The sequence below is a fragment of the Elaeis guineensis genome, chromosome 8, assembly GCF_000442705.2.
Source record: "Elaeis guineensis isolate ETL-2024a chromosome 8, EG11, whole genome shotgun sequence".
NCBI classification, from domain to species: Eukaryota; Viridiplantae; Streptophyta; class Magnoliopsida; order Arecales; family Arecaceae; genus Elaeis; species Elaeis guineensis.
In genome coordinates, this window is record NC_026000.2 from 115,525,708 (window position 1) to 115,597,796 (window position 72,089).

Here is a 72,089-nt window from a genome sequence, read left to right on the forward strand (position 1 = left end):
TTTTGAAGAACTATGTACGTAAATGAAATGCTTTATTATATAATCATTAAAATCAAAATTACTAGTAATACATCTGGAGGTTTTCACATCTAAGTGCAGGGAATTTGAGAACCATCATGATTTTCGAGCTGGTAAGCTCCCGATCTTAGCATTTCCTTGACCCTATTAAGGCCTTCCTAGTTTAGAGATAATTTCTCTTATTTTGTTAGTTTGGAGACTTCAACTCATTTTAGGATGAGATCTTCTTGTCAAAAAGCCTTAAGCTTGACTCGAACATTGTAATAATGAGCCACTTACTGCTGATATGCCACCATTTTAAGTCGAGGTCAATGCATCGCCGATTTGAGTTGCTTGGTTCATTGTAGTGCTCCACTCTTGTAGATGGAAGGCCGATCTCAACAGGGATCATTATTTTGGCTCCAAATGCTAAGTTGAAGGGGTCTCCCCAGTCAGGATCTAGGGTGTAGTCTGATAGGCCCACATCACACTATATAATTTCTCCATCCAGAGTCCTTTGGCCTGATTCAATCTCACCTTTAGACCTTAGAGGATGGTTCTATTCGTTACCTCAGCTTCTCCATGTAACTATGGATGTCCCACCGAAGTAAGCTTGTGCACAATGTGGAGCTCCTCACAAAATTTTCTAAATTTAGGGTTGTTAAATTATCGCCCGTTATCCATGATAATTGCTCATGGCAATCCAAATCGGCAAATTGCTAACTTTCATAGGAAGTTTCTAACCTTCTTCTCATTGATCTGAGCCAGCAGCTTTACCTCAATTCCATTTGGTAATGCAGTCGATTCCCATGATGAGGAACTTTCACTGTCCGATTGCTAGTGGGAATGGACTGAGGATATCAACTCCCCATTGGGCGAAGGTGATGGAGCCATGATCAGAGTCAACTGGCTCATATGTTGTCTTTAGATGTTGGCATACTTTTGATATTGATCACACTTCCGAACTAGGTCCATTGTATCCTGCTACATCATAGGTCAATAGTATCCTTATCATAGAATTTTACAGGCCAGTGATCTATCTCCCACGTGATTTTCCCAAATGCCCTTATGCACCTCTCGAAGGACATAGTCGGCTTTAAAGGGATGAAGGCATTTGAGTAGAGGTAAAAAAAATGATTTTGTGCATCATTTTTCCTTCAAGGGCACTTATTGAGATGCTATTCATCTCAACCACCGTACCTTCGAGAGATTATTAGGAAGGACTCCATCTATCAGATAACCAGTAATGGGGTCTATCCAGCTTGGCTCCTACTCCAATGATAGAATGTCCTCCACATTATTGATGCTCGATTTCTCAAGGTGTTCTATGCACACCTTCTCAACTCCATATCCCGAGAAGGCAAGATGAGAAAGGGTGTCTAATTGGGCATTCTTCGATCATGGAATATAAGCAATTTCAAAGTAGTCAAAGGATGATTTCTAAACTTGTGGCTTTTGGAGACACCTTGATATGGTAGGATCTTGAGCTACATATTAGCCTCGGACTTGTCTAGTCACTAGTTGCAAGTCGATGAAGGATTTTAGCCTCTTTATCCTGAGTTCTTTGGCTATTCTCAGACCGGCTAGTATGGCTTCATACTTGGCTTGATTATTGGAAGCATCGAAGGTGAACCAGAGGGCGAACTTAGCCACAACTCCTTCTGAATTGGTCAGGAAAAGCTCAAGTCCACTTTTTTGGGAGCTTGAGGCACCATCAATATGTAGCATCCAGGTAGGCTTGGGGATTTGCCTGTCAATTTCATCCACAGTCGCTTTATCCTTAAGAATGATGCATTTAATGATGAAGTCGACCAAGATCTGAGCTTTCACTAACCATCAAGGATGGTAAAAATGTTGAACTCACTGAGTTTAATCACCCATTTTACCATCCATCCCAAGATATCTAGTCACTATAACAAAGCTCTCAGTGGTTGGTCAGTCAAGACCACAATCGAGTGTGCTTGAAATTAGGGCTTTAGTTGTTGTACCGACATGACGAGTGTGTAGACCACCTTTTCTATCCGAGAGTCATCTTGGTGTCATTTAGAACTCGGCTCACATAGTAGATCGACTTTTGTACCTCCTTTTCATCCTCTCAGACTAAGATCGAGCTAATGACATATGTTGAAACTGTGAGATACATGCACAGAATCTCTCCCTCATGAGGCTTTGTCAGTGGCAAAGGTGTACGTAGGTACTTTCTTAGTTCTTCAAAGGCTTCTTGGCATTCATCCAACTAGATAAAATCTTTCATATGTCGAAGGATTTTGAAGAAAAGGAGGCATCTTTCTATTGATTTTGAAATAAATCAGCTAAGAGCCATGATGCACCAGGTCAAATGCTGAACTTCTTTCCTTGAAGTCGAGTGTTTTATCTCAAGCATAGTTTGTATCTTTTTCGAATTGGCCTCAATTCCTCATCTCAAGATCATAAAATTGAGAAACTTTTTCAAAGTGATGCCAAAGGTATACTTGCTTAGATTCAGCCTTATTTGATGTTGCCTCAATGTGACGAATGCCTATTCCAAGTCACATCCATAGGCCTTCTCCTTCTCCTCCTCCACCAGCTTCCTCCTCTTCCTCATCCGGCCGCTACTCTCTCTCACTGTCTCTCCTTCCCCTCTCCCTCCCGGCTTATTTTTGTCCAAATCATGAGTACCCTCACCCCTGGCAATGATGTGGCCCTGAAATCATGGATTTCATGAAGTAGGTATCTCTCTCTTCTTTCATTATACTCTGTCCTTTTCCTAGCTAGGGTTTGATCTCTGATTCATGAAAAATTAACTTCAATGATGGCACCACTCTTAGCTGTAGAATAAGATTATTTTTTTTTTCTCTTTCATTTTTAGCATCAATTATTGGCTAAGATCCCAAGTCAGATTGGTTCTTGAGGACTCGCGTGGTCTCAATCTGTTGCATTTTGGGCATTTTAGGTGGGTTTTTGGTCACTCTCTGATTGCAGTGACATAATTTTGTTCTGAGACTTTGTCGAGGTATCATATTTTTCTTGTGCTTTTTTCTTTAATTCTTAATTCAGTGTTCTTAATAGATATTGTGGTTGTGATAGGTCTTTTACAGTATAGAATAACGTAAATTTGAGTAATACCTCTGCAGCATTTTGGTTTTTCATGTATCTTAAAGTTGACACTTCTAAGGATCCCTATGTGTTTAGCAACTTACAGCATCAAAAAGGAGAAATTTCAGCATCCTTCTGCTTAATGTTTTGCTTGATCTTTGTCTGGAGTTTAGAATTAGACATTATGTTGATTTTTTTATTTTTTATTTTTTCAATTTAAAGTGTACAATTGGCTTTAGCAATGGTTGCATTAATTTTGGTTTATTTCCATCATGATCTGAAGCTTATAACCTTCATTGTTCTTGGTCCACTATTTTTACCGCCACCTAAAATGTAAATCTCTGTTAACTATTCCCATTCATTAAACAAAGTGAAATCCAGCTTGAGCAATTGACGAACGGTCAGCTTATTGCTTTGCAGTGTAAAGTTTGTTAAAGAGGTCTACAATTGTATCGCATTTCGATGTTTACCCTTCCAGAATTCCATCATTGAAGTGTTTATCGAACCACTAATATTTTGTGCATTAGTGAACCTATGCTTGAGAGACCGGTCCCAACATCAGTCTTCCATGAAAAAGTACTTTCCTGATGCTGTCTACCCGCTTTTCTTGCTTTGCTTCTCCAAGCTTTTTCATTTCCTACATATTCCCTAACTTATATGAGTCTATGGCAAAGGGTTATCTTTTGAGAAATTAGAAATTACAAATTATAACTGTTCGCATTCAGTTTCTTTCAGTTTTAAGTTTCTATCTTGTGTACAAATTACAGACTACGGAGAATCTGTCACCCCTTCCACTTGCAATGAGTGGAAGATGCATGATTGCTGGATCACCTTTTGAAGTGTGGGGACTCCAGAATGATAATCCTTCGCCACATAGGAGTCCTCTATGTGTGAGTCAGGCATGATGGATTTACTGGCTACAGAATTCCATCTTCTTGTGCAAGTCTGCATCAGAGTCCTCTAAGGCTATAAAGAGTTGTTTTATGTCCTTCTATTTACTAATTTTAGTCACAACTTTCTACACTTTGTATTTTTGGAAGTTAGGCATGTGTATAAAAGAAGAAAGAGTAAAAGTAGAATTTCTTCGCTTTGTTAAGAATAAGAAGAATGGTTGCAGGTCATTAGATTAAAATGGCAATATCTTGTTCTTTCTTATAATTTGAAGCAAATGCAATGAGTGAAGGATATGGCTTAGAATGATTAGGTGCACAACGTGAAGTGATTATATTAAGCTCTTTTTGCAGGAGTTTATTTTTGAGATTGATTTTCTGTAAATTATGAGTTGCGACTGAAACTTGCTAGAAAGAAATGCTAAAATGTTTGAGCAATGTTTTCAATTCTTTTCCCCTCAAAGTCGTGCCATCGTTTGCCAACTTGCTTATTTGGTTTATATGGCTGGAAGAGTTTGGAGGTTTGATTGCTTTCATGTAGTTTCTTATCATATTGATCCGCATATTGTGTTTATAGGTATCCTTTCTAGTCTGGTTCTGGTTGTGATTTTCAAACTTCTTTTTTGGTCCATGTGGTCTCATTTGCTTCCTTTTGTTTATTACATTCATTAGTTGCTTATAGATATTGACTTCAACATTGTTTGATTTTTGTTTGTTTTTACCCACAGTAGTGTAGGTAAGAGAAAGGTACAAGAACCTAAATGGTAGGAAGAGAGGTTCCATTAACCACACCTGGAGCCACACATGATACTTCAAGGTCAATAGCATAAAATGTGGAGGTGATAGGTTAGATGACAATTAATAAGCATGATCACTACAAATATGGTGACAATAAGAACTTGCATAGAGAGCAAAAGGATCATACATGATGGTTTTTTTTTTTTCCTTTTTTCTTTTTGGAAATGGATCATTAGATGCCGGTTCTCAACAACAAAAATTAGCAAAGAACCACATTAATCATAGAGAAAAATCCTTCTCTCCATGTTGTAGCTGAAGGAGAGGGGATTTTGTTTGAAGCCTCAACGATTACATCTTCCTCTTGCAAATTACTCCAAAGTTCCACTATGATACATGGGGCGATTGGATGTCTGAACCATAGATCTTTTAACTTGATATTAATGGAAACATCATGAGCGCTAATGAGTGAAATAGGCAAATCCATAGGTCCTACATAGTATACTTTCAAGATCTTTACCATATAGGAAGATGCAATATATGATGGTGGGGACGTATATTTAAGAACTAAAGAAGATCAATATCAATTACATATTTCTAATGGCCTGCGAGTGACTAGGTCTTTAGTTATGGGTAATCAGCATTACATGCAACAAGTTTTCATTCTAGGCCAACTCATATATAGCTTGACCTACACATAAGCAACCAATAATTCCAATTGTGTGTATGATATAGGAATTGTCACACCAATTAGACTAGTTCATTTTTCTTCATGGGTCAACTAATATTTCGCTTCTTTCACTTTTTAGGTAAGTTGTGATTCACTTATTATTCTCACAAAGTGGACAAAGCTAGATAAATAAGCTAAGATCTAGCAAAAATTATTTGGATGGTATTCAAAATTTCATTAAATTTGCTGTTCAAAAAGTATGAATAAATGGGAAGATTCTATATCCATATCAAAAATGAATAAATTGTTCTTCACTTACTCCAGAAACTATTGAAACATATTTGATGTGGAGTGGTTTTGTAAAAGATTATATTGAATGAGTATTCATGGAGAGTCCATGTTGCCATCTCCGTATGATCAGTCCTTCTAAATACATTTGATTTTGGATTCAATGGCCCACAAAGAAATCCTATAGGAGAAGATGATATGAGAGGTCTACTCAGAGATGCTCTTGGGCTTGATGTTAAAATTTAAGAGATTCTAGTCGAGAATAAGAAATAGTTGGGATAATTGATTGATCTATGCTTATTGATCATGTGCATGTTGAGGAGCCTATGTATTTATTTAATGATGTGATAGCTTGATATCGCAATTTGTTGAAATATTATGATCAAGAACTATATCTAGATTGTAAGAATTTTTTTAATTTTTTTCTTATATATTGATTTCATTTGAAATATTTGAATGGATGGTCTCACAAGAGTTTTACGATGCTGCTCCAATTATTAAAGAATGCATTTTGGAAGGTGCTACTTTGCCATCATCTTCTTATGAAGCCAAGAAATTAGTAATAAAATTGGATCTTAGATGTGAAAAAAGATTAACAGTTGTTCGAATGACTATATATTATATTAAGATGAAAATTATAATCATCAATCATGCAATATTTGTGGATCTTTACAATGAATACCGCATAAAGAAGATGAGGATGATTTACTGAATGAAATGGATACTAGATGGAGTATGAAAAAATTGGCCAAAACTTTGCATTACTTTCCTCTAATATCTAGATTGAAAAAGATTAATGTATCATTGAAGATAACTTTATTGATAAGATAGTATGATAAAGATCATACAAAAGATGGAATATTAAGACATCCAACAGATAGTTTAGCATTGAAAGTATTTGATGATGGACATCCTAAGTTTTTCTCTAATGTTCCTAGTGTTAAGTTGGTTTTAAGCAGTGATGACTTCAATATATTTCAGACTTCAAGTTCTACTTACAATATTTGGCTGATCATTTTAATTCTTTATAATTTGCCATCATGGATATGTATGAAATAATCTTCACTTATTTTGTCAATGATTATTCGAGATGATAAAGGTCCATGCAATGATATTGATATCCTTTTATAACTTTTAATAGATAAATTGAAATAGTTATGTGAGGATATCAATGCATTTGATGCTTTCATCAGTCAAACATTCAAATTGCAGTCAACTCTTATCTAGATTATCAATATTTTTTTGCATATGTCAATTTATCTGGTTGGAACACTAAGAGACATATTGTATGCCCCTCTTGGAGGATTCAACCCATTCACCTTGATTAAAACATGGAAAAAAATTCTGTTATATGTGTTATCATCAATATTTGAAAGCAAACAGTTTGTTTCAATTTTAGAAAGATCTATTTGATGGTACTATAGTATTGTGATTTACCTCTAGTCTGCCATCTAATACTAAAGTGTTGAAACAAATGCGTGGCATCAATTATGGAACTGGTAGTGTTTCTAAGTGTTCTAAGAAAAGAGGAAGGGAAGATGTTAGAAGCTCAATGAATGAAGGATTAATAGAGGATGGCATTACTTACAATTTTGATGCAGGGATGTTTGAGGATGTTGACAATTTCTTTGAGGATGATGATCATATGGATGGGCATGGAAATAGTGATGACATAATCGTAGCATCAAGACATAGAGTTCTTAAGTAATTATGATAAAAAAAGAGTATTTTTTTGATTTATCTTATTGGGAGTATAGATACTTTGATATAATTTTGATATTATGTATATAGAGAAAAATATTTATAATAATTTGATTGGAACATTATTAAATCTTGATGAAAAATCTAAAGATGATTTAGATACATATCTTATTTTAAAGATATAAGCATAAAACAGAAACTTCATCCTAAAGAGCTTGGTAATGGTGAAGTTTATATACCTTCTATATGGTATGCAATGTTGATTCGAGAGAAAAATCTTTTCCTGATAAAAGATATCAAGATTATTGATGGGTATGCATCGAATATTTTAATATGTGTAAATCTCAAAGAATGGAGACATTCAAAGCTTAAAAGTCATGATGGTTATATTTTGATGCAAAATATTTTTTTATAGGCTTAAAGATTGTCAATGCCAAAACTAGTTGTTGCCATTGTTGCTTAATTGTCATCATTTTTAAGGTACTATGTTCTAAAGTCTTTGATCTACAAGAGCTTTATCAATTGGAGTCTTGTGTTGCACTTATAGTTTACCATATGGAAAAAACTTTTCTCTTAGATTTTTCACTATGATGGTTCATTTACTCATTCACTTAATTTTGGAAGCTAAGCTTGGTGGATCAGTAAACTATAAATAGATGCATCCTATTGAGAAGTGATGTTGTTAAACTCTATAATTGTAATTTAGAAATCTTTAGTAGAAGCAATATCATACTCATATTAATGTTTCCATAAACTTTTAATTTTTGAAGCTATCTTGTATATTTAAAAATAAAAATTTTAAATTTCTATTTTGATTTTTATTTATGCATGCTAGGTGACGTCATGTCTCTAGGGAAATTATTCAGGGGTGTGGAGTTTCAGCTTTTTCAAGCTGAATCATCTTTTGATTAGTGCTAGCAACTCCTACTACCCCACCAGCCCTTATAGCCCAGCAGTCCATGCAGCCTCAACAGCTCGAGGTTGATTCTTCCTTATCTATACAATAGTTGAGGTTAGTCCTTCCTTATCCATGCAGTGGCCCAAGGCTAGTACTTCCTTATCTACACAATAGCGTAACTCCCAGCATGATCCTCCTATTGATTACTTAAGACAGAAGGTTATTATGGATGAGTTACAAATTCAGGATAATTTAATTATAATATTATATTTTTTTGATCATTAATATTTAAATATTCACTTTAATTTAATTTTATTTCATTTCATACACATCAAATAGTTCTGAATATATTTTTTTCTTTTATTTAATTTTTGTAGATGGATGCAAAAGAGTGAGGATGAGATTAGAACCCATATGAGTAAGGAATATGAGGTAGCTTGGTGAGGATGAGAGGATTGTCATCCCCTACAACTAGAAGGGGAACCCATCAAGAGGGCTGAAAATATATTAGCAAGTTTTTAGGATTGATTATATGGGAGGGTCAGCTGTGTCCGCTTAATTATGTAAAGTACAATGATATGCCTCCTACTTATAAGGGAGCTTCTACAACTTGTAGAGATAAAGAAATGAATTTTATATTGTATGTTAATTTGCTAATTTTCACAAGTATCTAATTTGATTTAATATTTGTATTCTTCTAAACATTATTGCAGAGCAAGTTTGTATGTCCTCTAGATAGCCATGATTGGGTGCAAAAGTCTCTCAACCATAAATGGAAAGAATTTAATAGGAAGTTAAAGAGGGAAAGAATTTAATAGGAAGTTAATGAGGGACTATAAGAGGGAGGGTATGATAGAGGAAGAGATTGCTGGTAATTGTCCTCCTAATGTATATTCTCATCAATAGAGGGAGTTTGTTCACTACTGATTTTATAATAAAAGACATGTTGTATATACTCTCTAAATACCTTATATTTTACTCACTACAAATGTAGAGTATACATCTATACAAGACATATCATGTTGTTTACTTTATTTCATAAATATATTTTGATATTGGTAGAGTTGCACAAATAGCTCAATCTATTCCTTATACATCAGGGTCTAAGAGTTATGCAAGGCATAGAGATGAATTCGTACGCTTCTTTCAAACTTTTTGGCATATTGTAAACTCTTTGTTAGACTTATTTTATATTGAAATACTATATGCTTCTTAATTAAACTATATATTATGAATCATGTACCATGTATTATGATACTTATAAGTTTTATTGAAACTCTGAGACTTCTTTACTTAAAATTAAAATTTTAATGTTTATATTAAACAATGTATCATGTCTCATTTTTCACGTATCATATAATATGTATCATAAATATCTTGTATCTTATATCGCATATCATGGACCATATATTTTGTAACATATCCTTTTTTTATTGATGGTAGAGCATAGGAAGGAGCTTGGCGAGGTAGAGTTCTATAGGATAACTCATACCTATCAAAATGATAGCTTCATCCATAAGGAGTTAAAAGATATATTTGTATGTATTGATAATTATTTTGTATAATGATTTGTCGCTTCATTTTTTCAAACATTAAGATATAACCTTTTTTCTTAATTATAGGAGAAGAATACATTCCTTATTGTAGAGTATGTTGATGAGTCCTTAGCATCTATGAAGATTAGTCATATCGAGATCCTAGTGTTCACATAATTGATGGGATCAGAGCATTATGATCAAGTGAGGGGTTATGAGATTAAAGTTATCCCCACTCAATTATCTGAAGTGAGCAGATATATTCAAGATGCTAGAAAGAGTAGTGGCACTACAAATGTTCATAGACTTGAGGCATAGATAGTGGAAATAAGGTAGAGAAATGGAATAGAGATATAGTCCTTGAGGACACAAGTTGAGCAGCTTACATTTTATTGCGAATGTTTGTACCATCTCAGGTAAATAACTATATAACTACATTTATATTTTTGTAGGCTTAATGATTTAAAATATATTGTGATTTCTATATTTTCAAATTCTAAAGTTTCTATATTTTCTTTATAAATTTTTGATGTTAGAACAAAGCTTATAAAAGTCTGGATATAATTTAAAAAATTAACAATTTTATTATTTTCTCTTATTGTAGATAGATGAGTTATAGAAAATCATAAAAATAAATAATAAATAAAATTGAAAATCTAGAAGTGTGCACAACACTATCTTAAAGTGTATTTTCATCTCTTGTGCAAAAAAATTAAGAAAAATCATTTCAAGATATGATCAGAATTCTCTACCTACAAGCATGACCATGAAGGAGATTGATGGGGATCCGTTCGGCATTCAATAGGATAACCAAGAATGGAGAAGAAGACATGGAAATAAAAAATTGGAAAGCAGAGAGAGAACTCTTGGTTTTGTTTTTTCCTTCAACCACCTCAATGTCCTAAGTGGCTTAGGGCAAACCCTTCACATATATATGGCTTTAATGATCCTTTTTTTTCTAATATGAGACTAAAGGATCTCAACATTGGTTGTCAAAAGGAAAGCACTTGGAGAAAACTTTTAGGAAAATTTGAGTTTCCTATTTAGTATTTCCTCCAACATCCGATACTTCTAGCAGTCATAGAGATAATGATGATCATACTCCTATGGACCATTGATAGCCTGATGATTTTCTCTTTTTTCTTTTTTGAGTTTTATATGTATATTTTTTATATTTTTTTTAACTTGTTTGAGTTGTAATGGACACGATTGACAATGTAATTCCCATTTTTATATATGATAAATTGTGTTATTGTGCGACTTTTTGTTAATATGTGTTCGACTTATATTCAGATTTTGTACAAGTTTATGTGTTTAGTTAATTTTATTATAGATTTTTATTAATTGGTTTTCTAATTTTTTCTAAAAAAATTAAATATAGAGGTGCCTTAAAGCACCATTAAAATTTAAATTAACAATGCCAATTAGCATCATTTATTATACAGTACAACACTTCTTTTAAAGTATCATCTGGTTTGTCAATGCCTCACTTGATGATGCTTTCAAAAAGTATTGTCATTTAGCGATGCCTTAAAGTGTCATTAAAATTTAAATTAACGATGCTAATTAGCATTGTTTATTATACATTATAATACTTCTTTAAAGCATCATCTAGTTCACCAACGCCTCACTTGGAGATGCTTTTAAAAAGCATCGTAACTTAGCAATGCTTAAAAGCATCTAAATATTATGACACTAAAAAATAATATTGAAAAACTATTTTGCACTCTTGCGTTGCCGACTCTTTTTCAATACTTTTTAAAGTGTCAAGTTATCCTTCGATGGTATTTAAAAAACCTTTTTACTATAGTGCTGATTCAGATCAGGTTCACAATTTGGCCCGACTTTTGCACACCCCTAATGGTAGGCTATGATAGAAATATTGATGGAGAAGTGCCGATGGCTGCAGGAGATCAAATGATAAAAGTTGGGGTTTCCCCAAGCAAGCCTTAAGAAGGTGTTAAAGAAATATGCAAGTGATGCAGCTGTCTTAATGAATAAGAATCAAAAAAATTATGATGATTAGTTTTAATTATATAGTAAAAAAATGCTTTATCAAGGAATAATGTAGTCAAAAAGAAAAATCTAATATAAGCAAGCTAAATGTGAATTATATTTTTAAACTTCAAATCCAAACAAGCTGAACAACAACCAAGCCTGGTTACTCTCGTGATACATCTCCAACTAAAATGTAAATACAATACATTTTATTTTAATTTTCTGGCCAAATTATGCAAAATAAATAACATTTACAAATGAAAAATCACAAAAAAAGTTGAAATCTGATTTATACTTGACAACATAAATAAGAAGTACGTGGCATTCGATCATAAGATGGCACTACAAAGGCTTTCTCATAAAAGAGAAGGCATCCAAGTGTACAAATGGATGTACAAATAGCTATGGATGAGTGATGCTCTGCTACTTCACCCTCTTCTATGAGAAATTATATTCTGCACCATATGCACTATATCAATGGTGCACCATAGGAACAAACCGAAATGAGGTGCATGGGGCAGCAATTCGAGATAGGCACATAATATATGGAGCCCATAGACATCAAAATGCAGGATTGGAGTGGTGCACCGCCACATGATGGACATGGTGTAGGGTATAATTTCTCATCTTCTACAAGTAATATCATAGCATGTAATAAAATAGGATCCAACTATAAACCACCTCTCCTCCCTTTCCTCCACCACTTTACAGTTATAAATTGCATCAGATTAGCTCATTGTTAGTACAAAACCATTCAGCCAATAAGTTCTATTCTAACAAAAATCTAAACCTAGCTTAGTAAAATGAAACATGTAGTTATCTAATCAATTAAATGATTGGCTCTCTTTTACTCTTATTTAGTTATCTCAAAAGTCTATAGAATAGATTTAGGATAACTCTATAGATATAAGATTAATGTGCAGTATCTAACTAGGTGTTTCCCAGAGAATGTGAAAGGTCTAACTAACAATAACTATTGGATATAAATCAGGTCGAGCGCCTATGATTGGCAAAACTCGACTCATGCCCATTTGAAAATGGATGAGAGAGAGAGAGAGAGAGAGAGAGAGAGAGAGGTTACTAGCAGTTATCAGATGCAAATAACTGCTAGTTATACGTTATACTAGATGAAGTAAATAGGAGTTTTTTTCCTTTCTCTACACCATACTCAACACTCTTCCAACATAACAAGGCACAAATCTCTCTTTCTTTTATCTTTGTAATTTGGTACTTAAATTGTAGTATAAGTGTGTTTTCCACATTGTGATTACACACATGATCCATTGGAAATGTTGGTTTGATTGATCCTTGACTTGTGGACTAACAAAGAACGAGAGATATGCCTATATCCTTATATATATCTATTTACATTGGTATCAGAGCATGTTTAACATTTTCATGGCTCAAGATATGTCAATAAGTGACCATTAAATACGTATTTGCCTCTAGTTTATGCATGTCTAATGAATTTTTGGAGATATGTGCATAATATGGTCCTTCATGATAACTCAATGTAGAGAGATCTATTTCTTGTGAAATTTTAGCATTATGCAGGCTTTCATATGTGCTTGTGATCTGAGAATTTTTGTGTTAATTGGATGCACACATGCTGAGATATAAATGGTCAATTTTTCTATTCATATCATCTTGGCAGCCTCTTTCAAAGCTTATTTATCTCATTACAGAATGAGTTAGTTATAAAATTTTATATGGCTAGAATGGACTCATTACAAGCTTTCTCTGCATATAAAATTCATCAAATTCGGCCTTATGGTGGAGATGTTATGGCCAGTCAAAAATGATGGTTAATTAAGGATTAATTTTTGGTTTTAGGGTTAATTGAAGGTTGCAGATGATACCCAAGAACCAATTCCTTCTCACCGTCAAACCAAGCCTCTAAGGCAGCATAGGGACCTCCTAGGTACCAGTTTCATTCTTTTGAAAAAAATGAAAATGAAGCCCACATGTGCAGGAGGTGATTGTGGCACATGTGGGGCCTTCTAGTGGTTGTTTTTTGACCCATTTTCAGCCCATATACTTAGAATTTAATGTAGAATATTTTTATAATTTTAATTAATTTTTGAAAATATTTTTTTATTTTATTAATTTTTAAGCTTCTGATCAATGAAAATTTTAGAAAAATCATCTTTAAGAGAGATAAAATTTTGAAAAAATTATTTTTATATCAAGTGGGGTCTGATAAAGTGGGATGAGATTTAGAATGTCAAATCGAGCTCCTAGGCACCTAAATTAATTTTTTCATACTAAAGTATAATAAAATTTGATTATAAAATTGATTTTATTTTTGTTGGATTATAATTTTATTTCCAACTAACAATATTCTAGCATATCTTGAGTATTTTTGTTAATGACATAACATGTGTTATTTGTGAATCCATGTTAAGTTGTCTCATTAACATAAAAGTATTCACCTTTTTTTTTTTGTTAAATCATGTCAAGATGGTGATCATAGTTCACGCTAAAAAGTTTTTGTGATTTACTCAACATCTATTGGAGCCCATCAAGAACTATAGGATGGTCCTAATCGGACATGAAGGAACACATTAATATTGTTAATCGAATATTCAAATCATCGAATATTCAAATCAATTGAGGATCATAATTATATCATTGATGAGTGTTGGAAGATATCTTTGCTTAAAAGGATTTTACCTAGATTTTGGACCACAAAACTACAAGAAATAATGATTGAACATCAGGAAAGCCCCATCGTATAGTGACATCACACACTATATGCGAGTATGATGAAGACACTTACTTTGTGAGGAGAGCTGCTAGATGTACTAATGTATTGTCGAGCTCTCAATTCTCCATGGTGCGAGATATATTGTATATGATTGACATGAGGGAGGCCTATGGCTATAGAGGGTTGGGCCCAAAATTGTGAGAAAATTGAACCAAATCATAATTGAGCATTTCGAGTATATTATACAAAATGTATTTCTTGTCTGGTAGAAAATGTTGGCTTATGATGCAGTTTTTATGTTATTAATTTGTTAATTATGACTTATGTGATTATGTATTGTGAACATATTGTGGAGATTAAATGCTAATTAGTGTTCATGATATTGGTATCTATTTTATATTATATGCATCTTTTAAATAATTATTGTGTATTTGGCATGCTTAAATGTCATTATCAAGTGGGAGTTCATTGGTTGGTAGGAATCAGGGATTTCTCACATAAGAAATAAATCTTTTGCAATTAGTGTTAATTAATAATAATTATACATTGGAATGTGGATGATGATTGGGAACTTTGTTAACTTTTGATTCCATATCTAGTGTAGAGTTATTATTGATCAACTTATATTTTGTAACAAGAATGACATGAATATAAACTATGTTTAATGCTAATTAATTAAATATGCATATGTCTCTGTGTAGTTGTTTTACCATGGCAAGTACATCTAAAAGTAGTAAAGCTGAATTGAATAAAGGAGAAAAACTGAATAGTGATAGTTATGATATATGGCACTACAAAGTTCAGTATATTCTCGAGGAATAAGAGATCAAAGAGACCATCTTTCATACCATAGTTTAGCATGAGAGGGGTAACACTGCCTAGCATAGGAGAGATAGTGAGGTATATAAAGAACGAAAAAAGAAGAGCAATGGTGCTCGCATCACATTGCTGAGTATTATGGATAGATCATATATGGCACTACAAAGTTCAGCATATTCTCGAGGAATAAGAGATCAAAGAGACCATCTTTCATATCATAGTTATGATAGTTATGATATATGGCACTATAAAGTTCAGTATATTCTCAAGGAATAAGAGATCAAAGAGATCATCTTTCATACCATAGTTCAGGTAACACTGTCTAGCACAGGAGAGATAGTGAGGCATATAAAGAATGAGAAAAAAAAATAATGGTGCTTGCATCACATTGCTGAGTATTATGAAAATATTATCATGTATGAATATGAGAAATATGAAACAATCGATGAGATGTGACAACTCTCAAGAAAGCCTTTAAAGGTACCTCTGCTTCAAAATTGAGAAAGCTAACTATAAAGTTTGACGGTTATAAAAAACGTCCAAATATTTCAATGAGACAGCATCTATGAGAGATGTCAAATATAATAAGAGAACTTAAGACAACTAGAAATGCCCTCACTAACAAGCAACAAGTATAAGTAGTTATCCATTCCTTACCTAAACTTTGGGAGCACATGACCATCAATATGATACAATGAAAATGTCAAAAGTTTTGAAGAAATTAGGCATTATTTAGATCTAGAAGATGAGCATCAAGAAGTGACAAAATCTTCTGAATAAGTTCATGTGGCTGAGGCTAGTTTAAGTAGGGCTCCCAAAAAGAAGCACAAGAGGGACTGAAAGTCCTACAAGAAAGGTAAAGGGACCCAAAAAGGCTAAGAAATATCAGTACAAGAGAGGCAACTGCGGTGATAAGAAAGATAAGCCTAAGATAACCTATTATGTTTGTGGCAAGCTGGGTCATTTAACTCGTGAATGTCTTGAGTGAAAATAGGTATTATCTGACTCAAAAAAATTATATTATGCTTGTGTTTTGAGCTATGCATTATTTTCTAAATCTCATCTATCATGGACTGTAGACTCAAGGCCCACTGACCATGTAGCTAGAGATCAAGGAGCATTGATGGAGTGCCATCAAATCAATCCAAAAACAAGATGATATATGTTGGGAACAACTCAAGGATGGAGGTCATGGGGTATTGGCACCTATAAGTTGGTCATATATGATGGTGGTACCATATTCCTACATGAGGTGCTAAATGCTCTAGACATTCAATGGAATTTAGCATCTATTGTAGTCCTTCTTAACTTAGATTTTAGTTTGAAATTTTATAGTTCTGACTATCAAAGTTTAAATTGTGCTCCAATTCACTAATGTCACTACAATAGAAAAGAGTATTTGCAATGTTTTCACAAAAAAACACCGTAAATGCTAAATTTCCATTGTAAATATTTATTTATGATAGAAATTTCATCACTAATATTGTATTACTAAAAATATGGTTGCAGATAATATTTTGCAAAGGAAACAAAATTTTTATCGCTAATAATTATTTTTTTGCAATGAACTATTTGCATCACAAAATTTTATTTTATTTTTTAAATTATTTATGATAAAATAAATTTCATTGCAAATAATTTATTTTTCTATCATAAATAAAATTATTTATGATGAAAATTTTTCATCATCAATAATTTAATAAATAAATTTAATATTTTTAAAAAATAGAATATATTATTTTTAAATAAAAAATTTCATCGTAAATAGTTTCATGATCAAAAAAATTATTTACAATGATAATATTCTATCACAATTAATTTATAAAAAAATAAATTTTAAAAAATAAATTATTGATGATGGAATAGTTCCATTGCAAATAATTATATTTCGATGCATATTTTGTTGCAAATAATTCTATTGCTAATTAAAATATAATATTTTTTAAAAATATTTTATAAATATATATTTTTAATTTATATTTTTAATATTTTATCTTTATAATTTATAAAATTAAAATAAAAAATTCACATAATAAACCCATAAATAAATTTGATAATTTTATTATATTAAAATATAACTATAAAAAAATAAATTTAATAATTATAAGAGATCTAAAAAAATAAAAAATATAAAAATAAGTTGCAGACCGTCAAGCATCAGCATCTGGAGAAGGAGAATTGGTAGAGGAGCTCTAATCAGTTTGCTGCTGCCTCATCAGCTCCATCATCTGCTTCAGCTGTGCCATCTACTCCATCATCTGCCTCATCAGTTGTCGATTCTCATCAGTCCACTGTCGATCCTCAGCAGTCTGTCTCTATATCTCCATCAGTCGGGCACCACAGATAGCAGGACATCAGCCCTGGACAAGCATGAGAATAGGGGAGCACTGATCCTATACCCTAGCCCCTAATATAATAGGATCTCATACCAAGCACCCGATCATATATCTCATCATCTGTGGATGTGATCGAATCCTCAGAGATAGACTGGGATCTAATCCCTATCATACGATTCTAAAAATTAAAATTATAGCTATTCTATGTTTGTACTAAAAATCAAAATGCCAATGAAAAAATAGTTAAAAAAACTTACTTAAAGCTCCTGGCTCCCTGCCATCCACTATCCTGACCATCGCTAGTGGGTTCATTAGTAGATCTCGATTCTACCAGAAAGTTCTCACTTTCTACATCTCTCTACAATTTGAGAATAATTAATAAAAAATTTTCAAGTATTAAAGAGTTAAAATATGCTAAATGAAAATTACTTATCATCTGCTCTATATGACGAGCGAATGGCCTCAAAATCCCACAATGCATGACGGTCTATCTTTCCCGATTGGCGGCATTTCGAGCACATCGATCCTATATAATTTACAGTCAAATTAGTAAGTAACTAACTAAATTTAAGAATAAATAATTTAATTATTAAACTTTAAAAAAAAAATTGGATGCTTAACCTGATATGCTAGATCCTCATACTTGCAGTATATGATAGCCCAGTCCTCGAAACTAATGCTGTCATATGGCTACTGTCGTGCTACCTCCACCCTCTGGTCCTACACTATAGCATACCAGTGGTGATGAATACGATGTTGGTAATTCTTGAAACATGAGCATAGATGATCATCCACAGCTCGCCGCATGTAATCATGCTCAAAATTAACAATATCAAATATAGCTTGCTAATAACAAATATTATAAGAATACGATGCTAATTAAATATTTTACTAAATATTATTTTACCTGTAAGTGGCTATAGAAGATCTTCCTCTGAGCTGGTGTAACGTGACGTCAATTAGAGAGCATCACAGGGGCATAGCTGCAGTATATGATGCTCAACTCAGTCCACCATGGCTCACACCATCTCCTAATGGATGTGGTGTAGCCGGACAGAATCTCGATATGGAGATACTGTCCTTTGTGCTTGCATCTTCAATGCTCCAACATGAAGTTCTTCAACGAACCTCACCCTCACCTCACCACTTGTATCAAATGGCCTGAAACAATAATGAATAAATTATTAGTATGATAGCCATTTATAAACTTAACAAATATAATTAAAATAAAATTTTATTATGTAAAAAATATTAAAATATAACTCAGCTCCACCTCTGCAGCATCCTCTGGTGGCTCCGATGGTGTGGTAGTAGAAATGAGGGAAGACTCATCCTCAAGGGGAGGTTGGAAACTCGGACGTGGTCATCTCCTTCCTAGTGCCATATCTGCAATGCTTAAATCATGATATAACTAACTTGACATATAAATGAATTTAATAATAAATAATAATAGTAAAAAATATATAAATGTTAATAAATAGAATTGCATTGCACACCATTATTGCAAGAGAAGATCCAACAAAGAATATAGATCTACTCATCAAGATCCATATCCTCCTCGATTTGTAGGTCCTCCTCTGAATTACAATAATCGACTAATGTTTCGTCTTCTATCTCATCATCATTTATAAACTGATCATCATCCTCTGAATCATCAAGATTAAGTACAAAATCAGCTTCAACTTCGTTGGATGGAAGATCAGTCCTATTCAAAGAAGTTGTCACAAGTTCTTCATTAACAAGGAGCTCGATCAATATTTGTTCTTTCTCTTGAAAAGCTTTCCTCTTTATATAGATCTGAATTTTTGTCCATGTCTAGTCGGGTTGGTATGTCATATACGCCTATAGGTATTATTCTTTGTATGATATTTCAATCACTTCGATACTTTGGATCCTTCAAATATATTATTTATTTTGCTTGAGTTGCTAATATATATGGCTCATTCTAGTACCATGTTCGTATAAAATTTATACTAATAAAGTATGAATCGATATGAATATCAATCTTCTTATTGCTAATATTTTACCATTCATACTGAAATAAGAATACCGAATTATTAGATCCATACTTTAGTTCTATGATATCTATCAATACACTAAGATATTCAATCTCCTCTTCTCCTTCATATCCTAGCGTAGTAATCTCACTATTCTAAATCACTTTTTAATCTCAAGCTCTCTTATATGAAATCTTATTTCTCCAATGGTACAAGATGCATAGTGGTTAACTCTTCGATCGGAGCCACATGCTAAATCGTACAACTTATCGATCTCACCTTTTTCTTTATTGAAATGTTTAGATTTTATCTACAACATAACATAAGAAATTATGTTGGTTCAAATAATTAATTTTATAATTATTGAAATATAATGTAATAGTAGTGGAACTTACATGGTCTCCAAACTATTTTGTAAATTTTCTCTTATATTGATCATTAATATCTGTATTATTCTTCCTGGATAGTATCCTCTTGTACTCACTATTATAAGTCATGATTTTTGCATCGACATGAAAAAATTAGTTAGAACACTAAAAAGTATACTAAGATGGTACTTAATGAAATCTTTAATTTCTTTATAATTATTTAAAACATAGAAGTATATCTTGGATAGCTCATTCATGTCTATAAACTCATATCTCCTTTCCGTCCATAGGTCAAACTGTTTGTTTGAATATGGATAGTGTCGGGTCATCGTCATCCCATTCATGGTCTATATTACGATCTGTATGATTAAATCTTATTTTGATATCATCAAGATACATCGAGCAGAATATGACATACTCCGTAGCTATGTATGCTTCCACTATAGATCCTTCAGGCCGTGCCTTATTATGCACATACTTCTTAGGGTACACAAGAATCTATAAATAAAAATAAATTTAAATTTAACTAATACATTTAGATCTTATAACTGATATGACAAAGAGATTATGATTTTTTATCTTTCAATAGGATACATCCATCGATAATATATCGATTCGGCCAAAAGAGCTTTCTTTAGGAGATAAACAGCCAGGTGCACCATAATATCAAAAAATGATTATGGAATAAAATTTTTTAATTTACAAAGAATGAGTACAATATCCTTCTCAAATTTTTCAAGTAAGTTAATCTTTAATTTTCAGTAATATAGTTCTCGAAAGAACACTCCCAACTCAATCAATGCAGTTTGAACATCACCACTCAGAAAGCCACGTATGACCATAGAAAGCAAGCACTGCATCTCACATGGGAGTCATGACTTTTCATACTAGAGATATTGCCATCGTTGTTGCTAATATATCACGATATATTTGAAGCATAAGTATCAAAAAAATTTATGATTTTAAACTATCCACATAAATTCTTCTTCTCCTCACCAAATAGTGAATAACATACAGGTGGCATAAAAAATTTATCACTTCAGCGAACTAAATGCAACACCGACCAGGTTTTTATTTCTTACAAATCAAGGTGAGCTTTCGAATTATCTTTTATTTTTTTTATGATGTTCAACACTATACCGATGACATTATCATAAATATTCTTTTCAATATGTATTACATTCTGGTTATGATGAAGTAGTAGCTGCTTTCTGTATGTTAGTTTAAAAAATATGCTTCACTTTGTCCAATTTAGCTCAGCTTCAGTATGCTTTTGCTTATAAGTATCCAATATTTTTTCAAATTTTACATGTCCAATGGCTTCAAGTTATTCTAAAACTTTCGCTCCACTTAGCTCCTTAGGTGGCAGACGTCGGTCAGACTTACCATCAAAGTATTGGTTATAACGGATCCTCCAAGAGTGATTAGTAGGTAAAAACTATCAATGACCCATGAAGTAGATTTTTCTTCCATGCTTTAAATATAAGGAGGATGTATCGTTATTGCATATTGGACATGCCAGATATCTTTTGACACACCATCCAGATAAATTTTCATATGCAAAAAAATCATTGATGGTCCATAAAATCAAAGCATGTAACTTATAATTTTTTCGACTGATAGAATTATATGTTTGTACTCTATTTTTTTATAGCTCCTTCAGATCATTGATTAAGGATCATAGATATACATTAATTTTATTACCTGATGCTTTCAGATCCAGAATCAATAGTGATCTAAAAATAAATGATTCTTTTATGCACTTTCAAAGTGACACATTATATGATACTAGTATTACAGGACACATGCTGTAAGAAGTACTCAAATTATCAAAAGGATTAAATCAATCTATCGCTAGACCAAGCCAGATATTATGCGAGTCACTCATAAAGTGCGGATGCTTTGCACCGAAATCTTTTCATACTACAGAGTCGATCAGATGACTAAGTATGTTTTCCTCTAGAACCCACTGCTCATGATGCTATCTCATTTCTTCAACTATTTTTATAGATATATACAACCTTTGAAATCTTAGAATTAATGAAAAATACCTCAAAACCTTATGAAGTATCTTCTTTCCTTTTCTATTATCAGTTTTGTACCTAGCCTCACTGCATTTCGGATATTCATTTGCTTGTTCATTCTCTTTATAAAATAATATACAATTATTTTTGCAAGCATATTTAGGAATATAATCAAGTCTCAATTCTCGCATGTATGTTTTAGCTTCAGAATATGATTTTGGAAGTCTCTCTCCATCGAAAAGAGTTGCTTTAATCAATGCTAAATTTTGATCAAATAACTTCTGACTCCATCGCTTCATGATTTTAAGATGAAGCAATTTGATCAAAAATCCTAACTTGAAGAATTTTACACAATTTGCATAGAATGGCTCTCGTGCATCCCTTACAAGATTTGCAAACTATTCAAAATCTCTTTTACATCATTAATATTATATTCATGATCAGAACTATCTTTAGATGCACTAGTACTCATGGATACATTTGAACGAACACCCTGATGTAAATCATCCAATACTGAACCTATATCATCATGTTCAATAGGTTTAGTAGCATCACTATCATCTTTAATATCATCATCATCATGCACAACTTTATTCAAATCACCTTTTTCATGCCATATCTAGCAAGTATACTTCTTGTTCATACCATAACGTAGCAGATGCTCCTCAACAAGTGATATGTGATGATATACCATATTGATACATCTCTTGCATAGACACTTTATCCTATTGGCACTGTCAGCCTTAGCCATACAAACTCAATAAAATTTCGAACACCCACTCAATATTCAAACAAAAAAATATCCCTAGTGTTCATCGAACTTTTGTCGATATCTATTTGACAATAAAAAAAATTATTAATAATAAAAAAATATCTCAGATATTCATCCAAACTGGATCTTGATTCGGATCCCAAATAGGATCTCGAACCGGATCTCAGATTGGATCCCGACTTGGATCCCAGATCAGATCCTGACCCGAATCCCAATTGGATCCTGAATCGGATCCTGACCCGAATCTCATGCATCCCTTACAAGTTTTAAGATGAATTCTAGCTCCACCAACTCCTTCCTAGTAGGTGTGGCCCTATTCCTTTCAAAAATACATCACTTTTATTGTTGCAATAGCTTTGTTCTTTGTTCCATATCTGAAAAAAATCCAACAGCATCTCTCTATAGTTCTCCAAGTACACAATATAGATAGATCATATTTTAACCACATCTAATTTATACCCAGAGAATAAAGGAGATAACTGTGATGAAATTTTCTATAATAGACTAAAGAATGTTATGACAATAATAAAAAATTGATGTATTTCTGAACTGTCCAAATTAGGGCATTCAAGAGCCATTCACAGAGTCCATTTTGAGAATCCTATGATCGACTCTTGAACGTGTTAGATTTATACCCTAGAAGTCAATTGTTGGCTGACACATTTTATAATTTTAGAACTTAATCTTATACTTGTAATATTTTTATTATCAATAGAGGACTTTTTCATTCCAATCATATTTATGTATCCATGATTTGTTCTAAAAATTAACAAATATAATTTTTATATATTTTTAAAATATTAAGAATTTGAGACATACATTAATTAGTGATTAATTTCTAAATGCTCTCGATCAATGGATCATCATAGAGGATAGCAATCAATCCATTCGAGATCGGTGCATGGTTCACCTCCCTTATGGACAGATAAGTCTCGGATCTGCAGTATAGAGACATTGGAGTGATGGTGCAGGTGGTTGTTAGAGAATAACTTGTACTGAGCGTGATCAATATGAAAAATTACTTGGATATCTAGTCACTCGTCAGTAATTTTTTTGATGCTGCAGTGGTGTGACTAGTCCTTTGACCTGCAGTGTTATCAGCTATTCATAATGAGGCTACTGAGTTTGACTGCATGTTCCTTTGGTTTCTAGCCTTTCGGATCCTTACTGTGTATGTTGGCTATAGTAGATTTAGATTCACTGTTTGGAGTAGGATGTATCAAGATAGAATCTTTCGATCTTAATAGAAAAAGAGAAGTCCTATGCTATTTGTGAAACTGAGTTCAGAAAGTCATTGACCAAAGCAAGAGTGAATACTGAAAAAGAGTTTCCATGAGATTTACAAATGAACTCGAGTTGAGCCAATCTAGCATATGACTGACGATGGAGTCTGACGAGTTCTCCATGACCTCTATCAAATCAAGACTCATAATAGAAGGACTGCATCATACGATAATTACACCTAGGAGTTCATACTTTCATTCTACTAGGTTGCCACTATATATTGCTAGGTATCATTGATGGATTGTAGGACTCATCGGGTATCGTCGTGATAATTAATGATCCTCGAAGGGTAGAGTTGAAATTATTCCAACTCATCGAAAAGAGTTTCGATGATATTATGATGGAGATTACAATATATCTCACTACCAGATAGAATGGAACCTATGGAGTCATACATTAAGGGATTTAATCTTGAATTTACTAATTCGATTTATGAAGTTCTAATTGGATTAAGATTTATTAAAATCCTATTAGGTTTAAGAGAACCATGCTAGCACATGGTTAAACCTAATTCTTCTCAGGACTTCGATTGGATCAAGTCTATTGCATTGAACCTAACCTACATCCATTAAGATTTAGCTGGATGCTTAATTATGAGCCCAAGAGGATTAAATTAAGTCAATGAGTTGGCTAAATTAACTCCTTATTTATTTCCTAATATTGAGTATGGAATTAAGGAAAAGAAGAGCTGGCGCCATGCATCTCTTTTGGGAAGTCCAAGGGGTGCCAACCTTAGATTGGTGTGAGGAAGAGAGAGGGGTCCACCCCCTCTCTTGCATTGGCATGGAAGGAGAGAGAGAGGGGCTACGCCCCCTCTCTTGTGCATGAGAAACCCTAAGGGACACCAGGTGTTGGCACTCCAACTACCTGCCCTCTATTATAAGGGGTGCCCACTCAGTCTACCTTATCTGATTGGGATACCCCATATACTTATCAAAAGAGGTTGAGCTCCAATCAATTAAGTCTGATTTTAAAGAAAAATAATTAGATTAAAAAGGTAAAAATCTTTATGAGATAAGGACTAGCCTTTTTAAGTTAATTGATTCTTGATTTGGATCAAGAAAGGATCTATATAAAGAGACAGTCTCTTAGGGTTTTAGAATATAGAATTTTATGAAATCAAAACTCTCTTCTCTCCTTTCCATGCCACACCCTCTCTCCCTCTTTTCTTTTCTATGCCCAAGGGTTGGGTGTTCATATTCCACACTTCAAAAGTAGAGAAGGGTCTCTTCTACAGCAAAGAACAAGGAAAAGAAGGTTGCAGTTCAAGAGTTGAAGTTGTAGTCAAGATCATTTGCTAATCAAGATTCAAAGTGGCAAAGATCATACTTGAAGAAGAAGGATCTACTATGAGAAGAAGAATCCAAGGTTAATTCTGATGGATACCTGTAGAGGCCGGACACGTGTGCGGCTCAAGAACCTTCGAATCTAAGATCATCGGAAGCGATGAATTTCTATCCATACAAAAGTATTGAGATTTGATCTCATCCTTATTTTAATTTTTAAATTATATGCATGTCTTTATTCCTGGGCTTGGGTAGGATTAGATGAGATCTAATGCATGTGGGGTTAAATAGTTTAACCAAATTTATTTTTCGCTGCTCTTGAAAAGATTTTTAAAATATATGTATGTATCCTATCCGATTTTCTAATAGTAGTCAGAGCCACTGATTTTTAAAGACATATATAATCTGATTTTTATCTTAGATCTGAAAGTTTTGTTGATTTAAAATTGATCTTATGCTGGTATAAGGTTATCCTAGTATAGGGTTTACTCCCTATATTGAAAAGGTCATCCTAACACAAGATTGATTAGTTTTGAGAACTATTTTTAAAATGATTAAATCAATCTTTTAGATCTAAAAATTGATGTATATGATATATTTTATTTTATATTTAGATCTAAAATTAGAATTATTAAATATTCATATCAAACTGGTATAAAGTTGTCCTAGTATAGGATTTATCTCCTATATTGAAAAGATTATCCTAGTTTGATGTGAATCGATTTTTTGAAAAATATTTTTAAAATATTTTAATTATTATTTTATATCTGATTATACATATATTTGATATATATATTTTAAATTTTAGATCTAAAATTTGATGTATATGTGATATATGTTTTAATTTAGATCTGAAACTACATATATGTGATATATGACATTAGGTTTAGATTTGAAACTATTTCAAGATCATAAACCACTAATGCATGCAATGAAATATAATCTAAAAAATTATTTTTAGATTTGAAAATTATATTATTGTATGTGGGTATGGGATGAACAAATTAGATCTAGTGATCAAAGTACAATTAGGGTCAATTGATTAGATCAGGCTAGAACCCTTGTCGATTCTGAGTAGTTGATTGAACCTAATCAATGGTTGATTAGGATTAAGTCAAAGGGGCTCAAAGTCGAGTTTAGTTGTAGTTGATCACATCGATTCATATTTTGATGTGAATTGATGGACTCAAAATTAAATCTGGCTCAGTGGTTCGGATCCGTTTCAATAGGTTAATCTGATCAATTCTAATCGATCAATTTGATGTCTAAGATAAGTATTTAGATGGTGGTTGTTTAATTAATTCTGTTGTCTGACCTATTCAATTTTCATTGGTGTATAAGGAAAGCAATGAGGGGAACCCCACTCATCTTAACTTACCAGGCCATCTTGAGAGATTCAGCTTCATGCTAGATTACTTGTTGACTCGAGTTCATCTATGCCAACTAGGCTAGTTAGACATGTGGATGTGCTGATCTAAATTTGATCAGTTAGATATTATATTTATTGATTTAGAAGAAAACTAAACCTAAATTTCTTCACTAAATATTAAGTCTAGAGGTCTTCCATCATTGTAGAGATATGGGTGCCTTCCTGGCATTGATCATTCTCGACTGATTACAGTGGTTTAGTTATATCAGAAAGGTATAATTACTCTATTGGCATTTGATGTCCTGAGGTAGAGATGGAGTTGAATCCAAAAACTGTTAGATGAGGGTCCCAATGATGGCTTTGCATCCGCTAGTAAATAATGGGTCTGACTTAATTAAGAAATATGTCAATAATTATTAGGTGAGGCCACAAGACTTAGAGACCAAGCCCACTGCAATTTGCTTAGTGAAGTAATGGATAAGGTGTTGTCCACTCATTGGTCTATGCTCACCAATAACTATTAGGTGAGATGTGTATAGATTAATGAGACTATAGTATCCACTTGAAATCGATCGCGTATAGGTTTCCGTTTCTCTATCTGAGGAGTGTGAGAGATTCAAAAAAATAGTGAGAGCTTTTGTTGGTTTTTAAAGTCCTTAGAATAAATATTTTTATAAGTATAAATATCTAACTAGAAACTGTTCTCTCTGTAGATAATCATGTCGAGTTTCAACTCCTTAGTCTGTATCCTTGATACTAATAGATTGACCGGTACAAACTACAAAGACTGGCTCTAAAATTTAAGAATCATTCTTAGTTTCGAGAAACTTATCCATGTCTTTGATCAGGATGCACCTATGTTACCAGTTCGTCCATCCTCTGATCAACGAGCTGTACTTGAGAAGTGGATGGATGAAGATAACAAGGCGAAGTATTATATTTTAGCATCCATATTTAATGATCTTCAGCGACAGCATGAAGACATGAGGATTGCCAAAGAGATGCTGACTCACCTACAAGAGTTATACGATGAGCAAAGTCGCACAGCTCACTTTGAGGTCTCTCAGAGACTATTTAGAGTGAAAATGCATGATGGATAGTCCGTCAATGATCATTGTTTGACAATGATCAAAGACATCGAGGAGCTTCAGAAGTTTAGTATGATCATGGATACAGAATTACAGGTGGATCTGATCTTCTAGTCTCTTCCTAATTCGTATGGGTAGTTCATCATGAACTACCATATGAACAAAATTGATAGCATTTTATCTGAATTATTGAACATGCTAGTAATAGCAGAGGACACCTTGAAGAGTTCAAGGGATATAGTTCTGACTATGGAGCAGACTTCCTCTAAGAGAAAGCCTTCTTTCAAGAACAAGAAGAAGCAAAAGAATGAGGCCAAGCCCAAGAAGTAGGTTTCGAAGAAAGCCGACGATAAGAAAAATATTTCCATTGCAACATCGAAGGCCACTGGAGAAGAAACTGTCCAGCCTATCTAGTGACTGTCAAGAGTAGAAAGAAGGATGGGTCTTTCGAAGGTACATCTGATATGCTCCTTATTGAAACTAATCTAATAGTTTTCTCTTCTTCTAGTTGGATTCTAGATTCTGGTTCAAGTGCTCATTTGTACACTTCTATGTACGATCTTGAAGAAGTGAGAGGGCTGAGGGAAAGTGAGATCACTCTCCAGGTCAGCAATGGAGCAAGGGTTGCTGTTGTAGCTATTGAGACCTACCCTCTATGATTATCGCTAGGAGTTATTTTAATTCTTAAAGACTACTATTATGTACCTGTAGCCAGTAAAAATTTGATTTTCGTATCTATGCTAGCACAGGATAATTATAATTTTTATTTCAATAAAGATGTGTGTTCGATTTATTTTAAAAATAAAGTTATTACATGTGCTTTTTTGATTGATAGTTTTTATCATTTGCATATGGATGCGAGTGTCAATATTAATGAGCAAACTATGAATGCCATAGGGTCTAAGAGATTTAGAGATAGGATTAGCCAAAACTATCTGCGGCACCTTAGGCTAGGCCATATAAGAGAGGACAGACTCAACAAACTAAAAAAAGATGGTCTTCTCGGACCATCGACTTCCAAGTCTTATCTTGTTTGTGAATCATGTCTTCAAGAAAAAATGACTAAGCTGCTTTTTATGAGACAAAGGAAAAGGGCCACTGAGATATTAGCCCTGGTGCACACTAATGTATATGGTCCATTCGATATATAAGTTAGGGATGGCTATGTCTACTTTATAACTTTTGTCGATGATTATTCATGATATAGATTTATGAATTTGATACACCATAAATCTGAAGCTTTTAAAAAGTTCATAGAGTTCAGACATGAAGTAGAAAAATAGACCAAAAAATCCATAAAAGTTCTTCAATCAAATCTAGGAGGGGAATACCTTAGTAAAAAATTTTGAGTCCATTTCAAGGATAATGGCACAGTCTCACAATGGACATCTCAGCTCAATGGAATATCTGAAAAGAAGAATCAGACTTTATTAGATATGGTCCAGTCTATAATGAGCTTCACAGATCTTTCTATTTTTCTCTGGAGACATACATTACTTTTTACGATTCATCTTTTGAATCGGATTCCCTCTAAATCCATTCCTACCACACTATATGAGTTATGTGTTGGAATTTGAGATTTGGTGCATGCATATATATTTTAAAATTTTATTTTTTAAACACTACAGTGGAGAATAAGATTAAAATATTTTTAATCTAAATTATGCATGCATGAAAACATAAAAATATATGGATCTATCTTATATGCTGAAATTCAGATTATGATCAAATCACATATCTATTTCGCAATCTTTTTCTTCGAATCTGGGTCTGAAAGAGAAGAGGTTCTCTCTTAGCCGCATAAGTATCCGACTTCTATGAGTATCCACTCGAGATCAGTCTAGAATAGTCTTCTTTAATCTGAATTTTGGTTCTCTCAAAATTTAACCTACTGAATCTGAACGAAGCCTGGATCGCGATCAATGCTTGATCTTTCTCTTTGATCTTCTTCTTCTCCTCTTCTCTAGAGTTTCTTCTTGCTTTGTGCTTTTACAAAACACCAGCAACCAACAAATTATGGGATGCCCAACACCTTGGGTGTGGAACTCCTTAGGAGTCTCATGGGCATTCTACATGCTCTAGCGATCTTAGGAGAGATCCCTTTAAATAGGCATAATGATTGAATCCTATTCAATCACATAATACAAGTCTTACTTGTATTAGGTTTTCTATTAACTTAAGTTATCCAACTTACTTTAGGAGACCCTTTAGGCACCAACAATTAGGATCCTTGCACCCATAATTAGACACCCCAAAATACATCCAAGAGATGCCCCATAAGAGAACTAAAAGTTCTCTAATCAATGGATACATCCAACTTGATCAAATCAAGGTGGCACCGCAAAAATAACTATCAAGAAAATTAATTTGGAACTTGCACCCTTAATTAATATAATCCATAACTTTAAACACTAAATAATTGGAGTCTCATGAATCTAATTCATATAGGTTATTAGCAGATAATTAAGTTAAAATTATCTTATCAAATAAATAATCTCAATGAAAAGAAGAATTGGGTCCAATCATGTGCTAGCAAGGTTATCATGAACCCAATAGATTTTTCTAAATTCAATTGATACTTCATAAGCTCAATTACTTATTTCAGGCATAATCTCTTGGTTGTGTGATCTCATAGATTTAATTCTATCTGGTAGTGAGATATACAATGATCTCTGTCATTGTATTATTGAAATTCTTTTCAATGGATCAAAATAATTTCACTCTAACTCAGCAAAGATTATCGATCCAGAACGATCCTAGTGAGCTCTCACAATCTATTAGTAACATCTAGCAGTATGTAGTGGCAATCCAGTAGAACTGAAATGAACCTCTAGGTGTAGTTAACGTGTGATTCAGTCCCTCTATCATGAGTCCTGACTAAATGGCAGATCATGGATAAATCGTCAAATCTCAACATTAGTCATATGATAAATTCAATTAGCTCTAGTCTAGTTGACTTTTATAGAAACTCCTTTCCATCATCACACTACTATGGCCATAGATTTTTGGACTTAGTCTTTCAAATTTCATAGGACTACTCTCTATCAAGATCGATAGATCTTGTCTTGATGCACACCCCACTCCTACAGTGGACCAATCGTCACCAACATCCACCACAAAGGTTTATTGAGATCCATGTTTATGTATCAGTCAAACTTTAGTAGCCTCACTGTGAGTAGCAGTACCATCTCAAGATAAAAGATCAATCATACAACTGCAGCATTGAGACAATCACTGACGATTGAATAGAAATCCAAGTAATCTCTCGTATGGTCACGTTCAGTATTAGTTATTTTCTAACAATCATCCACACTTATCGCTCTGTGTCTCTACACAGTAGATCAGAGATTCATCTATCTCAATAGAAGTGATTTATGCACCAGTCTTTCCAGATCTATCACCATTCTCATGATGATCCTATAATTGGAAGCATTTAGAAATTAAATACATATCTTTAATTCTCAACACTTTGAGAATATGTATCGAAACTAATTCCATGAATGATTCAAAGACACATCATGTTTAAATGAAAAAGAAATTACCCTTTTATTGATCATATCAATATATTAAGTACAAAATTATGCCCTAAAGTTATTACAATATGTCAGCCATATTGACTTCTAAGATATACATCTAACAATCTCTCACTTGGACTAAAGCCAATTGGTCACAAATCTAAATCCCATCTTCTTAAGGTAGACTTTTATTTTTTGTTGGCTCAACTGCTTAGTCAGTAGGTCTGCCACGTTGTCTGTGGAGTCTACTCTTCATACCTCAATATGTTTCTTTTCGAAGTAGTCGTGTATGATATGAAAATGCCGCTCAATGTGCTTAGATTTTTTATGAGACTTCAGCTCCTTAACAAGTGCTATGGCTCCATTATTGTTGCAGTACAATGGTATGGTATCTGATGTCATAACCTCAAGTTCCGTCATGAACTTTTTGAACCAGAAGCCTTCCTTTGCAGCATCTGAAGCAACGACATACTTAGCTTCCATGGTCGAATCTGCTATGATGGGTTACTTGAAATTCTTTTGGCTAACTGCATCACCATTGCAAATGAACACATATCCTGATGTAGACTTTCAATCATCAGGATCAGATATGAAGTCTAAGTCAGTATACCCCTCGACTCGTAACTCAGAATCACCTCCAAAGATTAAGAATAAATCTTTAATCCTTCTTAAGTACTTAAGGATGTTCTTCACAACTATCCAGTGCTCCTCATCTGGATTTGACTGATACATGCTCGTGGCGCTCACGATAAGGGCAATATCAGGTCCAGTACATAGCATGACATACATGAGACTCCCTATTGCCAAGGCATGAGGAATCCTACTCATGCACTAAATCTCCTCAGATATGGTCGGACACATCATCTTGGAGAGACTAATACCATGCCTAAGAGGTAAGAGACCTCTTTTGGAGTTTTTTATGCTAAACCTCTTCAATACCTTCTCTATGTACAGTTTTTGTGACAGGCCAAGTATCTATTTAGGTCTATATTTATAGATCTTTATTCTGAGAATATAGGATTTTTCTCCTAGGTCTTTCATGAGAAATTTTTTGGACAACCATCTTTTGACCATGGTTAGCATGGGAATGTCATGCCTAATAAGGAGAATATAATCCACGTACAATACGAGAAAGGTAATCGCACTCCCACTGACCCTCTTGTATACACAAGATTTCTCTTCATTTTTGATGAAATCAAATGATTTGATTGCCTCATCAAAATGATGGTTCCAACTCTGAGAAGTCTGCTTTAATCCGTATATGGACCTTTGCAGCTTGCAGACTCTGTGATCACCATCATCGGATGTGAAACCCATAGACTACTCCATATAGATATCTTCGTCAAGGTATCCATTCAGAAAAATAGTTTTCACATTTATCTGTCAGATTTCATAATCATAGTAAGCCATAATAGCAAGCAAAGTATGGATGGATTTCAATATGGCTATAGACGAGAAGATTTTCTGATGTCAATGCCCTCACGCTGACTATAACCTTTTACAACAAGCCTAGCTTTATAGGTCTCTACCTTACCATCGACACTTATCCTCCTTTTGTACATCTATTTACACCTAATGGGTACGAGACCCTCAAGTGGATCTACTAAAGTTCAGACTTAGTTTGAGTGCATCGACTCAATTTCTGACTTCATAGCATCTAACTATTTCTCAGAATCGATGTTAGACATTACCTCATCAAAGGTATTAAAATCATCACCATCACCCCTATCTCCCATAAGGAATATTTTTTTTACTTCTTCCGTAAGCATACCCATGTACCTTTCAGGAGGTCGGAAGATCCTGTTGGTTCTATGAGGTGGTAGAGGAACATCAACTACTGGCTCATGGACTACAGGTTCTTGAAGATCTATAGCTCTGGGCTCTTCAAAGACTTTCTCTTTGAGCTCCACTAACCTCCCACTGCCACCATCTTGGATAAACTATTTTTCTAAAAATATGACGTTTCAGCTCACAATCACATTGTGGTCTTGTGAAAAGTAGAAGTAATATCCCATAGATTCTTTTGGATATCTTGTAAAGTGAGTTATAATAGATCTATCCTCTAGCTTATCCGCCATCTATCTCTTGACATAGGTCGGACATCCTCAAGTCTTAAGATAACCTAGCCTCAACTTTTTATCGAACTATATCTCATACGGTGTGGTAGGAACGGACTTTGGTGGAACCCTATTCAATAAGTGAATGGCAGTTAACAAGGTATATCCCCAAAGAAATAAGGATAAATCAGTGAAGCTCATCATGGATCGGACAATATCCAATAGGATTCTGTTTCTCCTTTTGGATACCCCATTAAGCTGAGATATTTTCGGAGGGATCTATTGAGAGACTATGCCATTGTCCTTAAGATATCTTAAAAATTTCTGACTAAGATATTCACCTCCTCGATCAGATCAAAGAATCTTACCAGATTTGCCTGTCTGCTTTTCTATTTCATGCCTAAATTCTTTAAACTTTTCAAAGACCTCAAACTTATGTTTTATGAGATACACATACCCATACTTAGAAAATCATCGATAAAAATAATAAAGTAGGTATAACCACCCCTGGCCTGTACATCAAATGGCTCACACACATCGGTGTATATCAGCGCAAATAACTCTGTGGCTCTTTTCCCATGTCCTACAAAGGATAACTTGGCCATTTTTCTTCGAAGATAAGATTTGCAAGCGGGATATAGCTCTGGGTTAAAAGAGCAAAGGATCCCATCCTTCTCCAGTCTGTTTATCCTATCTTCTTCAATATGGCCTAATCTATGGTGCCACATGTACTTCTGATTTATTCTATCTCTGGGTCTCTTTTGGCCTACGGTACTCACTATTTGCTCATTTAGGTTTACATTCACATCAATATGTAAGTGATAAAGACTGTCAATTAAAAGATCTCATGCAACCAATTTATTTCATAAATAAATGGAACAAAAAATTTTATTGAAATAAATTTCAAAACCTTCCTGTGCTAGCACAGATATGAAAATTAAATTTTGACTAACTATAAGAATAAAATAATAGTCTTTTAAATCTAATCTAACACCAGACGGTAATCGAAAAGGGTAAGTGCCAATGGTCTCTGTAGCAACCTTTGCTCCATTGCTGACTTGAAGGATCATGTCACCTTCTCTCAACCTCCTACTTTCTATTAAATTCTGCATTGAGATATATATATGAGCACTCGAGCCAGAGTCCAATATCCAACTAAAAGTAGAAGAAATTATAAGATTAGATTCAATTATGAGCATACATTCAGAAGGCTTATCACTCTTTTTGGTCTTTAAGCTCTCTAAATATTTAGGATAGTTCCTTCTCCAGTGGTCGTCAACATGACAGTGAAACTAATTTTCCTTTACCTCAGCCATTTTTGGACCATCCTTCTTCAGCTTGCTCTCTTTCTTTTACTTTTTCACAGATTTAACCTTCTTCCTTCCAGTAAACTTTCTCTTGGAAGAAGAAGTCTGCTCCACAGCGAGAATAATGCCCCTTGAACTCTTCAAGGTACCCTCCATGGTGACCAACATGTTGATAAGTTCGAGAATAGTGCAGTCAAGTTTGTTCATATAAAAATGAATTAACTATATAAACTGGTAAGGGATTGAAGGATCAGATCTATCTACAATTCTTTTTGTATTTCTAGCCCAAGCTTCCTAAGCTCCTCAATGTCCTTGATCACTGTTATATAGTGCTCATGGACAAACTGTCTTTCATGCATCTTCAGATTGAAGAGTCTTTGGGACACTTCAAAGCATGTAGTACAGCTCTGCTCACTATACAACTCTTGTAGGTGAGTGATCATGGCCCGAGCAGTGGGCATATACTCATGCTGGCTTTGCAACTTGTTTAACATAGACACCAGCACATAGTACTTGACCTGACTATCTTCATCCATCCACTTCTCAAAAGCAGCTCTTTACTTAGTAGTATGATAGTTTGGTAGCACTACGAGATTCTGATCGAGAACATGGCTTAATTTTTTTGAGATCAGGACAATCCTAAGGTTTCTGAGCTAGTCTTTAAAATTATTATCAGTCAAACGATTGGTTTCAAAGATGCGGGCTAGAGGTTTTGAGGCTGACACGATGGTTTAACTATGAGAGTAGAGATTCAAGTTAGACTTTTATACTTAATGTTTATATTTGCTTCTAGAGATTTTAAGATGTAAATAATAACTCCTACTAATTTATCAGATCCCTCCACTCTTCAGGAAGGAAACAAAAATTCTAACGTAACAAAGAATTTTTAGTGGGTACTGCGGTCCCATCGATGATATGCACCTCACCTAACAGTTATTGGTAACATGCACACTGATGCGTAGGCAACTCTTTACCTAGATGCTTCATTAAGCATGTTACAGCGACTTGGTCTCTAAGTCATGTGGACTTACCTAACAGTTATTGCCCACACTTCTTAGTTAAGCCCAACTCACCATTCACAAGCAGGTGCAAAGCCGTCATTGGGTTTCTCACCTAACAGTTATTAGGCCTAACTCCATCCTTACCCTGGAGCAACTCTTTGCTAATAGAGTGGTTGCGTGTTCTCAATACAACTGAACCATTGTAACTAATCGAGAACAATCAATGTCGGTAGCACGTCCGCACATCTACAACGGTGAAAAACCTATGGACTTAATATTTATAGGAAGGTTAGATTTAGATCTCATCTAATCAGTCATCATATAATCGATCTAACTTGCATAGGCTAAATCAGATTGCTAAGCAGCCTAATTCAAGATCCAATCTTCCAAATTGGCCAAGTAAGTGGAGATCGATAGGGGTCCCCCCATTGCTTTCCTAGGATACCAATAAATTGATCAGGTCGGCTAACGAAATCAATTAAATAACCACATCTCATTAACTTGCCTTAGACACCAATAGGTCAATTGATCAGAATTGGTTAGCTCAAGCGAATCGAGCTCAAACCAATGAGTTAAATTAGGTCCTTAGATTAATCGATTCTACATATGGGATTCAATTGATTTGATCAACAATAATTACATGATCATTAACTTAATTGATCTAACTCTTAGTAATTATTTAATCAAGTTAGACCTATATGATTCAAATTAAAAATCTTAAATGCAATCCTATTACATGACCTAATTTATGACTTTTTTATGATCAAAATTCTCATGCACAAACATAAATTTTAGATTTTAAAGTCACATTTCATATCCAAATACATTACATGAAAGTAAGTTTTAAAATCTAAAAATAATTTTTAAATTTTATCATATAAACATATATCACATATGTGTATGTAAAATCAAATCTAAATAAAATTTTAAATTTTAGCATGATATCATATATCTCATATACTAATCATGAGTTAGATTAAAAGTAAATTTATGATCTAAATATGCAATCATATATCATATATATGAATCAAAATTCAGATCATCTAAAAATTTTAGATTTTATGTATGCATCTATGTATCATATAAATATGAACTAGAACTCTTTCTAGATCAAAATTTAGATCTATGCATGCAATTATATATTATCTATATGTTCTATAATTAGAGCCAAAATCAAATTTCAGATTAGAAGATCAATCTATACATCTCATGTATAAAAAAAAAATCTAATTTTAATTTTTTTAAAAAAATATGTATATCAAAATTCAGCATATGAAAACCCATAGCTCTGATACCACCATTGGAATTCGGGGTTTAGTGCATACATATGTGTTTCAAAATTTTATTTTCTAAAACTACAGTGGAGAATAAGATTAAAATACTTTTAATTTGAATTATGTATGTATGAAAATATAAAACCACATGGATTTATTTCATATGCTGAAATTGATATATGCTGAAATTCAGATTGTGATTAAATCACATACATATTTTGCAATCTTTTTCTTCAAATTTGGATCTAAAAGAAATGAGATTCTTTCTTAGCCATACAAGTATCCGACCTCTATAAGTATCCACTTGGGATCAGCCTGGAACAGCCCTCTTTAATCTAAATTTTGGTTCTCCCAAAATTCAGTCTGCTGAATCTAAATCAAGTTTGGATCGCGATCAATGCTTGATCTTTCTCCTTGATCTTCTTCTCCTCCTCTTCTCTAGAGTTTTTCTTTGCTTTGTGCTTCTATAAAATACTAGCAACCAATAAATTATGGGACGCCCAACACCTTGGGCGTGGAACTCTTTGGGACTCGCATCCCAAGAGATGAGCGTGTAGAACGTTCAAGAGAAGAGAAAGAGAGAGGAAGAGAGGGCGTGGGGAGAGCCTTTGGGCATGAGGGGCTGCTGGTTTGGATGCTCAAAAGATCTTAGGGAAGGTCTCTTTAAATAGGCACAAAACTTGCATTGGATTTCCTATTAACTTAAATTATCCAACTTACTTTAGGAGACCCTTTAAGCACCAACAATTGGGGCCCTTGCACCCATAATTAGACACCCCAAAACACACCCAAGAGATGCCCCATAAGAGAATTAAAAGCCCTCTAATCAATGGACATGCCCAATTTGATCAAATCAAGGTGGCACCCTAAAAATAACTATCAAGAGAATTAATTAGGAACTTGCACCCTTAATTAATATGATCCATAATCTTAAACACCCAATAATTGGAGTCTTATGAATCTAATTCATAGAGGTTATTAGTAGGTAATTAAGTTAGATTTATTTTATCAAATAAGTAATCTCAAACAGAAAGAGAAATTGGGTCCAACTATTTACTGGCAAGGTTATCATGAATCCAATGGATTTTTCTAAATCCAATTGACACTTCATAAGCTCAATTACTTATTCTAGGCTTAATCCCTTTATTGTGTGACCCCATAGATTTAATTCTATCTGATAGTAAGATATACAATGATCTTTGATAAGTAGTATATTTTTATATTTATTGAAGATATTTTTGGTAATTTATGGTGCTAACATCTTCTTAAAAATCCTAATTTTATGAATTTATTAAATTTTCTTAAAAAATAAGTGATTTTGAAAAAAAATTAAATTAGATATATTTATAAAAAATAGATGTTAATTTAATTGAGCAATTTAAGCATCAAAATAAAAAAAAATTAAAAATTTAGAAAAAATAAAAAAAAAATTAAATAGCTTTAGAGACCTAAAGAAAAGAAGAAGAGAAGTCAATTCGCTCTACGAAGTATGACGAAAGATGGAGAGATCATCAACCATCTTTTCGATGAAGCTTGGCTGATCAACTTCAGATCTTTATTATAGTTTTATTTTTATTTTATTTTATTATTTTTTTTAAATATCTTGTACTTGAATTTTAATTTTAATTAATACAAAATTTATTTTTCTACATTTTAAATTTTTATCTTTTATTTTTTTGCACGTAGATGCTAGGATCTAATTAGTATATCTTAGTACCAATTTATTTTTATACTTTTTAAATTTTTATTATTTATTTTTATTATAAGTAGATGTTAGGATCTAGTTAGTAGATCTTAGTATCCAATTTATTTTTTATATTTTTAATTTTTATTTTCTGACTTAAATTACTTTCTCCAAAATTTTATTTTTTTTTGTAAAATCAAAGATTTCAAATCAAAATTTTGCCTTCTCTGTGGATTCGACCCGACTCACTACTTTCTATATATTTTTAATTTTTATTGAAGTCAAAATTTGATTGATAATCACAGTGTCCTAACGATAGCATTTTGACCCTATCAAATTTTTGGCACCATTATCGGAGAAGGCACCAATTTTAATATTTAATTTTTTTGATTTTCTTGTGACTATTGCTTACTAACTTTTTTTAATCTTTTTACAGAAAAAAATTCAAAAATTAAAAAAAAAATAGAGTTAGAAAGCTTCCAAGTTGGTGAGATCAATCCTAACCCTAGCCTTAACTATTTTTTTTTAGTATTAATTACTATTTTTATTAATTAACCTAAAATTTATCCATATAAATCTAATAAAAATTGCATGATAAGAGTAGAAACTTAATTTTTAGGGGCATTCATCATTGTGGATTTATTTTTGGTGATCGCTGGAGACAAGATAAGCTTTCAAGTTTTATTAGTTTCATGCATCTAATTTAGTTGTATAGAACCCTTGTTTGAAATTGGTTGTGCATATTCATCTCAAATCAATTTAAGGGCAACACCCATAACAAGATAAGGTGGAGATTTCATCACCCTCTCTTGGCCCAAAAATAACCAACCAGTATCCCACATTAACTCTAGCCTAACTAAAATCAAGTAGACATTGGCCCTTAGTATTAATCAAGTTTAGTTCTGAGTATTGTGGTCAAATCAAGTGCAAAATAAGTCCGGACTCACTCCTGAAACTGGTGTCTAAGGCTAAAGGTTATAAAGGCTCAACCTAAGTGGATTTATGGTTATTTAATTGGTTCCGTTAGCTTACCTGACTAATTCAATTGGTGTCTAAGGCAAGCAATGGGGGGACCCCACGATCCCACCTCTTACCTGGCTAGTTGAAGAAAGTGAGAATAAACCCAATTTGTATCTAGACTAAGCCACTCTACATCGAACTGTTAGGTCTAAAAAACCCGTAGGTGTCTAGGTTTAACTGTTTGCTAACTTGATCGCAATTAACACTTAACCACAACTAATTCTTCTCATTTTACATCTTTAGGTCTAAGATTTTTCTTAAGGATCTCACCTTTAGAATTTTTCTCTTTCTTTCTTTTCTCTTCTTTTTCTCCTTCTTCTTCTTAAAAAAAAGAAAATCTGAACCACACATATTAGGGTTCGCACTGATACATGCATGGTATAATTTTTTTATCCTGATCTAGTTAAACCTAATCTTGAAATTGAATGACTGATCCATATTAAATCTGAAAATCAAATGGCTGAAAATTTTGAAAACCACCTAGGTAGATGAAGGAATATTTTATTTCTTCCACCTATAATCTATCAATATTCTCATCATTCTATGAGATCAAATATTCTGACTCTAGTCCTGAGGTCGATTTGAACCTGCTAGTTCAAAAATTAGATAAAGTCGACCTTCTTATAGATAAATGCCTAGCCTTAAATCTACAATCTCCTATGCAATACACACCACCACCTAATTATCAAGAGATTTGTTCTATCTGTGCTAGTCCGGCCCATCATGTGAGCGAATGTCTCATGGCTGCACAGTTTCTACCTTTCATTCAAGAATAAGTTCAAGCTACTCAAGGTTACTCCAAACCTGTCAATGATCCATTCTCTAACACATATAATTCAGGTTGGAGGAACCATCCTAATTTTTTTTGGAGACCCCAACAGACTCAGGCTCAGACCCAAATTCTTCCTTTGCAAAACTTTCAGAATATGTCCCAATACCAAAATTATACTTATAATAGTGGTCAGCCTACTCAGCCATCCTATTACAATCAGCTGTCATACCCACCTCCTCAACAGACCAATCTAGCTGATGATAGATTCAACCAACTTTAACAAATGATCATGACCCAACAGCAATCTCTCATCAGGTTAGAAGCACAAATAGATCAATTAACTGAGTCTACCATGAGGAGAAAACTAGATCAATTGCCAAACGAACTAATATCGAATTTTGAAAATGACCCACCCATCCACCAACTACCTAGACCTAGTCATCAATCTAATGTCTCACTTAAGAATTCTCAATTTGAAATTGATATAGTAATCTTTGAGCTTACAAGAGATCAAATTCTTAAGGACTCATACAAAGATTAGGTGAGCGAGGCTAGTACTGATGCTAACCAAAATATAAATTTGAAAGAACATGTTAGTATTGAGACTAATCCGATAGAAGAACCTGAGCTCAAAATTGATACTGAGAAGATAGTAGATGAGTTACCTGAGATATATTCACCAAAAGTTTCATTTGCTTTAGCTTTAGAAATCGGTTCTTCTTCTTTAGAATCACCATCCCCTCCAGAATTGAAATCGTTCTCAGTTACACTTGAGAATATATGTTTAGAATCAAATGACATCTTTCCAGTACCCATTACATCGAACTTAACTTCTAACTTAAAAACTCAATTCATGAGCATTTTAGAAGAACAAATAAGAAAATTCTTGATAAACAAGGGTCTTTGAATGGGTTTATGAATTAATTTTCTAAAATTAAGAAGGAGGATGTAAAATACTTTCTGAAGATTGACAACAAAATACTAAAATTTATTATAAGCCATCTTCTTGAGATTGGTAATTCCAAAACCATTAGAATTTGTCAATCTAATATTCGATACGAGATAGGTGAGAGAATCAGTATGGTCTGGCTGAAGATGATAAATTTAGCACTTCTTGGGAGGCAACCCAGTTTTTAATTTTTAGTTTTATACTTTTTGCTATCTTTTGTATTTTGTTTAGGTCAATCGAGTCTTGCTTAGTGTCTTTTGTAGGAATCTGAAAATAATCTTGGCTAAGTTGGGGGGAGAATCAATTTTGAAAAGGCTTATGGATCAGGTGACATCTCTCCTTTTCTTTCTCTTTACATGCACCGTTCATATTTCCTACTCCATTGAGGACAATGTTGATTAAGTTGGGGGAGAGAATAAAAATTTTTTTAAGTCCTCAAGTAAGTTAGTATTTTGTATTTAAGCATCTGATTATACTTAAGAATCGAGTTAAATCAAGTATTTTAAAAGAAAATTGATGCACAGATCAGAGAGTTTGTGAGATATTGAGGGATTAAGTATTAAGAAAACTCAATAAAAAGTTAAGTTTAGAACTTAAACAGATTTCTTTGAGTATTTCTAAATTTTTCTATCAGCATCAAAGAAGAGTTTACTTCTTTTGAACTTGTGTAAAGTAACTATACGTTTCTTCATATATTCAAAAAAAAAAATTCTAAATACTTCATGCTGAGTAACCGAGCTTCTTTGTCTAAGCAAGCATTGAGTTTCACGTCAAAAGGTATGAAGGGCAAAGAAGTTTTGTTGTAAAGCTAGCTTTAACTCGAAGCCTGTTTGATTCGAGCAAGTAGGTTCGAGGGATATTTTATACCTAATGCCCTAAAGTCATCTGGTTTGAGAGTCATTGACTGAAAACTCGCTACATGGGTCAAACAAAAAGCTTAAGGGGTTAAGACACTCAATAGCAGTACAATATTTAAAAAAAAAAATTAATCAATAAATGAAGGATGGAAGTAACAATATACTTGTCCATGTGAAGGTGAATGATTTAAAGATAAAGGTAGCAATAATTTGAAAAGTTTAGAAAAGATTTAGTATTCTAAGTTTAACTCTCATATTGACTAGTATTAATACCCCAATGACATACCTCATTTACACTCTACTGAACATCAGTGGTCTTTTAAAAATTATTTGATGAAATTTGAGATTTTAAGTTAAACGGTACTTGATTCTAAATTTTTTCTTTACTCGAGGATGAGTAAAGTTCAAGTTGGAGAGTGTGATAAGTGGTATATTTTTACATTTATTGAAGGTATTTTTGATAATTTATGATGCTAACATCTTCTTAAAAATCTTAATTTTATAAATTTATTGATTTTTTTTAAAAAATAAGTAATTTTAAAAAAATATGAAATTAGATATATTTATAAAAAATAGATGTTAATTTAATTGAGCAATTTAAGCACCAAAATGAAAAGAAATTTTAAAAAATTTAATGCATATTTTTTTAATTTTTCAGATAAAAATTGAAGTAAAAATAGAGCTAAAATATCCTAAAAAATAAAAAAATAACTTTCGGTGTACGGTGGACTGACCGCTCAATCCATAGATCCAGGGTGCGGTCCACAGGAAACTTCACGCGGTCTACAACACGGTTCACAGTAAGAGAAAGATCTTGGGTGTGATCCAACGACTGAGATTCAATCTGACTTAGATCCAATGGTTGTTGTTCATTGTCGATTTATAAGAGGACTATTTTCGTGATCCAACGGTCCAAAAGTGATCCATCAAGAGATCCAATAGCTGAAGATATTTCGACTTTGAATAGGAGATCAGAAGCACTGATCGATGGCTCACATCTCATCTAAGCACGATCGATCGGTCAGAATCGAATCCGACTTTGATAAGAATTAAAACTATGGATTTTGGGCAGATTCGGGTGGTTCAAGCTCCATCCGATGGCCAAGAATATTCCTAAGGCGATTAATATAATTTCTAAGAGTTTTAGTACTCCTTTTCCTATCAAAAAATTATAAAAAATTTATCTATAAATAGAAGGTCTGGAAATAAGCTTTGGGAGTAGAAAAATTGAGTAAAAATATAAAAAAAATAAAAAAAAAATTAAATAACTTTAGAGATCCAAGAAAAAGAAGAAGAGAAGTCGGTTCGCTCTACAGAGTATAACGAAGATGGAGAGATCATCAACCATCTTCTCGACGAGACTTGACTGATCAACTTCAGATCTTTGTTATAATTTTATTTTTATTTTATTTTATTATTTTTTTAATTTTTTGTACTTAATTTTAATTTTAATTAATATAAAATTTATTTTTTTGCACTTTAAATTCTTGTCTTTTATTTTTTTGCACGTAGATTCTAGGATCTAATTAGTAAATCTTAGTACCAATTTATTTTTATATTTTTAAATTTTTATTATTTTTTTTATTGTAAGTAGATGCTAGGATCTAGTTAGTAGATCTTAGTATCCAATTTAGTTTTCGCACTTTTAATTTTTATTTTTGACTTAAATTATTTTTTCAAAATTTTATTTTTTTTTTAAAATTAAAGATTTCAATTAAAATCCTCTTTCTCTATGAATTCGACCCGACTCACTACTTTCTATATATTTTTAATTTTTATTGAAGTCAAAATTTGATTGATAATCATGGTGTCCTAACGACAGCATCGCGATCGTATCAATCTCTATTATTGTATCATTGAAACTCTTTTCAATGGGTTGGAATAATTTCACTCTAACTCAGTAAGGATTGTCGATCCAGAATGATCTTAGTGAGCTCTCACAATCCACTATGACACCTAGCAGTATGTAGTGGCAACCCAGTAGAACTGAATGAGCCTCTAGGTGTAGTTAACATGTGATTCATTCCTCTATCATGAGTCTCAACTAGATGATAGGTCATGATAAATTATCAAACCTCAACATCAGTCATATGATAGATTCGATTAGCTCAAGTCTAGTTGTGACTTCTATGAAAATTTTTTTCATCAATCACACTACTATGGTCATAGATTTTTAGACTTAGCCTTTCAAATCTATAGGACTACTCTCTCTATCAAGATCCATAAATTTTATCTTGATATATACCCCACTCCTCAGTGGACTAACTATCGCCAACATCCACTACAAGAACTCATTGAGACCCATGTTTATGTGTCAGTCAAACTTCAGCAGTCTCACTATGAGTAGCAGTACTATCTCAATTAAAAGATCAGTCATACAACTACAGCATTGAGACAATCACTGACGATTGAATAGAAATTAAGTGATCTTTCATATGGTCACACTCTGTACTAGTTGTTCTCTAGCAACTAGCCGCATTGTCATCCTATGTCGCTACACAATAGACCAAAGACTCATCTATCCAAAGAAAGTATTTGTGCGTTAGTCTATCGGATCTATCACTGTCCTCATGATGATCCTATGATCGGAGCATTTAGGAATTAAATATTCTCTAATTCTCAATACTTTGAGAATATGTATCGAAACTAATTTCATGGGTGATTCAAAGACACATCACACTCGAATGAAAAAAAATTATTCTTTTATTGAGCATATCAATATATTAAGTATAAAATTATGTTCTAGAATTATTATAATATGTCATCATATTGGCTTCTAGGATATACATTTAACATTATGCAGGTAAGAAGCCAACTCCAGGATACCTCAAGATTTGGAGATGTCTGCCCATGTCAAGCAATAGCAGACGGATAAATTAGAGACTAGGTCCTTTAGGCTCACTTCATACAGTATCTCAAAGAAACTATGGGATACTACTTCTATCTTTCTAAGGATCACAATATGATTATGAGCCGTCATGTTGTTTCTTAAAAAAAGAATTTATCCAAAATAGAGGTAGTGGGAGGAAGATTGAGCTCGAAGAGAAATCTTTGAAGAGCATCGAGTCCAAGAACCTAAAACCAATAGTGAGCCAGTAGATGTGGTACCTCCTCCACCTCATAGATCAAGTAGGGTCTCCCCCCTCCGAAAAAATACTTAGGTATTCTTACAAAGAATTTAGAGGAAGCATTTCTTGTAGGAGATAGGAACATTAGGAATGATCCCAAGACTACAACGAGGCAATGTTAGATATTTTAAATAAATTTATAAAAAAAAATTGGATCGGTGTAAGGTAAAGACCTGTTAGAAAATCGGGTAGGCAGCATGTGTAGATTTCAAAACTTTAAAAAAAGGCAACAGAAATAAAACAAGTTAAACCCTTTAACCCACATACAAAAGATCAAATCAAACCTACCCAAACCAGGAGAAAACACATATTAATAATCTAAAATTTAGAAATAATTATGAGATCAGATCTCATTACCTTTGCATGGATAAAATTACTACTTTTGATGATCTCGAATTCATAAAAGGTTGAGCCACACATGTGTTCGACCTCTACGGTATCCACTGAGATCGATCTCGAACTTCTTTCTCTTCATAGAAGATTTTTCTTTCCAAGAAGAATCTCAACCTTTGAACTCTTTGATCAACTTCTTTGATTTGGACTGCGGATCAACTCCTTGATCAGCAGTCTTCTTCTTCTTCTCCTTGATCTATGATCTCTAAGTCACCAACATAACTTTTGGGTGTGTGGAAAAAAGCACCCAACCTTTGGGCGTGGAATGGAAGAGAAGGAGGAGAGGAGGCATGGAGAGGGAGAAGAAGAATTTTGTTGATGAAAAATTCTATTTTTTTTAGAAACCCTAGAGACCTCCCTTTATATAGATACTATCCTGACACATATTAGGAACCCAATTATCTTAAAAATATAGATCCTTATTTATAAGAATCTTCTATCTTTTTAATCTAATTTATGTCAAATAAAATTAGATATAAATGATAATTAATCAATCTCTTTAAGCATGTACAAGAGACATCATGGAATAATTGTCAGGTAGTTGGGGCGCCAACTCTTGGCACCCCACAAAGGGATCTCTAACCAAAAGAGATGGGGTGTGGCCCCCACTCTCTCTCCTCCATGCCATGACACATAAGATGGGGTGGGCCCTTCTAGGATATGGCACCCAATATTTACCAAAAGAAAAGGGATGCACCATCCAATTTTTCAACTATTCCACATGCATACTTAGAGATAATTAGGAGATAAAGAAGAGATAATGTTAGGATAATTATGCCAACTAATTGACTTAATCAAATCTCTTGGGCTCATAATTAAGAGCTCAATTAAATCCAAATAGATTTAGATTAGCTTCAAGACTATGGACTTGATCAAATCGAAGTTTTGAGAAGAATTTGGTTTAACTGTGTGCTAGCATGATTCTCATAAACCTAATAAGATTTCAATAAATCCTAACTTCATTAAAACTTCATAAGCCAATTGATAAATTCGAGATTAACCTATAGGTTTCATTCTATCTGATAATGAGATATATTATGATCTCCATCACAATATCATTGAAACTCTTTTCGATGGATTGGAATATTTTCAATTCTATCCTTCGAAGGCCATCGATCATCAAGATGATACCTGATGATTACAATATCATTGAAACTATTTTTGATGGATTGAAATATTTTCAATTCTATCCTTCGAGGGCCATCGATCATCAAGATGATACCCGATGAGTCTTACAATCTACCAGTGACACCTAGCAGTATGTAGTGGTAACCCAATAGAATAAAAGTACGAACTTTTAGGTGTAGTTATCATATAATTCAGTCCTTCTATCATGAGTCCTGACTTGATGGAGGTTATGAAGAACTCATCAGAGCCCATCGTCAGTCATATGCTAGATTGGCTCGACTCAAGTTCATTTATGAATCCAATAAAAATTTTTTCTAGTATTCACACTTGCTTTAGATAAAGACTTTCTGAACTCAGTCTCGCAAATTACATAGGACTTCTCTTTTTTCTATTAAGGTCGATAGATTCCATCTAGGTGCATCTTACTCCAAACAGCGAACTGGAACCTACTGAAGCCAACATACACAGCAAAGACCCGAATGGCTAGGGACCAAGAAAATATGTAGTTAAACCTAGTAGCCTCACTGCGAATAGCCAATGACACCACAGGTCAAAAGACCACTCACACCACTGCAGCATCACGAAGATCACTGACAAGTGAGTAGACATCCATGTGATTCTCACATTGGTCATGCTCAGTGTAAGTTATTCTCTAACAACCACCTGCACCTTCACCCTAGTGTCTCTACACCACAGATCCAAGACTCATCTGTCCATAAGAAAGTGAACCGTGTATCGATCTCAAATGGATTGATCACTATCCTCTGTGATGATCTATTATTGAGAGTATTTAAAAATTATCACTAATTAATGTATGTCTCAAATTTTTAACTCTTTAAGAATATAAAAAATTATTTTTGTTAATTTTTAGGATAAATCATGGATACATATCCATGATTGGAATGAAAAAGTTCTTTATTGATAAAAAAAGATTACAAGTTTAGGTTCTGTAAGTACATAATGCGTCAGCCAACAATTAGCTTGTAGGACACAAATCTAACAAACTTCCACTTGACATAAAGCCAATTGGCCATATATCTAAGATCCATCTTCTCAAAGTGAGCTTCGATCTTCTGCTGGCTGAGAGGCTTGATCAGCAGGTCCACCATATTTTAGCGCGAAGTTGAATTTTTGCACCTCGACGAACTTTTTCTCGAGGTATTCGCGTATGATGTGAAATCGTCACTCTATATGCTTAGACTTCTGATGAGACTTAGGCTCCTTAGCAAGGGCTATGGTGTCGTTGTTATGCAGTACAGTGCAATGGCATCTGATGGCATCACACCTAGCTTTGCAATGAACTTCTTGAACCAAAAGGTTTCCTTAGTAGCTTCAGAGATGGCAATGTACTCGACTTTCATGGTCAAATCTGCAATGATCGGTTGCTTGAAACTCTTCCAACTAATCGTACCACTATTATACAAAAAGATACACCTCAATGTAGACTTTTTATCATCAACATCAGTCATAAAGTCTGAATCGATGTATCCCTCAACTTTCAGCTCCGATCCTCCATCAAAGAGCAACATCAAATCCTTAGTCCTTCTTAAGTACTTAAGGATATTTTTAATAGCAATCCAATGTTCTTCATCTGGATTTGCCTGATATCTACTCGTGACACTCACGACAAGTGCTATATCAGGACGTGTACATAACATGGCATACATGAGACTCCCTATTACCAAAGCATAAGGGATCTTGCTCATGCACTGGATCTCCTCAGGTGTGTTAGGGCACATCTTCTTGGAGAGATGAATGCCATATCTAAGGGTAAAAGATCCCTCTTGAAGTTTTCCATGCTGAACCTCTTCAGCACCTCTTCTATGTACATATGTTGTAAGAGTCCTATCATTCTCTTAAATCTATCTCTATAGACCTTTATACCCAGAATATAGGAAGCTTCTCCTAGATCTTTCATGGCGAACTCTTTCGACAACCATACTTTGACCGACATCAACATGGAATATCATTCCCAATCAAGAGGATATCATCCATGTATAATACAACAAATATGACAGTGCTCCCACTAATTTTTTGTACACACACGACTCCTCTTCAGTTTTGATAAATCAAATATTTTGATCACATTATTGAAGCGAGTATTCCAACTTCGAGATGTTTGCTTGAGTCCATATATGGACCTTTGCAGCTTGCAGACCTTGTGATCACTATCACTGGATGTGAAACCCAAAGACTGCTCCATATAGATATCTTTCTCAAGATATCCATTTAGAAAGATAGTTTTCACATCCATCTGCCAAATTTTATAATCATGAAATGTTGCTATGGCAAGTAGAGTACGGATGGACTTCAGCATAGCTACGGATAAAAAAGTTTTATGATAGTTGATGCCTTCACATTGACTATAACCTTTCATGACTAGTCTTGCCTTATAAGTCTCTACCTTACCATCCGACCTAATATTCATTTTGTAAATCCGTTTACACCTAATAGGTACAATACCTTCAGGTGGATCTACTAAGGATCAAACCTGGTTGGAATGCATGGAGTCAATTTCTGACTTCATCGCATCCATCCATTTTTCGAAATCTACATCTAATATTGCTTCATCGTAGGTTTTGGGATCATTCTTAATATCTTTATTTCTCAAAAGAAATGCTTCCTCTAAATCTTCTGTAAGAATACCTAAGTATCTTTCAGGAGGATGAGAGATCCTACTTGATTTATGAGATGGAGGAGGTATCACATCTACTGGCTTATTATTGGGTTTAGGTCCTTGGACTCGATGCTCTTCAGAAACTTTCTCTTCGAGCTCAATCTTCCTCCCACTGGCTCCATCTTGGATAAATATTTTTCAAGAAAATGACATGGCGGCTCACAATCACATTGTGATTCTCAGAAAGATAGAAGTAGTATCCCATAATTTTTTTTAGGATACCCTATAAAATTAGTCCTAAAGGACCTAGCCTCTAACTTGTCCACCTACTGTCGCTTGACATGGGCTGGACATCCTCAAATCTTGAGGTATCCAAGAGTTGACTTCTTATCATACCATAATTCATATGGTGTGGTAGGAATAGATTTAAAGGGAACCCAATTCAAGAGATGAATTGTAGAAAGCAAAGTATATCTCTAGAGAAAGTCAGGAAGATTTGTGAAGCTCATCATGAATCGGACTATATCTAATAGGATCCGATTCCTCCTTTCGAATATCCCATTGAGCTGAAGCATCCCTGGAGGTGTCCACTGTGAGACTATGCCATTATCTTTGAGATAGGTTTAAAATTTTTCACTAAGATATTCTCCTCCTCGATCTGATCAAAGTACCTTTATATATTTTTTTATCTATTTTTTTACTTCATGTCTGAATTTTATGAACTTTTCAAAGGCTTCAGACTTTCAGTGCATCAGATACACAAATCTATATCATGAATAATCATCGGTAAAGGTTATGAAGTAGATATAGCCACTCCTGACTTGTACATCAAATAGACCATATACGTCAGTATGTACCAGGGCTAATATCTCAGTGGTCCTTTCTCCTTGTCCCACAAAGGGCATCTTGGCTATTTTTTCTTGAAGACACGATTCACATACTAGATAAGTCTCGAAAGTCAATGGTCCAAGAAGACCATCTTTCTCTAGTTTATTGAGTCTGTCTTCTCCAATATGGCCTAGCCTTAGGTGCCACAGATACTTTTGGTTGATCGTATCTCTAGATCTCTTAGACCCTTTGGCATTCACTATTTGCTCATTAATGTTTACACTTACATTCATATACAAATGGTAAAGACCGTCCATCAAGAAAGCACGTGCCACAAGTTTATTTTCAAAATAAATAAAACACATATCTTTATTGAAATGAAAATTAAAATTATCCTATGCCAGTATAGAGATAGAAATTAAATTTTTACTGACTACAGGTACATAGAAACAGTCTTTCAAAAGCAAACTAAATATTAACGATAGTCGCAGAGGGTAGGTCCCGACGGTCACAGTAGCAACCTTGCTCCATTACCGATCCGGAGAGTGATCTCGCCTTCTTTCAGCCCTCTAACTTCTTCAAGACCCTACATTGAAGTGCACAAATGAGCACTTGAATGAGAATCAAGAATCCAACTAGAAAAAGAAGAAATCGTTAGATTAGTTTCAATAACGAGTAACTTAGATGTACCTTCAAAAGGCCCATCCTTCTTCCTACTCTCGACAGTCGCCAAGTAGGTCGAACAGTTCTTTCTTCAGTGGCCTTTGACATTGCAATAAAAGTATTTTTCTTTATCATTGGTCTTCTTCGAAACCTATTTCTTGAGCTTAGCCTCATTCTTTTGCTCTTTACGGGCTTTTTCTTCTTCTTGAAAGAAGACTTCCTTTTGGAGGAAGCCCGGTCCATAGCCAGAACGTGCCCTTTGAACTCTTCAAGGTGCCCTCTGCAGTCACCAGCATATTCAATAACTCTGGTAAAGTGGCATCAATCTTATTCATATGATAGTTCATGATGAACTACTCATATAAATTAGGAAGAGACTGGAGGATCAGATCCACCTATAGTTCTTTATCCATGTTCATTTCGAGCTTCTGAAGCTCCTCTATGTCCTTGATCATTGCCAAACAATGATCATTGATGGATTGCCCATCACGCATCTTCACTATAAAAAGTTTTCGAGAGACCTCAAAGTGAGCTGTGCGACTTTGTTCACCATACAACTCTTGCAGGTGAACGAGCATCTCCTTGGCAGTCCTCATATCTTTATGATGTTGCTGAAGATCATTGGATATGGATGCTAAGATATAGCACTTCATCTTGTTATCTTCATCCATCCACTTCTCAAGTGCAGCTCATTGATTAGTGGATAGGCGAGTAGGTAACACAGGCGCTTCCTGGTCAAGGACATGGGTAAGCTTTTTGAAATTAAGAATAATTCTTAAATTCTGGAGCCAGTCTTTGTAATTGATGTTGGTCAACCTATTTGTATCTTGGATTCGGAATAAAGAATTTAAACTTGACATGGTTATCTGTAGAGAGAATAGTTTCTAGTTAGATTTTATACTTATAAAATTATTTGTTCTAGGGACTTTAGAAACAAACAAAGGCTCCCACTATTTTTTTGAATCTTTCACACTCCTTGGATGGAGAAATGAAAATCTATACACGATCGATTTTAAGTAGATACTGTGGTCTCATTAATCTATACACACCTCACCTAACAGTTATTGATGAGTACAGACTAATGAGTGGACAACACTTTATCTTTTGCTTCACTAAGCAAGATGCAGTGGGCTTGATCTTTAAGTCCGTGGCCTTACCTAACAATTATTGGCACATTCTTTAATTAAGTCAGACCCATCATTCACCAGTGGATGCAAAGCCATCATTGGGACCCTCACCTAATAGTTATTCAGTCCAACCCTATCTCTATCCTAGGACATCAAATATCAATAGAGTGGTTGTACCTTCCTGATGTAATCAAATCACTGTAACCAGTTGAGAATAATCAACGCCAGGAAGGCACCCGCATCTCTACAACAATGGAGGACCTCTAGACTTAATATTTAATAAAAAGATTTGAGTTTAGGTCTCTTCTAAATCAAGAAATCTGACATCCGACTGATTAAATCAAGTTAGCACATCAATATGTCAAACCATCCTAGTTGGCATGGGTGAACTCGAGTCAACAAGTAACCTAACATGAAACTGAATCTCCCAAGATGGCTAGGTAAGTTAAGATGCATGGGGGTCTCCCTATTGCTTTTCTTAGACACCTATCAAAATTGATCAGGTCAGACAATGAAACTAATTAAATAACCACCATCTAAATACTTGCCTTAGACACCAAATTGATCTATTAGAATCAATTAGATTAACCTATTGAAATGGGCCCGAACTACTGAGTCAAATTCGGTCTTGAGTCAATCAACTCACATCAAAATATGAATCAATGTGACCAACTACAACTAAAGTCAACTTTGAGCCCCTTTGATCTAATCCTAATCGTCCATCGATTAGGTTCAATCAACTACTCAAAATCGAAAATAGATTCTAGCCTGATCTAATCAATTAGATCCTAATTGTAGTTTGTTCACTTAAACCTAATTTATTCAATCCATACCCACATGCAATAATAGAATTTTAGATCTAAAAATAATTTTTAGATTATATTTCATTACATGCAATTAATGGCTTATAATCTTGAAACTATTTCAGATCTAAACCTAGTTTCATATATTGAATATATGTAGTTTCAGATCTAAATCAAATATGCATCACATATATATTAATTTCATATCTAAAACTAAATTTATGCATATCAAATATGTATAAAATCAGATCTAAAATAATAATCAAAATATTTTAAAAATATCTTTTCAAAAACTGATTCACATCAAATTAGAACAAACTTTACAATATAGAGGGTAAACCCTATATCAGGACCACCTTATATCAGTTTGATGTGAACTTTTAATCATTCTAATTTTAGATCTAAACATAAATTAAACATATCATATATGTTAATTTTTAAATCTAAAAATTTTGATTTAATTATTTTAAAAATAATTTTCAAAATCGATCAATCTTGTGCGAGGACAATCTTTACAATATAGGGGATAAACCCTATACCAGGACAATCTTATATCAGTACAAAATTGATTTTAAATTATTAAAACTTTCAGATCTAATCTAAAAACTAGATCATATATGTTTTCAAAACTTGTGGCTCTGATATCACTGTTAGAAAATCGGGTAGGTGCATGCGTAGATTTTAAAACTTTGAAAAACAGACAGCAAAAATAAAATGGGTTAAACCCTTTAACCCCACATGCAAAAGATCAAATCTAAACCTATCCAAGCCCAAGAGAAAATATATATCAATAATCTAAAATTTAAAAATAATTATGAGATTAGATCTCATTACCTTTGCATGGATAGAAATTTATCTCTTTTGATGATCTTGGATTCGTAAAAGGTTGAGCCGCACACGTATCCGATCTCTATGGGTATCTACTAAGATCGATCTCGAACTTCTTTCTCCTTATAGAAGATTTTTTTTCTCAAGAAGAATCTCAGCCTTTGAACTCTTTGATCAACTTCTTTGATCTGGACTGCGGGATCAACTCCTTGATCAGTAGTCTTTTTTTTTCTCTCCTTGATCTACAATCTCTAAGTCACCAACACAACTTTTGGACATGTGGAAGAGAAGCACCCAACCTTTGGGTGTAGAAAGGAAGAGAGGGAGGAGAGGAGGCCTGGAGAGGGAGAGAAAAATTTTGTTGATGAAAAATTTTATTTTTTTTAGAAACCCTAGAGACCTCTCTTTATATAGATACTCTCATGACACATATTAGAAATCTAATTATCTTAAAAAGATAGATCTTTATCTTATAAGAATTTTTTATCTTTTTAATCTAATTTATGTCAAATAAAATCAGATATAAATGATAATTAATCAACCCCTTTAAGTATGTATAAGAGGCATCATGAAATAATTGTCAGGTAGTTGGGGCACCAATTCTTGACGCCCCACAAAGGGATCTCTAGCCAAAAGAGATGGGGCATGGCCCCCACTCTATCTTCTCCATGCCATGACACATAAAAGGGGGTGGGCCCTTCTAGGATATGGTGCCCAATATTTACCAAAAGAAAAGGCATGTGCCATCTAATTTTTCAACTATTCTACATGCATACTTAGAGATAATTAGGAGATAAAGAAGAGAAATGTGAGGATAATTATACCAACTAATTGACTTAATCAAATCTTCTTAGGCTCACAATTAAGAGTCCAATTATCCAAATGAATTTAGGTTAGGTTCAAGGCTACGGACTTGATCAAATAGAAGTTCCGAGAAGAATTAGGTTTAACCGTGTGCTAGCATGGTTCTCATAAATCTAATAGGATTTCAATAAATCCTAACCCAATTGAAACTTCATAAGCTCAATTGGCAAATTTGAGATTAAATTTCTTAATATGTGACCCCATAGATTTCATTCTATCTAGTAGTGAGATATATTATGATCTCCATCACAATATCATCGAAATATTTTTCGATGGATTGAAATATTTCTAATTCTACCCTTCGAGGATCATCGATCATCAAGATGATGTCCGATGAGTCTCACAATCCATCAGTAATATCTAGTAGTATGTAGTGACAACTCAGTAGAATAAAAGTACGAACTTTTAGGTACAGTTATCATTTGATTCAATCTTTCTATCGTGAGTTTCGACTTGACGGAGGTCATGGAGAACTCGTCAGACCCCATCGTCAGTCATATACTAGATTGGCTCGACTCAAGTTCATTTGTAAATCTCATGGAAACTCTTTTTCAGTATTCACACTTACTTTGGCCAAAGACTTTCTGAACTCAGTCTCACAAATCGTAAATAATTTTTTTTTCTATCAAGATTGATAGATTCCATCTAGGTGCATCCTACTTCAAACAGTGAACCTGAACATACTGAAGCCAACATAGACAGTAAGAACCCGAATAGCTAGGGATCAAGGGAATGTGCAATCAAACCCAGTAGCCTCACTATGAATAGTCAATGACACCGCAGGTCAAAGGACCACTCACACCACTGCAGCATCGAGAAGACCACTGACGAGTGAGTAGACATCCATGTGCTTCTCATATTGGTCATACTCAGTGCAAGTTATTTTCTAACAACCATCCATGCCTTCACTCCAGTATCTCTATACCACAGACCCAAGACTCATCTACCCATAATAGAGGTGAACCATGCACGATCTCAAATAGATTGATCACTATCCTCCATAATGATCCATTGATCGGGAGCATTTAAAAATTAACCACTAATTAATGTATGTCTCAAATTCTTAACTCTTTAAGAATATACAAAAATCATCTTTATTAATTTCTAGAATAAATCATGGACACATATACATGATTGGAATTAAAAAGCTCTTTATTGATAAAAAAAGATTACAAGTACAAGTTTAAACCCTACAAGTACATAATGTGTTAGCCAACAATTGGCTTCTAGGGCACAAATCTAACAAGGCCTATAAGGCAAGGCTAGTTGTGAAAAGTTACAGTCAATGCAAAAGCATTGACTATAATGAAACCTTTTCACCTATGGTCATGCTAAAATCCATCCATACTCTGCTTGCGATTGTATCTTTTCATGATTATAAAATTTGATAGATAGATGTGAAAACTGCCTTCCTAAATAAATATTTTGAGAAAGATATCTATATAGAGTAGTCTTTGGGTTTTACATCCAGTGATAGTGATTACAAGATCTGCAAGCTATAAAGATCCATATATGGACTCAAGCAAGCATCTCGGAGTTGGAACACTCACTTTAATGATGTGATCAAAATATTTGATTTCATCAAAAATGAGGAGGAGCCATGTGTGTATAAAAAAATCAATGAGAGTACTGTCACATTCTTTATATTGTATGTGGATGACATTCTCCTGATTGGGAATGATATTCCCATGCTGACATCGGTCAAAGTATTATTGTCCAAAGAATTTATCATGAAAGACCTAGGAGAAGCTTCCTACATTCTTGGTATAAAAGTCTATCGGGATAGATCTAAGAGAATGATAGGACTCTCATGGTGAATGTACATAGAGGAGGTGCTGAAGAGGTTCAGCATGAAAAACTTCAAGAGGGGTCTTTTGCTCCTGAGACATGGCATTTATCTCTTCAAGAAGATATGTCCCGACATACCTAAGGAGACCCAGCGCATGAGTAAGATCTCTGATGCTTCAATAATAGGAAGCCTCTTGTATGCCATGCTATGTACACGACCTGATATAGTCCTTACTGTGAGTGTCACAAGCAAATATCATGCAAATTCAGGTGAAGAATACTAGATTGCTGTAAAAAATATCTTTAAGTACTTGAGAAAGACTAAAGATTTGTTATTAATTTTTGGTAGAGGATCAGAGCTGAAAGTTGAGGGATACACTGATTCAGACTTCATAACTGATGTCAATGATAGAAAGTTTATATCGAAGTGTTTCTTCTTATGTAATCATGGTGCGGTTAGCTGATAGAATTTTAAGTAACAGATCATTACAGATTCAATCATGAAAGCCGAGTATATTGCCACCTTTGAAGCTGTTAAAGAAGTCTTTTGGTTCAAGAAGTTCATTGTGGAGCTAGGTGTGATGCCATCAGATGCCATTACACTGCAACGATGCTATAGCCCTTGCTAAGGAGCTCAGATCTCATCAGAAGTCTAAGCATATAGAACAGCGATTTCATATCATACGCGAATACCTCGAGAAGATGTTCGTCGAGGTACAGAGAGTCGACTCTACGCACAATGTGGTGGATCCATTGATCAAACCTCTCAGCCTAGAAGATCGAAGCTCACTATGAGAAGATGGATCTTAGGTATATGGCCAATTGGCTCTAGATCAAGTGAGAGTTTGTTAGATTTGTACCCTAGAAGCTAATTGTTGGTTGATACATTTTATAATTTCAGGACTTAATCTTATACTTGTAATATTTTTATTATCAATAAAGGATTTTTTTATTTCAATCATGTTTATGTGTTCATGATTTATCTTAGAAATTAATAAAGATAATTTTTGTATATTCTTAAAGTATTGAGAATTTGAGACACACATTAATTAGTGATTAATTTCTAAATATTTCTGATCAATAGATTGTTACGGAGGATAGTGATCAATTCATTCATAATCGATGCATGGTTCACCTCCCTTATGGACAGATGAGTATTAGGTCTATAATGTAGGGACACTAGGATGATGGTGCGAGTAATTGTTAGAAAATAACTGACACTGAGTGTGACCAACATGAGAAACTACTTGGATGTCTATTCACACATCAGTGATTTTTTCGTTGCTGTAGTAGTGTGAGTAGTCCTTTGACTTGTGGTATCATTGATTATTCACAGCGAGGCTATTGAGTTTGACTATACATTTTCTTGACCCCTAGCCATTCGCATCCTTGCTATGTATATTAGCTACAGTAGGTTCAGATTCACTATTTGGAGTAGGATGCACCTAGATGGAATATGTCGACCTTTGTAAAAAAAAAAAGTTCTATCCGATTTGCGAGACTGAGTTCAGAAAGTCTTTGGTCAAAGTAAATGTGAATACTAAAAAAAAGTTTCCACAAGATTTACAAATGAACTCGAGTCGAGCCAATCTAGCATATGATTGATGATGGGGTCTGACGAGTTCTCCATGACCTCCGTCAAGTCAGAACTCATGATAGAAAGACTGAATCATACGATAACTCCACCTAGGAGTTCATACTTTTATTCTACTGGATTGCCACTACATACTGTTAGGTATCACTGATGGATTGTGAAACTCATCGGACGTTATCTTGATGATCGATGACCCTCAGAAGGTAGAGTTGGAATTATTTCAATCCATCAAAAAGAGTTTCGATGATATTGTGATGGAGATCACAATATATCTCACTACCAGATAGAATAGAATCTATGGAGTTACAACATTAAGAGATTTAATCTTGAATTTATCAGTTGGACTTATGAAGTTTTAATTGGATTAGAATTTATTGAGATCCTATTGGATTTAAGAGAACCATGCTAGTATATAGTTAAACCTAATTTTTCTCAGGACTTCGATTGGATCAAGTCCGTTGCATTGAACCTAATCTAAATTCATTAGGATTTAGCTGAGTGTCTAATTGTGAGTCCAAGAGGATTGGATTAAGTCAATGAGTTGGCTAAATTATCTCATTTATTTCTTAATATTGAGTATGAAATTAAGGAAAAGAAGAGATAACGCCATGCATCTCTTTTGGAGTCCAAAGGGCGCCAACCTTGGATTGGTGTGAGGAAGAGAGAGGGGCCCACCTCCTCTCTTGCATTGGAATGGAAGGAGAGAGAGAGAGGGGCTATGCCCCCTCTCTTGTGCATGAAAAACCCTAAGGGGTGCCATGTGTTGGCGCCCCAACTATCAGCCCTCTATTATAAGGAGCACTCACTCAGTATGTCTTATCTGACTGGGGCACCCCATATTCTTACCAGAAAAGATTGAGCTCCTACCAATTAAGTCTGATTTTGATAAAAAATAATCAGATTAAAAAGATAGAATTTCTTATGAGATAAGGACTAGCCTTTTTAAATTAATTGGTTCTTGACTTGGATCAAAAAAGGATCTATATAAAGAGATAGTCTCTTAGGGTTTTAGAATATAGAATTTTATGAAATCAAAACTCTCTTCTCTCCTCTCCACACCACACCCTCTCTCCCTATTCTCTTTTCCATGCCTAAGGGTTGGGTGTTCATGTTCCACACGCCAAGAATAGAGAAGGGTTTCTTCTATAGCAAGAAAAAAAGAGAAGGTTGCAGTTCAAGATCATTTACTGATCAAGGTTCAAAGAGGCAAAGATCCTACTTGGAGAAAAAAGATCTACCATGAGAAGAAAGATTCAAGATTGATCCTGATGGATACCTATAGAGGTCGGACATGTGTGCGGCTCAAGGACCTTCAAATCTGAGATCATCGAAAGCGGTGAATTTTTATCCATGCAAAGGTATTGAGATTTGATCTCATCCTTATTTTAATTTTTAGATTATATGTATATCTTTATTCCTGAATTAGGATAAAATTAGATGAGATCTAATGCATGTGGGGTTTAAATGGTTTAACCCGATTTATTTTTTGCTGCTCTTGAAAAAATTTTTGAAATCTATACATACATCCTATCCAATTTTCTATCACAACGGGAGTCTAAGGTTACATCAATACATGTATTAAATCACTACCATGCATCTCTCTATGGAAATAGAGAGATATATCTAGATCCCGACCCGAGTTTGGATCGAATCATGATACGATCTCGACCCGAATCTTGATCGGATCCTGATCGGATCTCGATCTGAATCCCAACCTCAATCTGACCTAGATCATGACCCAGATTCAGACTAGATCTCGGATCGGATCTCGACTCGGATCTTGGATTAGATCTCAGATCGGATCCCGATCTGGATCTTAGATCGGACAGTTCATATGTATTAAAAATTTATTGAAAAATTTGACTAATCATAGTTAAAATATTAAATCATAATCATAATAAAATATAGAGACTTAACAAGCAAAAGTATTAAATTATAACGAGCAAAAGTATTAAATTATTTTTTTAAAATTAATATTTTATTCTTATTTTAAAAATCTATCTATTTTTATTACAAAAAATAATTTATTTTTAAATATTTTTAAATATTTTATTTGATTTTATTTATCATTACTATTTTTTAATAATAATAATAATTATTAAATTAGTAATTTTTTAAAAATAATTCTTTTAATTTTTTTCCCCTTCCTCTCCTGCACACCACCACCGCCACCCAACCCATCACCATCGCCCCCCACCCCCCGTGGTGCCCCTCCGCTCTCCACCCCCACGGCCTCCATCGCCCCATCCCACATCACCCCCACCCCCTAGCCTGCTCTGCTCATGCCCCCCATCGCTTATGGCCCCCACCCCTCGATCCTCTGCTCCACCCCACATCACCCCCACCCTCTGGCCTGCTCCACCCGTGCCCCCCACCCCCCATGGCCCCCACCTGCCCCACCCCTTGGCTTGCTCCACCTGCGTCCCCACCCCTCACGGCCCTCACCCACCCCCACCCTCCCGCCCATCCTCCGCCTCACCCCGCGTCACCCCCACCCACTTGCTTGCTCCGTTTGCCCCCGACCGCCCCCCCCCCCCATGGAGCCAAAAAAAAAGGTTTACCTCATAGCGGCGATGGTGACAACGGAGAGGAAGATCGACAGTGACGATGGGGGCTCACTCACCAGTCGGTCGATGGAATCCCGAGATGGGAGAGGAGATGGTTTCACAGGAGAGGGAGAGGGTTTCACAGGGTTTTGCGGAGATAGAAGTGACCAATTGAGGGAGATTTTTAACAAACTTTTAGCGATATAAAAAAATCTTTATCACTAAAATAATTTTTAGCAATGAAAATGGCATTTTCGTTGCTAATAATTTTCATAAAAAAAAATTTCCTCTAGGTAGGGCTGGGCGAGAAATGGTCCCCTATTGCTTATCAGTAAGCGGGCCTTCGATTCCATCGAGGTCATATGGTCTCTGAGAGGGGGGAGAACTACCTAACTAAAGAAGAATAGTGCTCTTTATAAGAGCAGGCGTGGAGAGCTTTTTGTGGGGAAACTTGCAAGTCAAGTTTGGGGGGAGGCAGGCGTCGACCCAACCTTATGAGTATTCGGACTATAACAGTTTCGATGAACAATCACTCACTTTTGATAGTTATACAAAGTTGCAACGATCCAATCATCTATGCCACAGCCATGCAATTTCACTAGCTTGAGCCTTTTGAGCTCTTCTCTTTCCCAGCCAAACGTTGCATTACCTTCATCCTTATGGTAAGGCTTTTCATGGACAGAGGGTAGTTTAAGGTTTCTTTTCCAAAATTTTTTTCTCTAAACAAAATTCTAAAAAAAATAATTTGCGATGCAACTAAAATTTTCATTGCTAATAAAAGTATTAGCAATACAAAAGATATTTACATCATAAATAATTAAATATTTATGATACAAAAAGTATTTACATCATAAATAATTTGATATTTATTTTTTTTATTTTTAATTTTTATCGATTAGTTGCAATAAAAATTTTGCATCATAAATAATTCAATATTTGTGACACAAATTTTATTTTCATTATAAATATAAATTATTTGCTACGATAAATTTTATAACAAATACTTTCATCACAAAAATTTTATTTTTTATAGTATATTTTTTTTATTTTTCTCTAAATATAGTATAATTTTAGAATTTAAAGCTTATTTTTATCATTTATTATTTAAATAATTATTATTAGAGTATCATCATAAAAGATCATCTTGATCCGGCAGTCCTATCTATGTCGATCAATAAAATTTGATTTCAATAGTTACGAACGATCGTATGATAATCTGATAGATAGAAACCATCGATAGGTCTAAAAACTTACAACGATGATCTCGATGAATTTGTAATATACTATCAAAATTTTACTTCAATTAGATATCATTATCATAGTCAATTTAGCATGGGATGATTTGAGCCGTTAGTGAAAAATGAGTGATCAAAAGGTCAAACGATATTCGATTATAAGATCATTTTTTTAGATAAATAAACTTTACTACTATTTTGATCGTTTGTATGGTGATGATCATAAAATTCAAACCAGATGTATATGAACCATCCAAAATTATATATCCCTTGATAATCATTCTTAAAGTCCTTAAGTAGTTATACTTTTGCTTTTGTAAGATCTATCTAACGTGGATAGTTCATATATGTGCAGTTTGTATTTTATAATCATCACTGTATAGACAATTAAAGTAGTAGTAAAGATCATTTATATAAAAAAATTATCTTATAATCAGATATCTTTTGGCCTTTTGATGACTCATTTTTTATTTAACAGTTCAATCATTCCGTACTAAATTGATTATGATAATGATATCCAATTGAAGTAAAATTTTATTAGTATGCTATAAATATCATCGAGATCATCATTGTAAATTTTTATATCCATTGGTAGTCTCTATCTATTAGATCATTATACGATCATTTGTGATCGTCGAAATTAAATTTTATTGATTGACATAGCAGGGCTTTTGGATCGAGACGGTCTTTTGTAATGATACTCTAATGATAATTATTTAGATAAAGAATGATAAAGATAGATTTTAAATTTTAAAATTATATCATATTCAAAAAAAAAATTATATTTGGTTACAAAATATTTTTATGATTGATTTTTTGATTATAAAATATTAAAAAATTTATGACTAAAAAATTAATCATAAAATATTTAAATTATATTTTTATTTATAAAATATTTATATCATAAATAATTTAATATTTAAATTTTTTAAAATTATTGATTTTCATTAATTATTTATGATAAAATTTTACATCACAAATAATTCAATATTTGTGATGCAAAATGGATGCAAAATCTATTTTACATCATCAATATGAATTATTTATGATGTACATTTTTTGTATTGCCAATAATCTAATATTTATTTTTTTAAAAAAAATTAATTTTCATCAATTATTTATGATGAAAATTTTGCATCGCATATAATTCAATATTTATGGTGTAAAAATAATTTTGCATCATAAATACTAATTATTTGTGATAAATAAATTTACATCATAAATAATCTGATATTTATTTTTTAAAAATTTTAATTTTTATCAATTATTTTAATAAAAATTTTATATTACAAATAATTCAATATTTGTGATGCAAAATTCATTGTGCATCATAAATATGAATTATTTATGATGAATAAATTTATGTTTCAAATAATCTACTATTTATTATTTTTAAAATTTTTTATTTTCAATGATTATGTGTGACATAAATTTTGTATCATAAATAATCCAATATTTGTGATGAAAAATTTATTTTGCATCATAAATATGAATATTTATGATATAAATTTTTTGCATCACAAATAATCTGATATTTATTTTTTAAAATTTTTTATTTTCATTAATTAGTCACGATAGAAATTTTGCATCATAAATAATTCAATATTTATGATATAAAAATTATTTTTCATCATAAATACTAATTATTTATGATGAATAAATTTTTATCATAAATAATTTACTATTTATTTTTTTTAAATTTTTGATTTTTGTTGATTATTTGCAATGTAAATTTTGTATAGTAAATAATCCAATATTTGTGACAAAAAAATTATTTTACATTGCAAATATAATTTATTTATGTCATAAAATTTTATGTCACAAATAATCTGATATTTATTTTTAAAAATTTCTAATTTTCATCGATTAGTTACGATGGAAATTTTGCATTACAAATAATTCAATATTTATGATGCAAAATCTATTTTTCATCATAAATACTAGTTATTTGTGATGCAAAAATTTATGCTGTAAATAATCTACTATTTATTTTTTAAAAATTTTTATTTTTCTATGATTATTTATGATAAAATGTTTACATCATAAATAGCCCAATATTTATGATAGAAAGTCAATTTTACATCACAAATAACTGGTATTTGAGATGCAAACAATTTACATCATAAATAGTCGATGAATTTTTTTTTAATATTTATGATTTTTTTGATTATTTATGATAAAAATTTATATTATAAATAATTTAATATTTATGATATAAATTATATTTTACATTATAAATAAAAATTATTTATAATAAAAAAAAATTCATTGTAAATAATTTATTACTGACGACAGAATTACTTTTGCATCACAAATAATGCTATTTACGATAAAAATATTTACGTCGCAAATAATTCCATCACAAAAATCTTATTTTCTTGTAGTGTGTCTTTGACATCCAAACCTTCCTCTTCCTTCTAAAGGTGAATTGTGCTCCAATTCATCTTACAAGATGCACCATTTGCATTTGTGTCACCTTTCCAAAGGAATGATCTTTTATATCTATCAATTTGTTTAATTTTTCTTGGCAACTTGAATAAAGACACCAAGTAAAGAGGCAATGCAGTGAGGACCAAGTTGATGAAAGTTAACCGCCCTCCAAAGTAAAGGCACTTCTGAAGTAGTAGTAGCCATCACTCTTGGAAGGCTTTCCACTCCCAAGGGGTAAACCAAGATACTTGAGTAGAAGTAGGGTGACAAAGCAATTGAACAATTCACACAATCTACAGCACAACCTTCATCTCGCCCAATCAGTGAGATGGAGCTCTTTTTAAAAATAATAGAGAAGCTAGAAATCATTTCAAAGTAGTAAAGAATGATTTTCAATGTAGCAAAGAATTTTTTTTGGCTTTTGCAAAGATAAGTGTATCGTCTATATATTGGAGGATTTTTATGTCACTAATGATCTAGGGCTATACAAGCCTTCAAAGATCCCGATGGAGATTGCCTTGTTGAGCAATCTGGAAAGAGAGTCAACTGCAATAATCAACAAGAAACATGCAAGTGGATCACCTTTAGGGCTGAAAATGGATTGGATATAGATAAAAGAAGTATATCCATATCCATACTTGTTTCATTTAATGGATACAAATATAGATATGGATATTAATCGGATGCAAATATTCATATCCATATTTATTTTAAATAGATATGGATACAAATCACATATAGAGATATAGATATAAATATAAATATAAGCTGGATGATTAAACTTTATGACCACAGAATCAAAGATATGACTAAGTGTATAATAAATCAAGTTAATAACATGTCAATGTGATCTTTTATTTTTTAAAAAAATTTATGAGTACTATATAAATTTAAATAGGATTAGAAATAGAATTGAATATTCAGATATAGATCAGATAATTATCAATCCATATTCATTTTTCTTTAATGGATATGGATACAAATACATATATTAATCAAATGCTAAATTTTTTATCCATATTTGAATAGATTTGGATATGAAAATGAATCCAGATAGATATTATCCAATCCACTTTCACTCCTAGTCACCTTGCCTGAGCCCACATTTGCAAAGAAGTTTGTGTCCCAATTCCCAATTGACATTCACCTCAACCTTGTTAGATAGCAATATATTCATCATCCAATCAATTCATCTACTTGGAAAACTTCTAATAGAGCACCTTCAGCAGATAGCAAGGATCAATCCTATCAAAAGCTTTGGATAAGTTCAATTTACAGACTATATCACATGACTTCTTGAAGGATGTCACGCATCTGGGGACATGCATGCAAAAATCAAAATATACAGATTTTTAACTTTTAAAAATTATGAATGCAGTAGAATAAAATTTTGATCTAGATTAAAATCTTTTAATCTATCAAACATATATGAAGTAGATCTAATCTACATGCAACAGGATCGATCACACACTTTTAAGATGCCGAAATTTAAATCAGATTTATGTGAGAACAAAAATTCGAAGATCCGATCTCCATATCTTTGCGCGGGTAGCCTTTCACTGCAATCTGATGATTGTGATAATCTGATGAGATTTTCGATAAGCCACACACGTGTCTGATCTCTACGGATATCCACATGAAGTCTTCGATCCGATCAGAAGCCTTGATTTCACTAGAGTGCTAGCTTCCTAACATAAATTACTTCTTGATGGTTGATTCTGATTTCTTCTTCAGATCTCTCAGACTCTCTCAGATCTTTGAAAAGGAACTGGAGAAAGATGAAGGGAAGATTAAAATCTAGAGAATTTTTCTCTTTTTTTTTTCTCTCTTCCCAAAATCCCATGCCATACTATAGGAAAAAACCCTAGGGATCTCATGCCCAAGAGGAGACACCTCTCCTCTATTTTTCACACACTAAAAGGATGTTGCGCGACCTCTCAATATCCCACGCCTCCTTCTCTCTGATTTTACATGGTAAATAACAGATTTTTCTCATGGTGAAAATCATCTTTCAACACACAAAAGGAAAGCCTTTTTATGGTTTGGCATCCAAGAAGTTGGATGATGTCAAACCTCATCTTGATAAAGAAGTTTAAAACAAATCTAAAGTTACCTTATCTTTATCCAAGAGAAGGGGAGGCATGAGAGAGGCCTAGGCATAGACTCCTATCAGTTTTAATGTGAATTCACGCAAAAACAAGAGAAGGGGCGGCATGGAGAAAAGTTAAGCATGCACATGGGGTGGCGCTTAAGGAAGAAAGAGAGTCCCAGTCAAATTGGGAACTCTCTTTATTCTTAATTTTAATCCTAACCACTTAGGATTAGGTTGAACCCAATAAAGTAAACTCCTAGTCTAACTAAGAACCTAATTAAATCCTATTCTAATTAGAAAATTAATTAATTCAAGTCCTAATCAAATTAGAAATTAATCTTTTTTGTGATTGAATTATCTTATAACTCAATCAAGTTTGATCTAATCAAATCTAAATCAAGTCAGATTGAATCCAATTCAATTAGATTTGATGTGAAAACCCTATTGTTTAATTAAATTAAGTCAATTAGTAATTCAATTGCTAGTTAATCATTCTACAACTCACTAACTCTGAATGAATTACTTTATTGTAACTTGCACTAGAGTAATCATCAATCATATTGATGACTAGAACCTATTAGACCCAATAGTGATTCATAATCGCTAATCAACTATCTGATCGAACAAAGATCTTTTTTATATGTGATCCTATAGGTTCTATTATATCTGATAGTGAGATATACTGTGATCCCCATTACAATATCATCAAAATTTTTTTCAATAGATTGGAATGATTCCAACTCTGTCCATCAAGAGTCATCGATCATCAAGATGATATTTGATGAATTTCACGATCCATCAGTAACACCTAGCAGCATGTAGTGGCAACCGAGCAAAATAAAATATTGAACCTCTAGATGCAGTTACCATGTCATTCAATTTTTTCTGTCGTGAGTCCCGACAAGACGTAGGTCAAGGATAATTCGTCAAACTCATTCGTCCATTATATGTCAGATTCAATCAACTCGAGTCTATATAAAATTTTATGAAAACTTCTTTCCATTATTTACCTACCATGGTCATAGATTTTAGGACTCAAATCTCATGAACTATATAGAACCTTTTTCTATCTATCAAGATTGACAGATCCCATCTTGATGCATAGCTTATTCCTACAATAGACCTATTGTAGCCAACATACACCTCAAAATTTTGAATGGCTAGGTAATCAAGTATTGGTGTAGTCAAACTACAGCAATCCCACTATGAATAGCCAAGGCACCATAGGTCAAAGAACTATCTACACTACTGTAATTTTGAAAAAAATCATCGATGAGTGGATAGCCATCCTAGTGACTTCTCGTGTTGGTCATGCTCAGTACTCTTGATCTCTATCAAGCACCTGCACTCTCATTCCAGCATCACTATATTGTCGACTTGAGACTCATCTATCCATAAAGAAAAATGATCCATCCATCGATCTATCTGGATCAATCACCGTCTCCGTGATGATCTATTAATCAAAAATATTTAAGAATTAACCACTAATGATACGTATCTCAAATTTTTAACTCTTGAGAATATGTATTATTATCCATTAATTTTTTAGATGATTCATGGATATAATTTAAACACAATATGAATAAAAAATAATTTAAATTTTATTTATTTTAAAATTTTAATTATAAAATTATGCTTCTAGAATGTGTACATGTGTCAGCCAATCTGACTTTTAGAACATACATCTAATACTTCTTTGAGTGAAAGATGATCTCATTTGCATAAAGAACATTGTCAAGAATAGACCTTTCCATGATATAAGTACTTTGGATCGGATCAATGAGCTCATTCAAAAAAAGGTTGCAACCTATTTGCCAATATCTTGGTGAAAATCTTTATGCAAGTATGAATGAGACTGAGAACCACCTTTTGTAGCCTCTTTCTTTGGGATTGGTGATAGAATAGCATAATTGATTCTCTCCATATTTATGTTATGGTTGTATACCTGCTGAAAGAGAAAAATAAGATCACCATTGAAAATATCTCAAAAGTTCTAGAAAAAATACATGGAGAACCCATCAGGGCTCGTACTCTTATCTCCTTGGAAACTAAATGTAGTCTGCATTATTTCATCTGAAGAGAAATTAGGAACAAAAATCATATGATGTGGGCACTATAGGCCATCATATAGGGCAAGCCTAGTTTGATGGTACATTTTCTTTTCTTTCGCATCTTAATGATGAAATTTAGAAGTCAAAAAGGGATTAGATTTCTCCTACAAATGAGTCCATTAGTTTCATAACTGAAATAATAAAAAAATAAAATATATATCTAAGAGAGACCCTTCATGATCATTCATATGTTCTTTTTTTTTTCATTAAGTCTCTCTATCTATTATCTTCCTTATCAAGCTATTTTTTTCATTCGCAAGGTCTTCCTCTCAAATCTCTTTCTCTTTCAAATCTCACATGCCATCTCTTCTATCCACGAGGCCTTCCTCTAGTCCATTTCTTCTCTTCCAAATTTATCTTCTTTTCTAAAATCTTTACATTTAAAAGTATAGAAAAATTATATATTATTTTATCTAGATGTGTGTATTGAGATGTCGGATGAATATTTTGCTAGTGTGTATCAACTGGTCTTATATTGTGTACTAGTAAATACTAAGTTCAGTAAACTATATATCAATTTATCTGTAAGTATGTATTGGATCATTGATGGATATATATCAAAAAAAGCTTATGATATATATCAGTAAACTATCTAGTATATATCATTTGGTCATATGCTATATACTTATGAGTACTATATTTTGAAAATTGTATATCACTTTACCTAGAGGTATACATTGGGATGTCGGATGAATATTTTACTCGATAAGTATTAACTAGCCATATACTATATATTGACAAATACTAAATTTGATAAACTATATATCAATTTATCTATAAATGTATATTGGATCGTTGTACGTGTGTATTAAAAAAGCTTATAGTATGTACATCTGACTATATATTGGATGGAATCTACATTCTAAAAACTATATATCGATTTATTTATAGGTATATATTGACTTATTTGATGATTATTTTGTTTAGTATATATCATATAGTCATGTAGTATGTATTGCTAAAAGTTATATGCTGAATATGAGGAAGAAAGAGAATGCTTTTAATTATCGGATTAATAATTTTATTAGTAGAAAAGATCTTTGACTTTTAGACTTATTTTTTAATATTGATATTGAGAGAAATATAATAAATTATAAAACCCATCCAAAATAATTTTTGTTTGAGAAAGTATATCCGAGGCAAGAGCGATCTGAGCATGAGGATGAAGAACAATAAATGCCATCCCAGTTGAGATCCAAGGGAGCTGCTGAGGATCTATCAAAAATGCCTTTGAAGAAGTCAGCAAATGCCTATTTAATTTCACCTCTATCCGAGACCTTTGATCCATTCCACTCCACTGAGCCGGTCCAATTAACTTCTCATGAGAGGTTGCAGCTTTTTGAAAGAAAGCTGTATCACTATCTCCTTCTATCAACCATTTCCCCTTCGCTCTTTATGTCCAATAAATTTCTTCTGCTTTATAAATGTGGTACAACTCACTTCTACAAGTCTCTCTACACTCTCTATCAGATGATGTGTTAGAGAGGTGGTTTCCTCCAAGTGATCTAAACTTTGAATCTCCCAAAGCAATCTTTCTTTATCTGCTCTAGTTTTTGCCCTAACCCTGGCTGACCAAGACTTTAGAGCAATTCTTGTATCTCTCAATTTTTGTACCAAATTTAAAGCAGCATCGAAAGAAGAACCCACAGATTTCCAAGCATCTGAAACCACATCCAAAATCCCATCGCAACCAAGCTAGCTCCTTTCAGACTTAAAGAAACTTCTTGGTTTGGAAAGAAAAGCAAAACACAATTTGATTGGAACATGATCCGAACATGAATTGGCGAAGGATACGGACAAGAATCAAGGCACATATCATCCCACTCTGGGGAGATCAAGAATCTATCCAGTCTGAACATTGAAGACAACTCTCTCTTATAGCTCCAAGTATATTGCCAGCCTTTCAAGGGAAGATCAATTAACTCAATAGATCAGATAAAAGAGAGGCTCAGGAAGTCTTGAGGGCTTGTTGAGTACCGTTCCATCCATGGGCTCTATAGGTGGCGTTAAAATCTCCATCAATAATCCAAGGTCCAGGAAAAGTGATTCTAATCCATGTCAACTCTTTCTAAAACAACTTTTTAAGTGAGTTTTCCACCGGTCCATACACGATAGTGAAAGCCCAAGCCACATTTAAGATTTTCTCATTCCACACGACAGTGAGAGAGAATCTTCTGATCTCCTATCTAATCACCACAAATCTCGCATCATTCCAACCTAGCAAGATGCCCCCTACCGATCTATTAGCATCTTGTCAAATCCAAATACAAATTTGGCCTCTAGACAAGGACCTAAGGATGGAGGGAGAAGGGTTGCTCAACTTAGATTCTTGAAGTCTAATAGCACAACATCCACCGGAGGTGATGAGATCTCTAACTGCTCTCCTTTTTGGAGGCTTACCAAGCCATTTGACGTTCCAACTAATGACTGCCAGGTGAATTTGAGAAACAACCACAACAACGTGCAAAAGGTGATGCCAACAAAGCATCATTGTGCAAAACACCTATCAAATATTTGAGGGAGAGCAATTCCTAGGACGAGATCATATCGCATACTATTCCAGTCAAAATCAAGACCTTTGGCTGGGGAACGAAGCCACAACCACAGTAGCAACCCCAATCATAGAAGCTAGCAGGAGAAAAGGCAACAAAAAAGGTAGAAAGGCAAAAGAACTAGAGACATTGAGAGATAAATAGAGACTTGCATTGAAGACCAGCAAAAAAAATAAGAAGCCGAGGATAGAAGCGATTTAGAGGACGCTAAGATTTGCCCTCTCCTCCATTCCATTGAGGATGTTAGCAATTCTCTTAGCTTCACCATCGGAGATAATTATCTCACTCTTGCGACCCCATTCAAAGAGGGGAAGGCATGCAAGAGGAGCTGAGGATGAACACACAACTATCTTGTTCACCACTCTTAGCCATGACTTTTTTTCTTTTCGATAGAAATTAGCCATGAGGTGACCACCTTAACTACCATGTAAGCTTGATTCCAATTCATCTCATATTATTGAGACCTGCTAATAGGGAGCATAGAGGGGCATCATGTCGAGTTCGAGGAACTATAGGTAGGGCTGGAAGTGGGCTCAATCGGTCCAAGGCCCATCAGGTCGAGCCGGCTTTCAATCGGGCTTCGGGCTATGCCCGAAACAATTTAGACTGGCTCAAGCTTAGATATAGGGCCCATTTCTCTTTTGAGCCAGGTTCAGATAGACTTTTGGTCTGGGCCAGGTATAAAGCTTAAATCCTAATCTTGCTGTTCTGCATTTTCGATCTTCCTCTGGTGTCTCTAAAATTCATCGCTTTGTCTCCATTCCTCTTATAATATCCTAGAGCTCCCTCTCAGTCTCAGAATCAGGTACATCTCTAGCACCAGAAGGTCCAGAGGACCAGAATTATCACCCCCATTGCTGCATTGCCATCACCAGGCCTCCAATCTTGAGCCCAATGATGATCGCACCATAGTCGTCTTTCCACCCCTCACCTCTCCCATTCCTCTTTAAGCTCCAATTGCCTCTTTACACTTAGCATGCACCGCCCTCATCAGATCCGTCTCCACTATCCCAAGCCCTGATTGCGAGCCCCTCCTCCCATTGGTGCATCTCCTAGAGAGTTTGAATCTCCTCTCCCTCCCACTCCTCA